General features: G+C 27.9%; 1 protein-coding gene, 2 long non-coding RNA genes, 1 other non-coding gene and 1 pseudogene across 4 annotated transcripts; 2 read left to right on the plus strand and 3 right to left on the minus strand.

Moving 5' to 3' along the window:
* Window positions 1–3591: 3591 nt before the first annotated feature.
* LOC123270890 (CCR4-NOT transcription complex subunit 6-like) lies at window positions 3592–4283 on the minus strand. Its single transcript, XM_044737044.1, has 3 exons — window positions 4204–4283; window positions 3803–4120; window positions 3592–3716 (listed from the first exon to the last, which is right to left on the minus strand). The coding sequence occupies exons 1-3, from the start codon at window positions 4211–4213 to the stop codon at window positions 3676–3678; spliced, it is 369 nt and encodes a 122-aa protein (XP_044592979.1). The 5' UTR covers window positions 4214–4283; the 3' UTR covers window positions 3592–3675.
* Window positions 4284–8229: 3946 nt separating this feature from the next.
* Window positions 8230–41494, minus strand: LOC123270887 (annotated as a pseudogene).
* LOC123270891 lies at window positions 32262–32877 on the plus strand. Its single transcript, XR_006510712.1, has 2 exons — window positions 32262–32538; window positions 32710–32877. It is a non-coding gene; the product is annotated as an uncharacterized LOC123270891 (long non-coding RNA).
* A 2269-nt stretch (window positions 41495–43763) lies between the features above and the next one.
* Trnat-cgu lies at window positions 43764–43836 on the minus strand. The gene has a single exon. It is a non-coding gene; the product is annotated as a tRNA-Thr (tRNA).
* Window positions 43837–51072: 7236 nt separating this feature from the next.
* On the plus strand, window positions 51073–51574 carry LOC123270812. The gene is made up of 2 exons (XR_006510705.1): window positions 51073–51334; window positions 51426–51574. It is a non-coding gene; the product is annotated as an uncharacterized LOC123270812 (long non-coding RNA).
* Window positions 51575–62849: the final 11275 nt, after the last annotated feature.

The following is a 62849-nucleotide window of genomic DNA, read 5'->3' on the forward strand; positions in this document are numbered from 1 at the left end:
TGAGAGCGAAAAGTAATTTTTTTTAACTTTTTATTTATAATAATAGTTTTAAAAAATTATTTAAATTGGACGTCTCGAGGTTTTGCTCCGAGAGCGCCGCCACTAGTAAGCGTGTGACAGATAGCTGGTGGACATTATTGGTTATTATTATTAAAAATAATAAAAAAAGTCAGATTTGTACATATAATTACGCTTATATTTCACTAACAAAGCTAGAAATATAATATTTTAATGATAACCCTGGCGGTTTTGAGAATACCGTAAAAATACCGTAATTTTTCGGCATTTATGCTCATGTCGTATATTTACCGTTATAATTCGGTAATAATGCGGTTAAACTATAGTTGTTTTGGCCAGTTTTTATACTGTAGCTATCCAGTATATATACTGCACTTATGCTGTACAGTTACTAAAAATATACTATACAATTACCGCATTAATGCCCAAATTTTACCCAAAAATTCCAAATAATTACCGTCATAATACAGTAATTTTGCCGAATATTTTCTGACATAATGGAAAATTATCAAAGATTTGGTTTTATTTTTAGTTCACTTCTATGTTAGAAATGAATAAAATGAAAAATTTCCAATTTTGTTTATTCTCCCTCGCTACTTTGCAAAAACAAATACTGTTTTTGAATAAATACTATGTAGAATATTATTTTTTAATTAGGTATTTAGCGGTCATGAATATAAAAGAATACATATGTTAAGTAAATATATTATAATTTCAATTTCAATTTTTAATTTCTCACTTAGAAAATTGCAAATTTTCTAAAATCGAAAAGCTATATTGTTTCACATATATAACTACCTATATTATTTGATTTTAAATATGCTTATCGTAAGATGGACGGTGTGGCTTAATGTATATAGAATAAGCAAAAAGAAAATATGGTACAGGCCGGGTAGCTCAAATGGTAGAGTAGCCGACTTGTCCTCAGGAGGTTCTGAGTTCGAATCCCAGTCCGAGCGTTATTTAATTTTACACCATTTTTTAAATATGGTTTTAATATAGTCATTTTAGAGCGACTGCGTGGCCGAGCGATTTAATTAAGTCTTAAACTGCCCGTACAGCAGTCGCTCAGGCGTGGGTTCGAGCCCTGGCAGTCGCAATTTTTCTGCGATTTCCAAGGCTTGCTCCCTTGCCGACTGTACCCTGGCCAGGTTTCTGTGGTTTCTTTGGTCACTGTGCTAAGGGGCGGGGCACAGGCAAATGCGGGTACAGATTGTAAGTTGGCCACAGCCGCGGAAAGGAGGTAAAGATGTGTATGTAGACACATCAAGGACAATAAATAGTTGGAAGGGACGTAAAAATCCCACGTGTCTAGGCCAGAAGGCTGACGCGTAAGATTCAAAAAAAAAAAAAATACAGTCATTTTACCGCCTTATTACCATAAATATGGCGCATTTTCAGCGTAAATATTCTAAATTTTTAGCGTAAATGTATCGCATTTTGAGCGTAAATATTCCGCATTTTTAGGGTAAATATTTCGCATTTTGAGCGTAAATTATTCGCATTTTTACGGTAAATGTTCCGTAATGTTTCGATAAAAAAACTGACCTGACAACCGAAAAAATTCTGAAAAAATACTGCATTAATACTGTATAATTGCGACAATTTTTCGGCATTTACAAAACCGCTAGGGAAAATCGAAAAGAAATAATAGAATTTAGTGTCCATCTATTGGTGACACTTTTCTAACCTTTATCCAATAGATGGACATTGAGTTTATATGATGAATCTTCTTATTTTTTTTTTTTAATTTTATTGGTGGATCAATGTGAGAATAAGAGTAAAGATTATAGCAAACAGACATGTACTGGAAATGAAAGTATTATTATGATTATTGAAGAAATTGAAGAGAAAAAATAAAACCCTAAATAAAAGAGAAAATTGAGAGAAGGAAATTTAAAAGCAAAAGAGAACAGACCTATTAAAAGGAAGAAGAAGACAACATAACGTTTTTAACGTTGTGTTCTATAAATTTATATTGATAATTTATTAATTATTAGTATTCTTTATATTAATATATTTTGTATGTTACTTTACATGAGAAAGCATCACGTGTTCAAAATTAATAAAATTACTTTATGATGTATTTTGAAAATTACCATCCGATTTATCACCTTTTCTCTTTAATTTTATCAAGCTTTATTTTTTAGTGGAAAAAATTAATAAATTAATTATTTATGATATAAATAATGAATCGAAAATATCGCTTGTAAGTAATGTCCATCTATTGGTATTGACTGTCCATCTACTGGAGATTTTGTCCATCTACTGGGGTTTTGGACTTTTTCTTACATTTTTCTTTTTTATTAATTACTACAACGTTTTACGAAGTTTTACTTATTTTTTCCTGGTTAATTATATATTTTTACATAAATATAATTTACTTTATCACAACTTATCTGTATATTCCTACATCGTTTTTTAGGTAGATTTTGTTAGAAATCTAACTATTGCATTAGTCCTCATGGTGGAATTTTCACCTGATTTCGCTATCATATGTCATAATTAGTCAAATAAGTTCCAAAAACACCATTGGTTAAAAAATTTATCTATGTATATATATATGTAATATAACCAGCCTTGTCATCAGGATATCTCGAAAAGTTTTCAACCGATCTTGATGAAACTTGGTACACATATTCTTTGGGTAATTACCGAGGTCGAGTTCGAAGATGAGCAAAATCGGTTAATTTGTTTAGAAATGGCGACCATTTAAAATTTTCAAAATTTTATAAATTTTAAGTTTTGTAACTTTAACCGTGAATAACTTTTGACTGACAGAAAAGTGCTCATTTCTGGAAACTTTATGGTGAAGCTGATTATATTACCTTCAATTTGACTTATAACACTTATACTTTATGAAGATTTTTATTAATTTTATGGGCCATTCAAAAATTTTAAAATAATGAAAACTTTTTTTCAAATGTCGTTTTTTCAGAATGACTTTTACACAGCTTTACCGACCGATTTCAAAAACTAATCAGCTCTTAACCTAAAAAAACTACGTCTATCGCCGCCGGACCGCTCAAAATCGCTTGATTCGTTTGTGAGATATCGTTGACGAAAAAAATCGAAACAAGCGTTTTTTTTAAACAAATTCCGAAATTTTTTATCTGATCAATTCACGGTTTGAAATTCATCATAGAATTCAAAAAAATTGCATCGACTGTTGTCAACTACGTGATAATCGGTTAACTTGTTTAAAAGTTATTGCGGATTGAAAATTTAAAAATTACATAAACATTTTTTATTCAACAAATTAAATATCATGAATAAAGAAAATCTCATATCACATGAAATCTACCTTCCATTTCGGGTGAGGCCGAATGGCATTTTTTTTTTTAAGATTTTTAATTTAATAGAATACGAGAGTTTTCTTAACCGTCCATTTATTGGGGTATTTACCCTAATACTAAATTTCTAAAGATTAAAAGAATGAAACAAATTTAAATATTTTATTAAATTTTTTTATTTCAAATTTTCAATATATATTTTTAAAAAATATTAGTTTTTATTATTTTATTTAATATTATAAATAATAACATTTACACAAAACAATTTAGACTTATTGCATTAAATTAATATCTTTGTACAATCTCAGACTATTTTCCTTTGTACTTGACTATCCTATCCAGAAATTCGACCGTGTAAATCCATTCAAGCAGTCAATTGAAAAGCCGCTATCACCGGATAATGATCTAGAACAAAAATGAAAATTATAAGCAAAAAATTTCTCGGCTTTCAAGATTTGAATTAAAAAACCAAAAAATAGAATTATACATACCAGATGGAACAAAAGGGTGCGGACAGCCCACTACACTAAACATATCGAACCATTCTTGTGGAATGGGGCCGTAGACTCCGAGGCACACCATGTTAGAGGACGAATAAAATATGTAATCGATCATCCCCTTGAATCCGTATGTGTAGTTAGTATACGGCATAATCTGTGGACTGCAGGCTGATGACAGATTTAGCGGGTGGGTAATTCTGTCACAACATTCTCCACTCATCATGTTCACGATCGCGTTGATATAATCAAAAACCTGGAACTCAGGGTGACTCAGCGGCAGTTGACCCGTTGACAGGAACTGGAATACCCCTGTAAAAATATGTAATGTTAATAATTGGACATTATAATTGTTATCATGTTATCAATAATAATTGGCTGAGTTTAGAGATTACCAGAATCCATCAATGAATTGAAATCACCACAGAGCAGCACCTTGATGTCTGCAGAGATTATCTTCAGAGCAACTTTAAGATTTCACATTGTGGCTAGAAGACCTGATTCCAACTATACCATAAGTACATACATGTATTTAAACTGTGTATAAAGTTTCGTAACTATCACTTAGCAGATATAATATCCAACAATCTAACCGAACTCATCATATTTATTATTCGAGCAATTATTGTGATTAATAAATCTACTGGCTTACTTGTTAATATGTAAATAGACATTAGTTTTCCTAAACTTTGTTAACATATGAAATTAATATAAAATTTTATGAACTACGAAAAGATTTTTTTTTTCTCATTTTTCAAATCCTTCAAACTTCTTTTTATCCTTACGTTAACGTTATTATAAAGTATACCTTCACAGATGTCATATACATAATAAATATTTAAGCTGTTTCAAGGTTTCTTATTTTAATATCAATGAAGCATTTATCTTCTTTTAAATATTTTTCAAAATTTTAAATGTAACAATCGTTTTAAAGCTCGATTCGGTAACTTTTTTTTTTTTTATTTAAAAAGATAAAAAAATATTAGTCAAACCTAGAATTAAGTCCATTTTTTCAATGGAATAAGACAACAAAATCAAATGACCGACTTGTTACAAAATTATGTTGAAGTAGTAGTTGGTTTATGCATTATTCAACGATGTTTTTCTATTATTTAATTTTTTTCTCAAGAATAAAACTGATGGAATTTCCGAATTAATTAATAAACAAGTAAATCAAAATTTATTGCAATAAAAATTTTTGATAACAATTCCATTTCTTAAAATCCTAAATTTTTCTCTACTGATTCACTTCAAATCTACAAGCAAGATAAGAATTCAGTAAGTATACTTAAATTACTCAAGGACTATTCTAATGTGAGAATTCATTTAAATGTTCAATGACACCTCTTACGTTGTTAAAAAGTCATAATTTTTTTAGCCAAAATTCAGTAATCTCTTGAAATCAAACAAATTATTGGTTTTGTGAATGACGTTCAATGGATCTCCGAATCCAAAAAGCTTCATCAATTACTCAATTGTTGTTTAGCTTATAATTCTTAAAAGAAGAAGCCAACAAACAGTGAATATTGATTTGTTATCTTCCGTTTTGTAGAGTAATGTATATATGGGACATTTCACACGAAATCTTCCATTTTTTTAAGTAGATCATTCCGATTTGTTTTCAAGATGTAATGTGTGTTTGAAGCTAATTGAAAACATGCCTATGAAGTTTTTCAATTTTTTTTTAATGTCCTCAGAAAAAAAAATAATTTTATTCAAAATTTTTCATTTATCATTTTTTTTAATTATTGAAAAAAAAGTCGATTGCCAAAATGTATACCTTCTTCGAAACTTTTAAAAAAATCCTCCAGAGTACTTCGATTAATTTAAGAACTTTTGAGCTCTATCCAATCGTGAGTGAACGACATTTAGTTCGATTGTTTGTGAATTTTTTTTTCTCCTTAGTTTGGTCTTAAAATTTTTTCATTTTGCTAATTGCGTTCCAATATTTAACAGTGATTTTTTTAAATCCAATCATAAAATTTTACAAATTCAGAAAATCTATTTATAGCTAGACTGATAATCTAAGAACAACGTGTTGAATTAAAATTGCATGTGTTAAATCTTGAAGGGTTTTAGAAATTTTCACAAAATACAAATAAAAATTCATTGGAATACATAATAAATTGAAAAATTAATGATCTAGTAAGTTGTAATTTGATTGTTTAAATATTTTTCACTTTTTTAAAAATTTAAGAATATTAAAATTTTATTTAATACCTTTATTTTAGAATATCGGTTAATCTCAACTAGTATTTGCGTAAATTTTAAACGATCGGACCAGGCTCGGAAATCCTTAAATTAATCTAAGTATTGATGAAAATTTTCTAATGGAGCATGCATATAGTCAATATCGACTTTTTTTCTGAACTGAAAAAAAATGATGAAGGCAGAAATTTTGAATAAAACCAAATGTTATATGAAAGAACATTTGAAAACAAAATTTAAAAAAACCACTCGATTGGTATATTTATTACCACGTTGTAAGCATTTAAATAAAAAAAAAAAAAAAAAAAATTGAATATCCAAAAAATTTATATCTCAGGAGGGGATGGTCAAGAAAATTAAAAAAATTAATGGGCATATTTTTTTTGGTCTTGGAAACATGAAATCTAAAAATAAATTGGGAGGTCAAATGGAAAACTATAAATCAAAAGAATGCAAAGAATCTGTTAATATATTTTAACAAAAAATAAAACACATACAGACATAGTGACAACATCGCGGGGGTAGTCAGGGAAGCTTCCTATGACCTTAAAACGTCGAGATCTGATGATAACTCGATTTTTGCAAAAACGGGGTAAAACCAATAACTTCCTAATTTTTGAAAATCTTCGATTTTCTTAACGGGAAGTTAAAAATTTGAAAATGTTAATTTTTCATCTAGTTACGGCCTAAAATGGGGTTGATTTCACTTGTAAATAATTACCAAATTTTTCTATAGAAAAAATTAGTTATTTGATTTAAAAAAAAAAAAAAAAAGCATTTAAGAAAGGATAAAAAACTTTCAGCCAAATCGAAAACAGTCGAGGTCAAAAGTGGTCGCTTAAAAAAAAAATTCTATAAATATAATTTTTATAGGATGAAGCATTAAAACATGTAAAACTAAAGAAAATACCTTTTTATTCTTCTTGAAAATTTTTCATGAAGAAAATGAACAATCAAAATATTTAGTTTTTGGTATATTTTGTTTTTATTTATCATTATTACACGTGTACATTATTAAAACGTTTACAACGTTCAGGATAATTTATTATTCCAATCGTTTTATTTCTGTCATAAAAAATTATATTACATGAAAAAGGTATCATTATTAATATTATTATTTTTTTTGGTATTGTTTGTGATCGTATGATTAACTGACACTGTTTTTTGTTTTTAAAGATCAAGGTCGTATAACAATTTTATTAATTTAAAAATACAAAAAAGAAACAATTATCAAGCTTATAAAATTTGACTATTTAATAATTGTTATTCATCAAAAAAATATAAAATTACCACCACATGTTTATGACATCCATAATAGCAATCAACATTAATTAATAGGATTCAATAAAAATAGCGTAAAAAATAAAATTCAAGCATTTAACATTAAATTGAATTTTAAATACTGGGTTGCGCTATCACAAAATATATCTACTAAACAATTAAATATAAGAAGTAATTAATAATAATAATCTTTATAGTTTATATTTGAAACATAAAAAAATATTCCGTGCACCATAATTCTTACTTAATTAGGCAAGAAATCTACAACTTAGTTTATATAATTATAAATTCAATAGGTGATAAATAAAATGTGATTTTTTTTAATTAAAAGTTTTCTACACTAATTGGTTACGTAATTGATAAAAATAAATGTGCTAATTATTACTAAAAAAATTAATGGTTTTGATGCCTAGTTAAAAAAATTTATTTCTAGATTCATTCGCACTTTTATGTATCATTAGTTTTTAATTGTTATTATTATTACGCAAGACCTCAATTATGTTTTTTATTTTTTTTTCAATCCTCTGGACGTTTTTGCATCTTTAAATTAAAAATCAAAATTTTGATTTTATTAAATTCAGAATTAAAAAAACATATTTCTGCTATGAAAATTTCTTACAATTTAATTCTTCATCAAAATATTAAATTTAACTAAAAATACATTTTATTACCACCGCCAGGATTCAAACACCGGTTCCGCGACTGCAAGAGATGACGTCACTAATCAAAGTCGCAGCTTTAAAAGTTTTCTTGCACAGTAAAAAATTTTGCGTCAATGCGTCAAAAAATTTTGTGTTAAAAATTTTTATGTTAAATATTTAACACTTTTTTGTGTTAATTTAACACTTTTATGTGTTAATTTAACACAATAAATGTTAAATATTTAACACAAAATTTTTTGACGCAATGACGCAAAATTTTTTACTGTGTGATTAATTAATTCGTAAAAATCGCTTAATTCGTCCAGAGGATCAATACCGTTATTTAATAATCAATAAAAACGTATATATTTTAAATTAATTCGTTGATCTCACAGAAAATGCAACTTCTTAAGCGATAATTAACCAGGCAGCCAGTGATTGGTCAATTTAAAATGTGATGCCGGTTTACCAGTACTCGAAACCTCCAAATACGCACGATATGATTTATATTGAGACTGCGAATAAATGATGAGTAGATTAACCGTAAAAATCCACGGTTAATATTATTATGATTTCCACCATATTATTTATTAATAGTTAATTAATTAACTATAGCGAGTATACAATCACGATTGCTTAGTAATTACTCTATTACCAAAAGCAATTTATTTATCTAATTTACGTCTATTAATTCAATTAGTTAATCGAGTATACAACTCTCAATATTTTTCATTCAAAATCATAATTATAATAATTAATAATAATTAAATAGACTATTTATTTATATATAGATTAAATTAATATATCTAGGGACTCCAGATGTTGGTTAATCGATCCCTAATTTATCGATCGTGAGACCGTGGAGGGAAATAAAGTCTTGTTAGGCTCTTAAGGCCTCTGGCGAGTTATTTTTTCGTCAAGTACACACTAATCTTTTCTTTTAATTAATTTTTTTTTCTTTAATTTTATTTTAATGATCTCAATTAATTAATAATTAATAATTACAATTCCGCGTTCGAGTACATTCGTCAAAAAGAAAAAAAATAATTAGGATGTGTCTTAACTTCTCTCTCCTCCAACGATTTCTTATTAATTGTTTATTATTATTATTATTATTATTATTTTATTTTATTTTATTTATTATTATTATTATTATTATTATATTTATTATTAATAATTTATCGCGTATTATTTTTAAAAATGTCTTCAGAACATTTAGAATTTCAGTCTTCGACACATTCCTCTTGAAAACTTTTGGCGGGATTTAATATTTTTAAATTGATTGATTGATTGATTTTATTTCGTTACTTTAATAGTTGGTAATTGTTTATTGTTTATTGTCGAGTGAGTTTAAGAGAGATTAGCGGAGAGATCTAAGTTTTAGTCTTAGGACAAAGTAAGTTGAGATCCTGAGAAGCAGAAGAAATCCGATGAGAGCGACGACGTCGATCCAGTAAACCGCGTCCAGCATCGCCATTTCCTCGAGGAATTTCGTCGGAGATCTGAAGTGGCAGTATTCGATAGAGCACTTTAGACGGGGTCGGTTGTATCCAAAGACGGTGATCATCGCACCCTCAAACCCGTATCTGATGTAGGATACGTAGGACAACCAACTCAAGTAGTTGGGCATCGCGCTAAACTTTATGAAGAACCCGGAGAACAGGACTATTGGTACTGAGGATACTGGTCCGATAAACATTCCACTCTGAAAAATATTGATTAATTAGTATTCAGTTTTACGAATAGAAAAAGGAATAAATTCAGAAAATTGGGACAACTTGCGAATTTTCATCCAAAAGTATTTTTTTTTTTTTTTTTTTTCAAATCTAGAAAACGTTTCTTCAACAAGAAAGTTACTGTGAGATAAATTTTTATCTCTTCAGCTAAGAAATAAAATTGTTGAAAAATTAATTTCTTATTACAATATTGCTTATTTTTTTCAAAAAAAATTTTTTCTCTCAGTGCAGGATTAAATCAAGATAGGTTTGTTAAAAGAATACACTAAAAAATAAAAATGCTAACAAGAACTCCGTGAAACAATAAAAATTATGTCCAGATAAGGATTAAAATACTAACAATGCTTCATTTGAATTGGATAAAATTATTTCAATCAATTGAACTAATTCTTCAAAAAAAAAAAAAATTTTTTTTGAGAAAAAGTACATTGTTGGAAATTCTAAAGAATTTTTTTCAGTGAAAAATATAATCTTCAAAATTTTACTCTTGTTTCGTGACATTCCATTCGAATCATTTAAAAAATTCGGACGTCAATCAGAATCATAAAACTCGAGAATTAAGAGAAAAAAGTTTACGTAAAGCACTTTGCTATTTTCAAACAAGACAACCTATATTTTATGAAAATTTAGAATTTGAATTCTGGCTCAAACATACACTGAAAAAAAAATTCTTGACTGGAGTGTAAATTTTCTTGGCTCTAGAAAATATTAAGGAAGATTCAAAATTTCTTGAATGAAATCAAAGTTTCTTGAGCCAAGAAAATTTCTTCTTGCTCCATAATAACTTTTGTCTTCCTTAAAATTTTTTTGGTGCAAGAAATTTTTTTTTCTGTATAGAAGATACGAAAAATTTTTAAGAAATTTATACTGTAAAAATTTAATTTTCTACAATAAAAGTCTTTTTCAATCTTCTTATATCTCTAATAGTTAACTCACTATTTTAATTTTAATTTTTCACTAATGATCTTTTCGTATAGCCGCTTTATACAGATCATTTATAATTTTTTGAGGATTACGTAATCCTTGTACAACATACGGAAAAATTAATTCAAAATATTGGCTATTTTTTTACCAAAAATTCTCGGTTTTCTTTTATTTTCTATAACACCAAAAATGAGTCTCAAGTACGTTTCAGAATGAGTTCAAAAGTCAAATATTTGTTTCTTCTTTTAGGCTTATTTTGGATTTTAAATGAAGAAATGTTTTGTTGAACCAAGAATATAAAATTTTTAAAAGAAGACAAAATTGGTAGTTTTCGAGAATGATGCTTCTCTATGTTGAATTTGACTTATACGATAAAGATAATAAACTCTTAATTTTTAGATTTAGAATTTCTTAAGCTAAGAAAAGAAATGTTGACAACAAATTCTTGAATGAAAAGGACCAGCTCTTTTCTTGAATTCAAAAGTTTTTCTTTTAAATGAAGTAAAATTTAATTTAAGGAAAATTTGACTTTTAAAGAGTTTTGAAGACTTATTAAGTATTTTCTGTACTTAGTTAAGGATGTGAAGACTTTTGAAAAATCTTATTCAGAGTTGTAAAGACTTTTCAAGAGTTTTTTCAGAGAATTATTTCTACAAAGGAAACAATAAAGTGGCTCGTTAAATTAAAACGATTGAGAATTTTTTCTTTATTCTCAAATTATAATTTACTGACAAGAAATAAAGTGTAATTTTCTAAAATTTCAATAGATAATTGAAATATGTGAGTAAATTACTGTTTGTAGGTTATAAAAATTAAAAATTACCTCTACACTCATTGCAGCACCAATTAGTAGACCAATAGACTGCGAAACGAAGGACGTGAGAATGCAAATATTGAGATACATTAAAAATCTATAAGTCTCTAATGGCTGGGATGTCATGAAGTAGACAATCATTACATAGACTATTGAAAATACCGTTTGGAACGGCAAATCGGAGACTGTTCTCGCGAGATAAAAGGCTTTCAGTGAGTACCAGTAATTAAGATGTTCTCTTACAAACACTGCCATCTCTGTTGGAACTGAAATAACAAAAACCAAAGTTAAAAACTTTTTTAACAATTGTCTGTAAAAAAAAAGGTGGTACTTACAAGTAAGTATCGTAGGCATCATGGCAGTAAACATCAGAAACATAACAGTGAAAAATATACAACCGGCATTACTGTACGCTTCTCCACCCTCGTTACCGATGTCATAATAAAGCGCACCAATAAGTAGACCGACAATAATGTGCGATATAAGCCGCACTCTGGTTAATGTCTGTAAAAAGTATTTAATTAGTTAATTTCTTCTTTGTTAAGGAAGTCCTTTCGCTCCAGATGAGTCACAACAACTGTAGTAGTCAATATTCGATAAATTAAAATAAAAAACCCATAAAAATTCCTAAAATTAAAAAATAAATAGTAAATGAAGCATTAATCGTTGAAATTTTAAAAATCAAAAAAAAAATATCGTTAAATACAAAAATTAATTTGACTCTCGTAAATCAGCTGTTAGTAACTTGTCCGTGATTTGGCAACGCTATATATCGGTTGTTTATATTTTCATTTGCACAATATAATCTTAACCATGTTTAAGTTTTTGCTGTCAGTGTAAATAAATAAATTAATTAAAAATGTTTAGTCATAAAACCATAACATTCTAATGTCTCATGGCAGGAATGCTAGTATTTTTTAATTATTGTTTTATTTTTCAATTATGAAATATGAAAATTTGTTAACAATAAATTAACTAATAAATATTTATGAAAAACATAAGTGCGTTAAAGTTTAGTTTGAATTTATTGAATGGTCTGAAGCTCGCGCGCTACGCAACGTTGCCAAATATTCTGACGCCATTTAAATGTAGGTTACTTAAAATTTTTCTGTGATTTTATAATTTCAATTTCTCCATAAATTCTACGGCAACCTATATATTTTATTGCAAAAAATGAAGCCTGAATACTTCGAAAACCTTATTTTGAGTTTTTTTTTACCCCATATAATCGATGGTTAATGCCATAAATCGAAAAAGTTGTTGAGGTCTGACTTTCTCGTAAGACTCGGAAAAAATACTAACATTTTTAGAAATTTTTTTTTCAAAAATTTACACGGTGAAGAATAAATTAAACTTCACTAGTAGATAAATAAGGACTTTAACTATTAGATAAAAATTAATTTTATGCATAATCTAATATTTTTTATTTAACATTGATGGCGAAAGGACCTCCTTAAGACGATGATGAGCAAAAAAGTGAAGTTACCATATCACGCATCTGCGACAAAAATGTCCGCTTAAGAAGAATCCAGAACTGGGTCCAGCCATTGGTGGGAAACCCAACTTTCTGCTCTATACTCTCGGCGCTGTCTAACAAAGAAGTGGTGCAAGAAACCGGCATGTTAAGCGCCGTTGCACCTCCAGGGCCTTTTGGAATGCCATTGGGAATAAGCGAGTTACCGGTAGCAGCTTCTTCAGCTTTTGTTTGTACAGTAGGTGGCGACTGCTTCGCAATGTCATTCGCCACCATCGTAGTGGTAAATGTCGACTGGTGATGTTGGTAATTGTTGCATTTACCGTTGTTTACTGCAGTCACTAATTTTTCCACACATTCTCCGTGTTCACCGCAGGCTACTTCCATCACTGCAGAAAAGAAAATTTTTATATTAATTAGTGGTTAGTTTATAATATGCATTTGCTTTGTTTTGAGGTTATAAAACTTTTGGTAGCCTACCATAATCAGCGGGATTGTGGTAGCTGGGACATTCAAGGCCCATTGATGATAAAAATGGTACTAGTCCACCAACGTTTCCTTGGTATATACATTGTCCTTCGGCTAGTAAATATAAGTTGTCGAACATTTCGAATAAACGCGCGCTAGGTTGATGTATCGTACAAATAATTGTTCTTCCTGAAACAGATTGTTTGAAGTTAGGAATTGGAACAACTGTTTCGTTTGATAAAAATTATAGAACAGTTGGTTATTTATGAGAAAATAATCGGAAGAAATTCTAAAGAAGTTTGGGTGGTTAAAATTTATTGATGGTTAAAATAAAAAATATATTATCAAATTGAAATTAAAAGAAGAAATAATTCGAACTCTTTATTGGTTAGTTAACGACAACTTAAAACGCTACTAAATTGTAATTTAAAAATTAAAAAATACGGCTAAATAGTAAATTAATCTTAAAGGTAGCAAATAATTTGGAATAAATTAAGAATAAAAATAGAGTGATAAAATAAAATTCATTTATTATCCTGACGATCCAAGTTAGGACATTGTATGGTCGTTGGCTCTTAACACGTATGCAAGTTTTCAAATTAATCAGACATCTTAAAATCGGTAAAAATTACGTCGAAAGATTATATTACATATAGTACAGACCAAGCTAACAAAATCGCGTTAATAAAAAATAAAAACCAATTTTGTTTAAAAGAAGATAATTTTTTAAATTCTTATCTTCCGTGATAAACAACCTTTCTCAACCAGAAGTTAACTATCAATTGTTACAATTTATTTAAGGGTAGGCCGTACACTGATAAAAAATTAAACTTGACTCAAGAGCAAGAATCTTGAACCAAGAACAACATTTTGAAGAAAATGAATTTCTTGAGCCAAGAGGGAAAGTTCTTAAGTCAAGAGGAAAAATTCTTGAGTCGAAAAAATTTTCTTGGTTTAAGAATTTTTCTTCTTGATTCAAGAAATTTATTTTCTTCAAAATGGTGTTTTTGGTTCAAGATTCTTGCTCTTGAGCCAAGTTAAATTTTTTATCAGTGTACACGGAAAAAAGAAAACTCGAAAAATTACAGTATATAATGCAACGTGGCGCTTCGTGATGAGAACTGGAAACACTACAGTTTCAAATGTAATTATTACAGATTTTATAAGAATTACATTGTAGAGTGTAATATTTACATTGAAAGCTCTGAATATTAAATTAAAAAATTGAATTTAGAAAAATGTTATTTCAAACTGTAATTTTTCTAGTTTTGATTACGACGGGACCGATTTTACATTTTATACTGTAATTTTTCGAGTTTTCTTTTTTCCGTGTAGTAGTGAATTTTTAGAAATTTTATTTTTCTATTTACGTCTTGAATAAATTTTTAAATCAAATAAAATCAAGTTTTCGAAAAATAACATGTTACTAGTTATTGCGGAAGCTTTAAAATAGTTTAATAAATTTTTTTTTTAAAAAGTTATTAGAAAAACAAATTTTTAGAATAACAGTTATATAGAAATTGATTAAAATCTACGGCCAGAATGTGAATGCAAGTTGACATTATACTTGTAATTAACTTTTTGATCAACATTACTACAAGGACTGGAACGCAAGTGTTGATGTCAAGTTGCGAAGCAACTTACTGTCAACTTAACCAAAACTTTCGCTTTTTCAACTCTTTGTGTTGAGTTAGCTTCGAATTCCGGCCGTAGATTCCCAATACGCTTTAGTTAGGATGGCTATCAGGATTATTTCCAGTTTTGGAGAAATTTTCTTTATTGATGGAAAATAAAATTCTTGAATCAAGTGACCAGAGTTATCGACCGAAGATATAGATATTTTGAGCCAAGAAATTAAAAATCAAGACACAAAATTCTTGAATTCTATTTTCCAAATAACTTTTATGGATCATGGTAATTTTTCTATAAAGGTTTATAATAAGTAAATGATTAAAAATAAAAATGAAATAAAAGAACACACCTCCTCTACTTAAAGACTTGAGCAAACTGAGGCACTGGAAGCAAGACGAGCTATCAAGACCAGACGTTGGCTCGTCAAAGAACATTACTGGTGGATTATTAACCAATTCCAATGCAATTGACAAACGTTTGCGTTGACCGCCACTCAGGCACTGGGTGTGCGTATTGCTGGCGTCGTTTAGGCCCAGGGTGTCAATTATTTCTTCGACTATGACTTTCTTCGCCGAGGCGTCCAGGTCTTTACCCAACTTTAGATTTGCAGAGACCATCATCGCCTCGTGGACCGTCAGATGAGGCAACAATCGGTCGTCCTGCATTATGTAACAGGACATCTTTCGAAAGCGCCTCAGATTACGGTCCTTGCCGTTTATCAGTATCGATCCGTTCAAGTTCGACGTTCTATAAATATAATTGGTCATTCAGTCACTAGTCAGCAATAAATTGACCAATCATTGGTCGGTAATTCAGGAGAGTAGTAATAATTAAAGTAACCGCAAATCGGGTGAAGGAAGAAGATTAATTGACTTACTTGTATCCAGCTAACACGTTCATCAAAGTACTTTTTCCTGCTCCAGATGGACCCATTATCGCTGTTAATTCGCTCGATCGAAACTTTCCGTTGACACATTTCAGTATCGTTTTATAGCCTGTTAATCAATCAATCAATCGATTAGTAAGATACTTTTCTTATTCAATTTAATCAATAAAATATATTTATTTATTTATTTAATATACGCTAATCGGCAACATGCACCGATAAAAAAATGACTTGATTCAAGAAAAACTTTTTCTTCAAAATGTCATTCTTGTTTTAAGTAATTCAATTCTCTTAACTTAAGAAATTGATTCTCGCATCAAGGAATTTAGTTGTTTTAAAATAAGATATATACAACTTCGCCCACGAATTTCTTTTTCTTGGATTAAAAAAGACGGTAATATTGGTTCAAGATATTACCGACTTGTTCCAAGTATGGCGCGACTCTTGAATTAAGATATTATTTTACTTATTTTAAGCATATAAATTTTTGTATTTTTGCTATTCTCTGTATTAATAAATATTTTTCGGCATATAGAGAAATACAAATTTTTTTACCTCAAAGTTTTTTTCTGACTTAAACTTATAACATTATAAATAAAAAAATTTGTTCTTGAATCTACAATCAATAATTCTTGAAATTAAATAAAATTATTCTTTATTGAAGAGAATTGTTTTTAAATAAAGAATTCACTTGTATCGACCGAAGATAATATAATCTTGAATCAAGTAAAATTGTTATCGATCGGAGTAATTAGATTTCTCACTCCAAGAAACATGAAATCAAGACAAGAATTTCTTGAAATATGACAACTAGTTCTCTTCAAAATAATTTTCTTGGAGTAAGAATATTTTTCTTGAATGAAGATATTTTTTTTATCAGTGTATATACAACAAAGATAATTAATAAGAAAAAAATTACTAGTATAAATTATTCACAGATTCGGTAGAATCTGGCGCCAAGTTCCGTTCAAATCCGTTGTAAACCGAGCGCCAGACTACCGACTATGTTTACTGTAAGCAGAACGGTTTTTTGAGGCTGCGAAATTTTATTTAATTCTACGGTACTTTTTTTACCCAATTTGTTTATCATAACAGTAATTCATAATTTATTTCACTGTATTAATTAATTATATTCACTTATAACAATTTATTTACTTGAAATTATTAAATTTTATCAGCACATACTATAGCTCGCTCACAAATTTCGATCCTGACTTTTTTTTGATGGAGAAAGGTCAGCGCCACAGACTAGATAAAATAAAAATGTGTAGTAATCCTCCTATAGATAAGCAACTACAGTTAAAAAAAGTAATTCACAGCTTACATTTACGGCCGCCAGGGTGCACTGGAATTACATCTACATAAACTGTAGCTTCAAGGGGATAGTTTGCAGTAAAAAATGCAGTCAACACGAGATTTAAGTTGGTACCAATTTTAAATTTTCATTATAATTACAAAAAATACTAAAATCCGAACAAAAACAGTTTCACTGTAAAAAAGTCGCGCGCCAAGTCCACGTTCATAAGACTATTAGGAAAAAAAAATTTTTTTTTTCTTTACAAAAGATACAAAATAAAAAAATTAAAAAATCCAAGTAACCGATATGATTGTTTATGATTTTCGGAAATTAAAAAAAATTTTATTGTAAATTTAAAAATTAAAAAAAAAATTTTAGAACGTACTTGGTGTGCGTCATTGTGTATTTCAATTTTTTTAAAGTCCTAGTAAATAGATTTTACGAATTTCATTAAAAGTAAAATATTTTGCAACCACGCACACTAAATACGTTCTAAAATTTTTTTTTTATTTTTTAAATTTACAATAAAATTTTTTTTAATTTCCGAAAATCATAAACAATCATATCGGTTACTTGGATTTTTTAATTTTTTTATTTTGTATCTTTTGTAAAGAAAAAAAAAATTTTTTTTTCCTAATAGTCTTATGAACGTGGACTTGGCGTGACTTTTTTACAGTGAAACTGTTTTTGTTCGGATATTAATTAGTACACACCTTTTAAAATTTGATATAAAGGCATTAAATGTACCACCGTAGAGATCAATTACATTATTTAGAGCTTTAACAAGGTTAACTCTTCTATTGTCATAAGTATTAGAATAATTTATTTTGGGGTATAAGGACGGTGGAAAATCAAAAAAAAAATTTTATCGAAATTGATTGATTTTTGCTAAATTTGCTTATGAGCATACTAAGGAAAAAACTTTTAATTACATTTAATTATTTCTTAGTATGTTCATGGTCAGATTTAAGAAAAATGCACCAGTAGTTGTTCGCTCAGTAGTACGGAAGCCTGGTTGTCTCATCGATGACTTATAAAAAAGTGGCGCTACACTCGCTTATTGTTTACATGTATACTACCCATAAGTATAAAAGTAACTAGTAAAAAAGTCACTAGTGCACTTGTTACTTGTGGATCAAAAATAGGGACAAAATGGCGTCATTTCTCAGTCATTACGTACATGTGTGCAGATGCAAAACAAAAACATCAACAATTAAAGTATAATAAATGAATTGGCACCTAATTAATAAATAAAAAAAACTTTAAAATAAATTATATTAGTGTTTCTGATGGAAAGGCTACAGTTAGATTACCTGTAAAAGATAATAAAATATCTGTACAAACTATTAAAGCTTATTTTCCTGGCGTAAGTGGCCAGTGTATGTAATTAGTTGAAAATTTTCCTTTACTATAATTAAAAAAATATTATTTATTTATCTAGTTTTTTTTTTATTTATTAATTAGGTGCCAATTCATTTATTATACTTTAATTGTTGATGTTTTTGTTTTGCATCTGCACACATGTACGTAATGACTGAGAAATGACGCCATTTTGTCCCTATTTTTGATCCACAAGTAACAAGTGCACTAGTGACTTTTTTACTAGTTACTTTTATACTTATGGGTAGTATACATGTAAACAATAAGCGAGTGTAGCGCCACTTTCTTATAAGTCATCGATGAGCTAACCAGGCTTCCGTACAAAAGTGTACTGCATCTCAACTACTTCATGTTGTAGTTATAATGCTTTACATTGGGGCATGTGGGGGGAAATTTTTCCAAACGTTGAGAACCGTTGTAGGGTAATACCTCCTTAAGGTATTACCCTCGCGACTTCCGTCGTCAAAAGTTTATGCTAGAGTGTACGGTACACATACACAGAAAGGATGGTTCACTTGAACCAAGAAAATATTTTTCTTGCTAATTATTTTCTTGGGCGAAAAAAAAAATTTTTTTTGACACAAGAAATTTCACTTATTCCAACAAAATTAATTCTCTTGCTTCAAGAAATACGTATCTTGATCCAAGACAATTTATTTATATCAAGAAAATTTTCTTGTTTTGAGAAAATTTTTCTCTTGCTCCAAAAAATTAAGTTCTTGACAGAAGTAAATTTTCTTGTCTTGAGAAAATTTTTCTCTTGCTCCAAAAAATTAAATATCTCGATAATAAATTTTCATTAATATTTTTATTGACAAACATGTCAAATGGGAAGATCAAATAATATTGAATCATTTTTTTTCATTCAATATGTATAATTGCGCTCTAAAATAATCTGAAATGGGTATCAAATATTCAAGGGAAAAATTTTCTCAAGGTGAGAAAATTTTTTTCTCAGCTGAAGTACACAGTAAAAAATTTTGCGTCATTGCGTCAAAAAATTTTGTGTTAAAAATTTTTATGTTAAATATTTTACACTTTTTTGTGTTAATTTAACATTTTTCTGTGTTAATTTAACACAATTAATGTTAAATTTACACATAAAAGTGTTAAATATTTAACACAAAAATTTTTAACACATAATTTTTTGACGCAATGACGCAAAATTTTTTACTGTGTAGGTGGTGCTGCTTCCTTAAAGTATCTAAAAATCTTGATCCAATATAAAAATTTATTGTATCAAGTATTTATGATAATTTGAATTAAGAAAAATTACTTCCACCAAGAATAGAATTTCAAAAAAAATTTTTACTTCGGCCAAGACAACTTCGGTCTTCCTTTGGGCACCCGAAAATTTACTTAAGCCAAGAATTTTATTCTCCAGTCAAGAAATCTTTTTTTCTGTGTACCGGATAGTCATTATTGACAAGCCTAAAACTTTTTGCTGTTTATGTACTTATTTCAGCCAATCACGAACGAGAAACTGATCGTTTGAAAAGTCTGGCAACATTGCATGAGCGTCAATATATTTTATAGTGGTGTTACTGTAGTGTTTTGGATCAGCTGTAGACTAACCTCTGTTTTGATACATGCGTTTATTTATTTATTTACTTACATTTATTCGGAAATATAATTACAATGTTTAAAAAATTGACTTATAAAGGACGATTCATAAAAAAAAGTCCTTGAAAAACGACATAAATCTCTAACAAATATGAAAATAACTATGCAAATAATAAATAGAAAAAAAATAATTGACAATATTGTTTTGTTTTTCAGAAAAATCAGTAACTAATTTTTTTATGTTGATGTATTAACTGATTTTAAATTTTAGTATTTTTTTTATTTTTTCATCTGACTATTATTTTTATAACTTATGAAAGATTAATAAATATTATTATATTAAAATTGTTAACTTTTTGAATTTTTATAAATATTGAAAAATACTTATTTTCATAAAATAATCATTATTTTTTTTTAATAAATAAAATTAATAACTATAAGGTAAAAGCCCCAATAGATGATCATGTACCAGTATATGATCACTCCATGTATTTGTATACCTATATTTATGAATATAGATATACAAATACATGGAGTGATCATATACTGGTACGTGATCATCTATTGGGGCTTTTACCTTAATATTACACCTAACTAAATTAAACTTTTCAAATTTGTCAGCGCATGCGCGTCTCATACTTCTTTCGCGGCTCACAAAACTTGCGCTGTTGCCACAGCTTTATTAACGTATTCCCCTCCTTGGCTAAAGTCTGGTAAATTTTTCATTACTTATTAATATATATCTCTGAAACTGTGTGGTAATTAAGAAAGAATTTTTTTTTTTAATTGTTTAGTCGTTAGTTAACGTTACTCTAGTTTTTTTAAAAGATCCTAAGAAAAGTTTCTGAGATATAAAAATGTTTGCAGGTAAACTTTTCGATATCCCGTATACCGTAATGTATAATAGCGTTCCAAACTCAAATTTTGAAATTAAATATCTTGGAAACTAGATGGTCAAAAATTCTCAAATTGCGCCAATCGATGCAGAATTATATAAATATTAATCTGCCAAAGTTTATAAAAAATCCTAAGAAAACGACTCTGACGAGGGTAATACCTTAATAATAATATTTTTATACTTCTACATATAATCGGTCGACTACTGGTGCACCGATAAAGAAGTTTACTTAATTCAAAAAAAAAAAAAATTTTAACCAAGAAAAATATACTTAAATAAAAAAAATAATTGCTTGGTTCAAGAAATTTTTTTTTGACCCAAGAAAGTCATTTTTTTCAAAATTGTATTATTAGTTTAAGATTTTTTTCTCTTGATTCGTTATTTTTTTTTTTTTTATTAGTATGCATATACCTTATTAAGCAAAACCTACGAAATTCCAAAAAATTCTTCTTAATTTATCTAAAAAAACTACCTCTTTGTCTTCCTTCAGAAACACTGTAGGCCAAATTTTTGAACTCGATGTCAACAGCAGGTCGCTTGGGTAGGTGGGTGAGTGAAACGGCAGGTCGCTTGTTAACCTGCCCCGGACTCACCCCTGTGTGGTTCTGAATTTTCCTAGCTAGGCCGCCACTCGTGCACCCCGTTCCCGCGTTTCCGTTCACGGGGGCTTGGTTCGTGCCATTGCAACTGCAGTGTAAATTATTTTGAGAGCCTCTGCAAAAATAATCATAGTATTAAATTAATTAATTATTTAGTAAATTATTTCATTTATTCACATAACGGATTACTTAAGCCCAATGTTATATTGTAGCCGAGAGATTAAACTCGAGTTACTGAATTTTGGCAGCCGTACAAAATTCCTGATGAAAAAATCCAGTTAAATAAATAAAATATATTATTCTATAAAAGTTATTCACGTGTTGCCAAAATGTCTAGCTCAACTTGGCTCTCACTAACAATTGAAATAAAATACTACTTCATGTAGTTTTTTATTTATTTAAAAAATTATCAAATTTCAAAATTAAAATTCTTTTTAATTTTTCGAATTTTACTTTTTAATTCTTATTTAATTTTTTTTTTTTTTTTTTTCATATTTGAAAATTAATTACGAAAACAATCTTTAGATAATTTTAATTATGCCAGAAGGTAATAAATAATTAATAAAATTTAAGTCTCAATTTTATTTGTATCAACATGTGAAGAGTTTATACAAAAAGTATTTTATTTATTCTATAAAAATTTGCAAGTCACCGTTAAAAAATTCTATAACATAAAACCAAATTAATTTATTCGCATAAATTAAAATTCTTTTCTAAGAAATTCGGTATTCCCTCGGGATTCTTCAAGGTCATACTAACGAGCAAATAATTTTATTTTCAAAATTCTCAATAAGATATTTGGAAAAAATTAATTATTGTAATTAAAAAATAAAAAAAAAATGAAAGATCAATAAAACCATTAATTATTTGAATGATAGATAGAAGCCGATGGTACAAGAAACCCGTCGAGGTCAACTATTATATAAATTTATTCTCAGAGACTCATTTGTTCGCTTGAATATTAACATGAAAACTTGTGTTATATTATTATTATTTTTTTTTTATTCTCAACAAAAAAGTGGATGATTTGATGTTCTGAAGTAAATTTTACAAAAAAATGTATTAATTTATTATATAAGAATTTACTAAAAAAAATTATTATATTTTGTAATTTTAATAAATATTAATAATATATTTTTTTCTTTTTATTACGTAAATTTTTTAAGCTATTTTTATTTCATCTTAAAATAATTAAAACTAGTTAGAAAAAATAGAAAACAGTTCATTAAAAAACTCGTTATTGTTTTACAAAGATATTACAAAAGTAATATGTATAAATTTTATTTTATTAAACAAAATTTGGGCAACTGATATTTTTTAGTTATACGCTTTTATATTCAATTTTTTCATTGCTTAAAACTTACGATAAATTGAAATTAAGATATCCATTTAAGATCTATTTTAAAAGCTCAAAACCTACTAAAAATTTAGAAAAATTATAATACTACCGATTTGTAATTGCCCGTAAAATTTTCTATCATATGTCATGCTAAAAATACAATTTTTACCAATTATATCAAATGTAATAACTAATAACATAAATAAAAAATAAATTATTTATTTGTTTTCTTCTTTCCAACAAATGAATTTACTCAACTATTTACAAGTAAATATTTATTGACTAATTCCAGGAAGATAAAAAAATAAAAAATAGTTAACAAAAAGATATTTCCGCTATGACGCATGTGTCAGTATTTGACCTTTCTTGTACGCTATATTCTAACAATTTAAGCGCGATAAATATGTCTAGATTCCAAAAGCGGCTCATCGGGACAATGAAAGACCTTACGCGAAGCTAAAAAAGTACGTTTATTACTATCACTTCTAGATCCGTTGACTCTGTATGTAATTATTTGCAATTCATAAGCTAGTCATCTGACTCACAATATAAAAATAATAATAGAAATTCAAACAAGAGAAAATAATTTCAATCATCGATTATCTATGAAGGTCAAGGTTTATTGTCTTGCATCAATTTTTTTTTTTTTTTTTTTTTTTTACTATTAATTTTAGTTTGTAAACTCTCGTATTGATTAATTAAAAGGTAAGAGTAGTTTTAACATAAATAATTAATTTTAATGAATTAAAACTAGCAACCTGCGATCGCTATGCGACTGCCAACATTTAGTGTAAAAAATGTCTATAAAAAAATAATATGGATAAATACTTTTGTTATGCATCTTAAAATTAATTTTTTAATTAATTAACAACATTTTTGAGGAAATTTCAGTTTTTAAAAATGTGTCCCAAAACTTTTTAGAAAATAAAAAAAGCAAAAACTGCAGGACGTTAGTAGAAGAATCGGTGAAAAATTACAAAAATTTAGGTTGCTTAATGAACCTCAAACTACACTTCACGGATCCTTACGTCGACAATTTTCCTGAAAATCTTGGAGACTATAGCGAAGAACAAGGAAAACGATTTCATCAAGACATAAGTGAAATGAAGGGTAAGTATCGAGTAAATTAGAATGTCAACATAATGTCAGATTTTTGCTGAATGCTATCAAGAGAAATACCAGAAGAAAACATAAAACGTAAAAGGAACCCACTGCGTAGGTCATTTGAAGATAAAAAAATTCGATACAAACGAACTACAGTCTGAAATTCGAAAATATGGTTTTGTACTTTTTCCTTACATGCTATTTTTTAAAGATTTTAAAATTGTGTCAATTTTTCAATTCTAAGATTATATTCCATCCATGAAAATGCACCCAAGTCATTAACAATCGTGTTTAATAGATTTTTTTCTCATATTTACAACTGCAATTTTCCAGATTTTTTTGGTTTTTTGAGTTTTAATTTAAATTTTGAAACATTAATGGGGCAAGATTTAAGATTCAAATTCAGTAGAACAAAATACATAAAAATTATACTCAATCTGAATCCAAAAATTTTTTTTCAATCTCGATAATTTCGATTTTTCATGATTTATTGCAATTTTTTCGGTTTTTCGCAATTTTTTCAAATTTTGACGGCTACACGGCCTAATTAACGTTCAGATTCAGATTCAGTAAATTGAAATACATAAAAATCATACTTGATTCGGGTCCACAAAAATTTTTTCATCGCTGTGACTGCAGTTTTTCGCAATTATTTGCCTTTTTTGGGGTTTTATGCATTTTACTCAAAATTGGAAGTTGACCGGGCCAAACGGACTTTAAATTTGGATTTAGCGGGTCGAAATACATGTCCGTAGATGGGTCCAGTCCAAAATACAGACAAATTTTTTTTTTTTGTTTATTAGGCTACGTCGATTGAATTTACAAATTTTCAGGAAGTTTTAAAAATTTGACTACTCCGCGGGGATCTCCTTAATGGACAAATGTGATGGAACAAATTTATAAAACCAAAAAACTATTCAAAAACTCTTTCAAAAACTTAACATAAAAAATTAACTATCACTATAAAATATATAAAACACTGAAAAAGTACAAATTCAGATCAAGACCTTTTTAATGATACTAAATGTAAATTAAAAAATTCATTTTATCTTATAAATACGCCGGAGATAAAATTTTCCTATTCTCTTAATTACATAGATGAAAGTAAAGAATTTCTTCTTTTCTATTAAAAGCGTTATTTGTTTAAAAAATGAATAATTACCCTAAGACAGCATTGTTGAGATTCTCAAGATGTAATGAAGGTGGAGGCGATCTAATTGTCACCTGGTTACTTCCCTCCGCAATAAATTGCACTTGCTCATCTCCATTGTATCTTGGTACGCTTCCAATTGTTAAATTTTTAATGTCATCCATTATTTTTTAAATACTAATTATCACCTTGTGTTTTCCTGAAAAGAAAAAATATTGATGAGTTATTAGTTCCATTAACAAAAAATTTGTTATTGCGCTTTATTCACTAATTAGAACTAAAAAAATTAAATTATAATCAATAATTATTAATCGTCCACGTGAGCTCAAACGTGAGCATGCATAAAATAAATTAACGTATAAATCGTGAAAAAATGTTTGTAAGATAATATTTTTTTTGTGACGTAAATAAAAAAATAATAAAATGATAAATTCTGGATGTGTTTTTTGTTTAGAAACTGACATTGCGGATGAATAAATTGCGTACTTGCATTTACACTTGTGTTGATATAAATATAGCGTCTTATTTGCCTGCAAACTGTCATCTAATTGAGATTGAGATTGAGGAAGTTCGCGAGTCCGGTGAAGGATAATTCCATGTTTTATGCTAACGGGAATTTTAAATAGATCCTGTTTTTATAGAATCTCTTCTAGTAGGTAAAAAGTATGGAATTTTTTCGAACATATCTACGAGGAAGAGAGATTGAAATTTTTAGATTTTTAAATCGTGTTCAATATTTTAATACCGTTTTATTATAGATTGAGTTTTGGGGTCTAGGACTGAATATCCTGTTTAAAAATATTCTCGACCATAAATTAAAATGAAACACATTTCATTTAAAAAAATACAATTAATGCATAAAAATAATTATAAATAAAATTTGTCTATAAACAAATTTATCTTAGGATATTTTTGGACAGTATATTTAGTCCTCATTGAGGAGGTATTTTAGTCCACAATGAAAGAAAAAATTTCTTTTGAAAAAAATGATAAATGATATGTAATAAGAAATTGATTTGTTGAAAATTTTAAATAATTTTATTTCTTAGCTGAAGAAATCAAAATTTTTTTCTCATTAACTTTCTTGATGAAAAAAAGTTTTCTAGATTTAAGAAAAAAACACTTTTGGGTGAAAATTTGCAAGTTGTCTATGAAAAATTGATTTTTTCCAAAGTCGATTTTGAGCGTATTTTTTGTTCACTTTCCAGGATTTTTTAACAATACTAAAAGAAAATTTTGACTTATTTCTAGTAGGGAATATAGAGAGATATATAGAAAAGGTTCATGCAAAATTTTAAGTAAATTGGTTGATTAAAAAATGAGATATCAAGTCAATTGTGTTGAAAAAATTTTTCTAATGATTAAATTGAAGAAATACCGGTTTAAAAATCAATCATCAAAAATTTTTATCATTGAACTATTTCCATATTCTAATTAAATTGTTATAATTTTTTACGTTAGTAGGAATTTTAACAATAATTCTTTTTCATGATTTACTTATTTTCATTATCGGTGGAATTCACAGTGAATTTTTATGAAAATTTTGGATCTAAAAAACGTTACTAGATTTTAGTATGAATTTTCACCAAAATAAAAGTATAGAAACAGTCATAATCAAATTAATATACCTATTTATATTAATTTGAAAGCGATGAATGTCACTAAAGTAATACAAAATATTATTGCTGTAACAATTGTTAGTTATACATTAACAATTACGTTTAAATTGATGTCATTGTAAGTATAAGTGATATTATATCTCCAGTGTGTTATCAAAAAATGGTCCGTCAATAGGTCACTTAAACTCGCAGAATATTCTTAATTAATGATCAAAATTTTATTAAAAATTTTTAACTTCATTATTCACGAGCTTGTAAATTTATCAATTCATAACTCGTTCAGTATAATTTTTTAAATTTAATTGAAAATTAATGCATATTCAAAATTGTTAAAATAAAAAATTGAAGATTTTTTAAAAATGAATTATTTCGAACCGAATACATTATTTGTGAAAAATTACCATCGAGATTCTGCGTTAATGATTAGAGAAATTGATAAAAACTTTTCTGCAAAAGATTAAAAAAATAGTTTTTGTGTCTTATATATTTTAGTTAAAATTTGAATTCTAAACTGTTATAAATTTTTTTCTCGAAATTGTTGGGTTAATTAAATTTGTAAAATCGTTGAATAGCGGACTTTTTCTGTTTATCTTCAAGTTTTATTTTCTTAATTCGCAAGGGAATTTTTCAAATTAATTTGAACTGAATATCTCGAAGCAAGAGTGAAATTTAAAAAGTTCATTTTTTTTCTTTTTTTCAGTGTTTCAAGTAATAAATAACAGGATGATGCACTTCTTTATAAACATAAGTGTTTTCTTTAAAATGTAATAAATCTTTGAAATTTATATTCTTTTCAAGCAGTATCACGATACATTCCTAACAGACAATTGGATTATCTTCCAAAATGTGATTCACATCTTTAATATATCATTGGATTATCATTCAGAACGTGACGCACTACATTCCACAAAGATTTATCTTTATAAATTTGAGTAACTTATTTAATTTTTTAATTTTTTACTAAACATAAATCATTGCAATATTTTTATACCATCAAAATAGATCCAAGTATTCATTGGGAGCATTATAAAAAATTAACTAGACCATTGTAAATTCCAGCGTACATAAACCAGAAAATCAAAATGTTATGGAGTCAATGTTATGGAGCAGAGCAAGATCACGTCAACTGGACCCCCTATTTTCCACTTGATCATGAAAATTAAGTTCATGTATTTTTTTTATAAGTATATATCAAGATAAAATGATCCCCTAAACGATTTTTAAAAATTTCGATTTTAACAACAATTTTGTTTACAATGAAAATTTTAGGTACTTTTAATTAAAAAATGGATTGTAAATCAACCGTTCAAGTTAAATTAATGGGACTTGAAGGATTGGTTTTTAAAACGTTTATATTTTAATAAAATATTAATAACTAAAAATTATTTGTTTATTATCATATTGTTAATTAACTTTTAAGTTAACAAATAAAAATTTCATTGACTTCTCGGTGAAAAAATGAAGTTTTTTTTTATCGGTTACATGCGTTTTTTATTAAAGTTTAAGATTTCAGAAAAAAATTTCACTGCTCGCGATTTGTTTAAACAATATAAATGTATTTATCACAGCGCGCTGAGCGCCAGGCGCTGTTAGAATACCGCGCCGTCGAACGTCAGACTATGTTACAGCTTCGATTAATTATAATTAAAAATAATAATTAAAAATATAATTATCAAACAAATTTTATTATTATTATGATCAATATTATGACTAATAAAAAAAGTAAATTCTCTATTATTAAAGAAAAATAGAAAAAACGAACTATTTTATTTTTTTTTAAAACTTGGTTAATAAAAACTTTTTTATCTTCCGGAACATTATTATATTATTAATCTTTATATATATATATATATATATATATATATATATATATATATATATATATATATATATATATATATATATATATATATATATATATATATATATATATATATATATATTAGGGTGATTCAAAAAAACATTTTAATTTTTTTTTTAACTCTTACCCTCTCAAATGTTTCTATTTGATATAAAAAAATTCCTCACCAAACACGAGCCCTATATCTCAACTCTAAGGGGTCGTTTTTTTTATTTTAGTTTCCTATTCAATTAACATGGGAAAAATTATTTTTTGTATTAAATTCAATTTACACATAATTTACGCAATTTTTTACAAAAAATGATTTTATATTCTTAAAGTAGAGTCTTTGAGCTTTACAAAACTTCAAGACAAAGTATGATTATCTCTACCAAAAGACTAGTTACAGCCATTTAAAAATGACTAAATTTTGAAATTTAAAGAAATAGTTGGCAATTGGGTCATTCCATGTCAGATCGATAAATAGTTGGAATCGATCTGTTTCGATTTGGAAAAATTTTTATCAGAAGTTTTCGTTTATCATAAAACGAAGTTCTGCCAATGGAGAACAATGAAAAATTTTTTTTCAAAAGATGTGCAAATTCAAAATTTCGCAATTTTTTCAGTTTTTCAATTTTGTTTTTGTAATATCTCGAACGCTATTGTAGATATAGGAATTATCTTTTGTTTGTTTAAAAGGGGATACTTAGGGTTATTGAAAAAAAAAATATTTTGGAAAAAAATTTTCAAAAATGCCAAATTTTGAATTTTTGAAAATTGTTAAAAATCACGATCGAAGTTAAAATTTTAGCTCAATTTTTTTTGTATGATACATAGTTATCATCTTAAAAAATTCTGAAATTTTTAGAAGGGTGTTTTTTTTTCAAAAATATCAATTTTTGAATTTCAAAAAAAAATTTTTTTTCTTTTTTTTCAACTTCTAAATAAGGTAAAGTTATGCAGATACATGATATTGTAAATTTGAGGATTAAAACTTGAATGCATCACGTGGAAATATTGAATAATAAATTAATTTCAAATTTTTTTTGATTTTCCATGCGTTAAGGATGACTTTGAGATCATGTCAAAAAAATAAAAAAAGTTGAAATTAATTTATTATTCAATATTTCCACGTGATGAGTTCAAGTTTTAATCCTCAAAATTTGTCCAAATCGAAAGAGATCGATTCCAACTATTTGTCGATCTGACATGAAATGACCCAATTGCCAATTATTTCTTTAAATTTCGAAATTCAGTCATTTTTAAATGACTGTAACTAATCTTTTTGTAGAGATAATCATACTTTGTCTTAGAGTTTTGTAAAGCCCAAAGACTACTTTAAGAATATAAAATCGTTTTTTGTAAAAAATTGCGTAAATTATGTGTAAATTCAATTTAAAACAAAAAAGAATTTTTCCCATGTTAATTAATTGGGAATTTAAAATAAAAAAAGCGACCCCTTAGAGTTGAGCTATAGGGCTCGTGTTTGGTGAGGATTTTTTTTATATCAAATAGAAACATTTGAGAGGGTAAGAGTTAAAAAAAAAATTAAAAAGTTTTTTTGAATCACCCTAATATATATATATATATATATATATATATATATATATATATATATATATATATATATATATATATATATATATATATATATATATATTTCCTCTGTGCGTGTGTTTATGAAAATGGTTTAGATTCACAATTCAGTCCACGGAAAAATGTTTATTTAATTAATTTTTTATTTATAAATTCTTCTTGATCTTGGAATGTTTTACATTGGATCTGACAGACAGTATCGAATATTCATTTAAGAAAAAAAATTATTATCGAAATTCAAGAAAATTTTGTATAATTGTGTTAAAATCAATCAGGTGCTAATTGAAATATTTCATTATAATAACGTTTTAATAATAATTTTCATCAAAACGGTTTAAACTGTAACAGCTCATTCAAATAAGCTTGAAATTTTTTAATTTAAGACGTGTGTACAGGAAAACGTCTGTCTGGTCCGCTAGTAATAATATAGTAATATATTATTAATAATAAAACAATAACCCGAGAAAAAATATTTATATATTTAAATATTTATTTAATAATAAAAAAATATTATAAATAATATTATAAAAATATTATAGAAAAAATATTTATATAATAATTATATATATTTATATATAAATTGGTTATATATGATTATATATGAAAAATGGCCAAATATAATCATATCTAATTATATCTAATTATATATAACTGTATATAATTATATATAACAATATTTAATTATATATTTATTACATCTAATTAATTATTGGGTTAATTTTATGGATAGACTATTTAATATGGTCCTACGCAATTCTGTGTAACCAATTAAAATGCAAAAAAAATATCTAGATATAATTTTATAGCTATATCAACAGCGGTTACCCATCCAACTATTAACCCTGCTCAATGCTGCTTAACTTTGATGATCTCCGTGCGTCTTGGTGTCTGTCTGTTTTGCTGCTGTCTTAGATGATAATGATTCTATGATCTACATAATGTATCATATGAGTTTAACATAAATGGAATATAAAAATTGATTTTAATATATATTTGGATAGTCATTATTCATAATTTATTTATTTTACCGAATTTCATTATAATATAACACTTATTTAAATAATAAAATAAATAATGATTTTACTATTAGGTAGTAGCAGAGCAGACCAAAACATCTCATAGGAAATGTGATAAATTTTGTATTTCAGAATTATTTAAACGTAATTATAAACATCATTTTACACTTTTTGTGATTACCAAAAAAAAATTTTTTTTAAAAGAAAAAATTTTTATGTCTGTTAATTATATATAAGCATATATAATTATATATACTTATATATAATTATATATGGGACTATATACAATCTTGCATGACTGTATATTGCTCCATATATAGTCATATATAATTATATATGATTATATATAACCTCATATACAATTCCATATATTATCATGTATGATTATATATAATTCTATATACTTATATATAATTGTATATGGAACTATATATAATCCTGCATGGTTGTATATTGCTCCATATACAGTCATATATAATTATATATGATTATATATAACCTCATATACAATTCCATATATAATCATGTATGATTATATATAATTATCTATGATCATATATAATTGTATATAATTATATATGATTCCATATATAATCATATATGATTATATACAATTATATATAATTATATAGAAACATTTTTTCTCGGGAATAATATAATAATGTTTCGGAAGATAAAAAAGTTTTTATTAACTAAGTTTTTTAAAAAAAATAAGATAAAGTTAACAAATGTCTATAAAATTTAATATTTATTACTAGTTCGTTTTTTCTATTTTTCTTTAATAATAGAGAATTTTCTTATTTTATTAGTCATAATATTGATCATAATAATAATAAAATTTGTTTGATAATTATATTTTTAATTGTTATTTTTAAGGAAGTACGAGCGTAACTAATGAGTCAAAATAATGTTAAAATTTTTTTTTAATTTTAATCTTCCCAATTCTCGTCAAAATTCTTTATTTTAATTTAAAATAATTTGAACAATTTAATAATTGATGATTTTTACTTATTTAATAAAACAAAGTAATAAAATGACTTTGGTATTTATTACTTGCCGGAGTAAATAAACAGGCTTGGCAACAGCGCGTTTGATTATACCCACTATACAGGGACGTGCATGAGTGTGTGAGTTAACCAAAATGCGTTGTCGTTACAAAGGAAAATTAACTAAAAAAAATATAGCTCAGTGGAAAAAAAATGTGATTGCGAGCAATAAAGCTCGAAAAAAAAATAAGGAAAATGCCGAAAATACAAACTTTATTGGTAATTATGAATGTACTATTAATTTGAGGTAATATTTATACCAGTGTGTATCTTTATTATGACAACTAAAGAAATTAAATGACACATTTTATTCTTCTAGAAAAATATATTCAATAAATTGTATTATTAAATTCAAGTTGAAAATTTATAATAAATTTTATTTTGTTACAGAACTAAGAAAAAAGAAAACGGTGGCTTATCTGTGCATATGATTAAAAAAATGGCAATGACTGGAATAACTTTCGATACTGTAAGTAAGTGCTTCAAATCGAGTGGTCCTAAAGGTATAAGAATACTTTTGGCACAAGATGTAGGTGGAAAACCTCGTATTACGAAAAGCCAAAAAATTATTGATAGCTTATGTACAAAATTAGGGCTTATTCTGTCTGACAGCTGTCTAACAGCTAGCTAACTTTTCATTTAATTTTTCAGATTTTTATTTATTTTTAATTTTCAGATTAATAGAATGACTATTCATGTTATTTTGTGTTAATTATTTATTAATTTTAAATTATTTCGTTTTTTTATTTATTAATAAAAAAAAATTTTCAACTTTAAACTGTGATATTTATTTCCATTGAATGTATTTCCTAACCTCTAATTAATTTAAATAATTAATTATTTACAGCTTAGTGTGCTTGGGTACTTTTTTTTTTTTCAAGTAAAAAGAATATTTTCATTTTTAACATATAAATATTTTGAAAAAATTTAACATCACTTTTTATTAATAAAAAAAAAATTATAGATTAGAGTCACTTTTTTTAGAGTTTAAATATTTATTTTTATAATTTTTTTAATTACTAAAGTGCTAATATATTAAACTATTTCACTCAATATAAGATTTTGTCATTGTTTTAATTTATTTACTAATAAAAGCAATTGCTGTCATATTTGTCATATCGTGACATTTTCTATAGTTTCTCTCTCTGTAACTATATTTCTATCCTTTTCTTTTTTCTCAGCTGGTGAAGCGACGTTGCCAAACCTTTATTCGGATAAATAGCTGGCGATAAACGAATTAAAAACATAAAATTTAATTTTAAATATTTAAATATTATTGTAGTAATGTATTATTATTCAATTGTTTTTATATTTTGCAATAATCCAAGTTTCTTGTATATAGTTTTTTATTCGTTAAAGTTGGAAGGTTAATATTGAAAAAAATCATAAAAGTCTCGACAAAAGTTTGTCCGCCATAAGAGCCCGTGTATAAGGAGATAAAAAGTGTGATTTTTAAAATTTAATATCTAAGTAACTAAATAGTGAATCTTTTTAAAATTATGGGATTAAATAAATGATGTATTTATTTATACGTATATTTAATTTCAAAGCTCAAAGTTGGAAATTATTTTTTACATTAGATTCGCTCGTACTTCCTTAATTATAATTAATCGAAGCTGTAACATAGTCTGACGTTCGACGGCGCGGTATTCTGACAGCGCCTGGCGCTCGGCGCGCTGTGATAAATACATTTATATTGTTTGAACAAATCGCGAGCAGTGAAATTTTTTTCTGAAATCTTAAACTTTAATAAATAACGCATGTAACCGATAAAAAAAAATTTCATTTTTTCACCGAGAAGTCAGTGAAATTTTTATTTGTTAAGTTAAAAGTTAATTAACAATATGATAATAATAATAAACAAATAATTTTTAGTTATTAATATTTTATTAAAATATAAAAATTTTAAAAACAAATTCTTCAAGTCCCATTAATTTAAGTTGAACGGTTGATTTACAATCCATTTTTTAATTAAAAGTACCTAAAATTTTCATTGTAAAAAAATTGTTGTTAAAATCGAAATTTTTAAAAATCGTTTGGGGGATCATTTTATCTTGGTATATACTTATAAAAAAAATACATGAACTTAATTTTCATGATCAAGTGGAAAATAGGGGGTCCAGTTGACGTGATCTTGCTCAGCACAATGTAACGTCTGACTTACATAAGCCCAAGCTCAATAAACAACCCTAAATATTTAATCGCGGTCGATGCAAATTACTCTCTACTTCAAAACAAAAGTTAAAAAGTTTAATCGACAAGTAATGACACCGGCGTGGCTCTATTAAAATTAATCATTCATAAAACGTAAGAAAGTTTTTTTGAATGCTAAAAATTTTTAAGTTAAAAATAGTTTTGCCCAAAGTAAAAATTTCATTGCGTTAAAAGATTTTTTTTGAGTTTCAAAAACTTATTTTTACATTTATTACACGGTAAAAAGTAAACTATAACAATAAATAATAGTTGATTTATAATAAGTAATGATTAATGATCAACTGAAAAAAATTACCATTTCAAACAGTAAAATCGCGATCTTAATATTCACTTTATAATATTTATCATTTAAATGCTACAATTTATTCTTTACATGGAAGAAAATACTGTTTCAAACAGTAATATTCGCTATGTGAATGTCCAAAATGTTAGAGTATAAAAATTAAGAATTTTGACTTTGATATTTATCATTTCGTACCTAAAAAATGGTAAATTTTAAAGGCAACGCTAAAAATGAAACTATCATTATTGATTTGCTTGGATTGGTAAAATGTACATTTCAAGAGTAGAATTTTTACTGTTTCACTTGTTAAATTCTCCGAGTGTGGGACTTTCCCCTTCTCCTCATTTGTTAAGTTAATACTCTAGCAAAGCATCAGTAATCTTTTTCGTGAATGCGATTGAAACGGCAATTTTGACTATTTGAAACTATAATTTTTTAGGAGAGAGAGAGAGAGTCGTTATTTACTATAGTGACAGCTACTTATCACTTATTTTCGATATTAAATTATAAATTGTGGCTTTTACACTTTCTACATTAAGTTTTGTAATATTTACATTTTTGTCACCCCGATGTCCGCTGCACTGTTTGAAACTATCAAAATTTTCCGGAATCTGAGTGATTTTTACTGTTTACTTTTTTCCATCATAAGAATCACAGGTATTAAAATTGGACAAAAACCATTTTTTTTAAGATAAATTTTTTTATCGTCATTTGAATTATTATCAGGAAATAAGAGTAGCGTGACAACAATGTAACTGGAATTTAATTTTTAATATTACAATTATAGACATGAAAAGACAAATTTATTTATTTTTATAATTTATAGGCCGAAGATATTGATTGCAATAAATATTTTTTTTTATATAAAATCACTTGATATATTGACCTTACACTTGATCCTGTTTTAATTCTCGGTCATCGGGTTAGCATTAGGTATGCGGTGTTCTATTACCGTGCGACTCAATGATTCAATTCAAGTTCTCTGACCTCTTAAAAAATTTTTAACATGCCAAAATTTATTATTTTTAATTTGTCTACTTAAAAATAGCGGCTTTTTTATTATTATAAATTATAACATGAGTGAATTTTGTATTATGTAGGTATGTACCGAGAAATCGCGTGTCGAGTCTAATAAAAAAAAGTTACCAATATAAGTTCTTTACTCATGCTGCTCGAAATAATCTATTGCATCGACAAGTTTCTATATATACAATATATAAATTGCGCAAGCGTATTTTTAATAACATAATGTGAATCGAAAAATGATATGATAAAAATAAATGATTATGTTAACTAACTCAACAAAGAAATGTTTACTTATTGTATGCATAATATGCAATAACTGATAATATTAATGTCAATGATAAAATATTATGATCATTATTTGAAAAATTAGCAACATTAATAGCGTTGAGAAATTTGTTATTACAATGAAATTTGTTAAAATTATTATTATTATCATTCTTTGTATAAACTAATAGCCAAATTAGGAAAACACTTTCGAATTTTAATAATAATTATTATTATGTTCCGAGGGATAAATAAATGAATAAAAAAAAATACAACGTCTATGATCGCATGACAACTAAAAACAAATTTTAAAAATTATATTATTATTTGAAAAGAATTCACTAAATTTTTTATCAAAAGTATATTAAAAAAAATAAATACGCTGATAAAAAAAAATTACTTTACTCAAGGGAAAAAATCTTGACCCAAGAATATCATTTCGAAGAAAATAAGTTTCTTGCATCAAGAGGAAAAATTTTCGAGTCAAGAAATTATTCTTGATTTAGGTAAATTTTTCTTGTCTCAAGAATTTTTTCTCTTGTCTCAAGAAAATCATTTTCTTCAAAATGGTATACTTAATTCAAGATTTTTTTTCTTGAATGAAGTTAACTTTTTTATCAGTGTATAATTTAAATTGATTTGTATTGTAGTACAGTTTAGACTAAAAGAATTCAAAGCCATTGTAAAATGGATTTATTTTGCTAAAAGAAAATTTTGTTTCAATTAAACTGGTTGCACCCAACAATACTGCAATTTCGGAGCAACTTTCGGCAAATACCGCAATTTCAAAAATCAGATTAACGTACTAGATATTAATCTGATATTAATAGTTAACCATGGGCTTGAATCTAGGAATCTTTCAATTCTCGATAGCCCTTTCATTTAGCAAATTTTTTAATAATTGTTCTTTGCCAATATGACACTGATTGAACTTCAACCAGTGCCCTCAAAGAGTCGTTGACAGAGTCCGAGCAAGATTTTTGCTGGACTTTTCTGTCCACACGACTGTTAGCTTGTTCAAGCATTATTAATAATTTCTGAGGAATAAAATTTGCTCTCAGAATGATACCAAATGGGCTTTTGAACAGAATATAAATTTGAAAAATGAGTATCTTCAAGCAAACAACAAAAGCGACCATGCGCCACTTTACGGAACTTTAGGGAATTAACTTGCAGTTTATTCTCTCTTGAACTTTTTAATTTAATCAAAAGTTATTCTTGTATTTTCAAAATTACTTCCTTATAACCTATTGATATGAACCTATAGAATATTACTTTCATAAGTGGTTAACAATTTGATTATCAATAATAATTCTTCACATAATATATCGCAAGTTAAAAACGTTGTTGATTTGTTAGGTCAACTTATTTTCAACGCTCCAGAGAATATTACAAATATCCTTCTCCAAAAAATAAGTGAATGTAGTTTTATTTGTTAATTCGTCAGTCCATTAACAGTAATAATAATTTCACAATCATATGCAGAAAAACAAATTAAAACAAAATTTTTGAACCAAGAAAATTATTTTGAAAAGTGTGTCATTATCTTAAATTGCAAGTACAATTTTACTGAAACCAAGGGAATTTCTTATTTCAAAAATCTTCATAAACCGGTGACGTTAGCCGAGCGGTCAAACGCGCACGGCCTATAGGGCACTCGAACTAACTCACCGGCCAGACGTGGGATCGAATCCCAAACTGATCTTAAAAATCAGCTTGGTCAAGATTCGATCCTTGCCACGTAGGTTAAGATTTTTCTCACAACTCAAAAAGACCCTAAAGTACCTCTCCCAATTGTCAAAGTCCGCGATATGACCACAGTAGTTAAAACCGACTCTAAATAAAAATTAATTAAAAAAAAAACTCTTCATACTTAAATCAAGAGTATGAAGCACTTAAAAAGTAATTCCTTGGTTCATGAATTATTCTCTTAAATCAGATTAATGTTTTTTTTGGTGTACCTACCAATTTTGTGTTGAATATTCATCATTGTTGGTGAAATTTGAAGCAACATAATAATAACAATGAGTAACAATATTAAGAATAAATTTTGATGATTAACGATAATGATGTTGATGTTAGGTCTTCATATTATTATAGTTATCATTTGATATGATTAGATAGATAAGTAATCTAAATCTGCTTTGATTGTATTGGTCAGTAATTAGCCGTCTAATTAATCTAATAAATGGTAATTGCTTTGTTGATTATATGTCTACGATTACAATTAGGTGTGTGAATAATAGTAAATCGAATAAAATAAAATGGAAAAAAGGGACTTTCCTTTGTGTATGTGAGTATACGTATAAAAATACAAAGGTCGAACATAAGTATGACGGCGTGTAACGGAGAAAGAGAGATAGGGTGGGAGCACGAGCAGAACAAAGAGATGAGTAACAAAGAAATTAGTAGGCAAGTAGTCATGCATCTGTATCAAAGAGGATCTCGCTAGATAGGTCAAGGATACCCTGTAAAGTTTGTAATTTTTATATCTCAATATATTACATATTATAAATAATAATAACCGAGTATATTGATACACAAATTTTGGTTTCTTTTTGTAAAACCGTAACAAAAAATTTTTGTTGTTTTTTCTGAGCTTAAAATATTTTATTGTAGTATGATAGAATTTTTTATTGACAATTATTATGCTCCTTAAATTTTTTATCATGATTTCAAGTCAGAGTATATAAATGTAATAAAATTTTATTATTTCATTCATGGAACATAACTCCGTTTACAAAAATTTTTTATTAAAAAATGAAGATCTAATCGAATTTTTTTAAGTTAATTACAAAATTCTTACTTGAATTGGGTAAGGTACGTTAAAATTATTTTACTTAGATTTCAAGTACAAAAATATTGCTCCGTTTTATTATCAATGACATTTAAGCATTATCTTTAAAAATGTTGTTTTAATTTATTTTTCAAAGATAATATTAATCTAGCTTTAAATTTCGGTTCATCATTAGCGCGCCGAAAATTATTTGTCAATTAAAAATTTCAACGTACACTATTTTTATTGCGGGTTATTATTTTTTTTTTTGTAATAACATTCTGAATATAATTCCAATCCCTCAAACTAATGAATTATTTAATAAGGGAATAAATCAATAAATCACAGTGGGAAAAAATAGTGTGACACTTTATTTGAGGGAAGCGAATACCAAATTATTTTATTCTATTTTTATTTCAACCTTATTTGATTACCGTCCATCCAAAATATCGATACTTGAGTGAGAACTTTTTGTTATTTTCTTTTCTATATTTAAATGATTCGATCAAATAGGAAGAAATAGAGAAAATAAAGTTATTATTCTATCAAATCTATAAACATGTTTCTATTTTTGTTTTTATTTTTCTTTACCTAAAAACTTAGCTTCTGTTTAACTAAATTTCACTTGCTCATAATTATTCTTTTGTATTTTTAAAAATTTGTATTTATAATAAAAAATTTGTCCGTAAAAGTCATTTAACAAAATTGTTTTTTTAAACAAAAACAAAATTAATTTCAAAAAATAAATGTTTATTTGCCATAATTTAATTATTTAAATCTTCTTAAAAGAATAAAATAAGTTTCTTTTTTCAAACTATTAAATTAAAAAACAAAGAAAAGTTAAACAATACAAAACTAAATTGCGCATCAAATATTCTTCTTTACAATTCTACAGAAAATAATGTTTCATTTTTGTAATAAACTTTTTGAATTTTTAAGCATAAAAATAAATTTTTTAGCGCCAAAGGTTTAGATTTTTTATAGAAAATTAAATAAATTAATATAATTATCAACAAAAATTTCACTTTCAATATTTTGCTTCAAAAAAAGGTGCTTGTTAGTTTTTAATAATTAATATTTTACGAAATGAATTTTTTATTTTTTAACAATTCCGTATAAGAGCTTAAATACTTTTAGCTATCGGTAAACATGCATTATCTTACACCAAAACGTTTTTTTGCGTATGATACACGCTCTTACAGACAGATCAATTTTCAACCCAAAGATAGTCTTCCAAACATTAAAACTGTCTGCTCTCAGTTCACATTAAAATTATCATAAAATTAATCATCTCATTAATTCTCATTCAAACTTATAAAATTGAAATCAGCAGTCATCTATTTACTATTTTTCAATTTTGTGTAAAAAAAATAAAATAGATAGATAGATAGATATATTTATTTATGCTAAAGCCTTAACTGGCCAGATGGCAAAAAGAAAAGTTTACATTATATAAATAGTACAAAAAATCATTCATAAAAAATATCATCCATCGTTTTTTGCAATTTTTATATAGAATTTTTGTCTTATCCCTAAAAAATCGTTTTTTTTTCATAGTGAATTTGATCTTTGAATTAATACTTTGATACAAATATAATTTTATAATAAATTTATTATAAAAGTGTTTCAATTTTATTACAAAAATGTATATATAGTTTAACTTCATGGATTTTTTTTTCTATAGTCGGAACAAAAAGATATTTTTAGACGAAAATTAGCGTGAAGAATCTAATCCATAATAAGTTTGCACTAAAATAATGAAAAATTTATTTTAAACTAATTATAAAATAAATATGAATAAATATTTTTGCAAGAAAATAAAAATATATTTTCATAATATGAATTAAAAAATAAAACTTTTTCTTTAAAAACAATAAAAATGACTTTATCTTCCAAAAGTCTGTTTTATCCTAAAATTTTCCCCCCTTTAAATGAATCAATAGCAAAAAACTTACAACACATCTGAATAAATCCATAAAATCTTCATAACCTACTCCAACTTCCCTGCGCACACTAATTAACAGTAAAATAATACAGATAATTAATCAATTGAGTATAAACTAAAACATTAAACTGAGTAAATAGCTTAAATGATTTCTTCTCTGAGTTATTTACTCCTTATCGCACAATATCTGTATATTATGTCATATATTTATGATGTATATACATGTATTAAAGAGTATTGTCCTAGTGCTTGACACAAAGCATCCGTCACTACCGACACCACTGACACCACTGACACTACTGACACTATGGAGGTAGAACCACCACTGAATAAACTAAAACTGATCGGGAGTGTTATATGAGTAGAATGCCCGCTGCTTATACCGCGTGACAACAGAATCCGTTCTTGTTCCTTTTATTTCTTACTTATCTTTTCTTCTCCCCAATACATTATATTTCAACTATCATTAACATTAACATTCATTTCTTCACTCCTAACAAACTCCAAAAAATAAATAAATAAATTAACTACAAACATTTCAAATTAGATTATTTAATTTATGCATAAAAATCTAAATAACTCTCAATAAAAATAATGACACCGTCAAAATCAGCTGCTCGAGTCTCGAAATATTGTTCTACATGTGGATTATTCTGAGGATGTGCACCCATGTGACAATTATTCCCGAGACCCGGGACTCGGAGTGCAAATTAGTCTTCACTAGAAAATAAAGAAGAAATCATAAAAAATTCTTGAGGAGTTTCGTAAAGAAGAAAGGAAAAAATGTTTAGCTAAATAAAAAACTTGGGAAGAAATAATTGATATTTTAAAAAAATTATGAAAAGTTATGAAAATTACGGCACTGGATTATGCGCGGAACAAAGAAAATAATAATAAGAACGCAAATCGTTTGGACGCTCAAGGGGATTCGACCGAAGTGACTCAGGCTTAGAGTTAGAAGTGGGAGTTAAAGAGAGAGAGAATGAGAGAGACAGAGAGAGTTCATGTGGTTTGAAATAGAAGGTAAGGGCTACGGCCTGGGTCGATACTCGAGTACTAAGCGACCGCGGGTGCACGTGCACTCGCGAGTTCGCGTGCACTCGCGAATATATAGTTGAAGTTTTGCGATGAATAGAAGTGAGAGGCGCCTTTCTCTTTGCTGTTGAAGGTATATACATGTTTATATGACTCTGTAAGTTCGAAGTACATAGATTCGACTCCATCTTCTTTAAAGGGGAAGTTGCTTCCCTGCTATAAAGAAGAAACAAAGAAGAGAGAGAGAGAAAAATATTTGTTGTCCTTTTTTGCAATAATTTTAAATTTTATGGAGAATCTAGTGGAGGGAAGATTCTGTAAAATCTTTGTTTGATTCTGGACCAGTTTAGCCGTCAGGAAAATATTAGGCTTGAATATTAGATTCAAGAAAAAAATCCAATTATTTTTGTGATTTTTATTCAAAATATATTAATCACAACAAAAAATAGAACGAGAGATTTATTTGTTTAGAAGATAGTTATTTTACATAATGTTAGGTTGAAATGTCTTGGAAACTATAAAAAATTAGTCGAGATATGTTAAGTATGAATTAAAGAAGAAAAAATTTTGAATAAAATGAAATTCGGCCCAAAAAAATTTTTATTCATAAAAATTAATTATTGAAATTATTATTATTGTTATTTTTTGTTTCAATAAAAAATTCAAGAGTAGAGTACTCAGCGTAAAAAAAAATATCAACATCTAACGAGGAAATCGATGAATTAAAAAAAATCTTTTTTTTTTTTTCAATAAAAGTTTTGACTGTCTCTTGTTAACAAAAACTTTGCTAAAATTAAAAAGAATTTTTTTTTTGAATTTTCATTGAATGAAAAATTTCAGATTTTTTATCCTAAGTAATGGACGTCAATTTAATTTGGGTTGCTTGGTATGTGTCTATTCTATTCTATCGTATAAAGGGTATTGAGTGAGGGGGATGGGAGAATACGATGGAAGAGCAATTGAGTTTATAATTCATGATTTATGGTTTATGATTTACGATGATGCGATTTGATTAAGGTGGAAAGGAAAGGAAGTAACTGTTGATACACGTGATTGATGTATGATGATAAGATGATAAGGGTGTAATAAAATTGAAGAATAAAGATGTTTTTCGGGATTTTTGATTGGTAGGGATGGAAGGTAGATGAATTACGTGGGCTATTTAGTTCGTAGTATCAATTTCTATGATGTTGTTAGTGGAGTTTTTATTGCTCCAGAGATAGTCAAGGGGTGACCTTATTTTTCGAGAACAGAGACAATAATTAGTATTACGGATTGTTATTTTTTATTTATTTAGTTATTTTATTTTTTTTTTTAATTAATTTTTATTTAAAGTCGGTTTTAACTACTGTGGCCATCTCGCCGACTTTGACTATTGGGAGAGGTACGTTGGGGTCTTTTTGGGTTGTGAGAATCTTAACCTACGCGGCAAGGGCCAAATCTCAACCAAGCTGGTTTCTAAGACCAGCTTGGGATTCGAACCCACACCTGGCCGGTGAGTTAGTTTGAGTGCACTATAGGCTGTGCACCTTTGACCACTCGGCTTAACGTCGCCGATTTATTTAGTTGTTTATTGGAGGTTTAATGATTTTAGGAAAGAAATTTTTTGAAAATTTTGTCATCACAATGAATAGATAAAATAAAAATTTATGTAGGATGGATTCCTAACAACAATAATAATAATTAATAAAGATAGATAGTTATTATTTTAAGCCTGTTACCTGATCCAATTCTTGAAGAATGTTCAATTTTTTTGAATGCAATAATAATACAACAATGTACAACAAACAAATACAACAATTAAAATTTCATTTTCGAAAAATTTTTGTTAGATAATGTGTATAGATGTAATTTTTTTACTCAGTGTCACTTTTTTCGGCAACTGAAAAAATAATTCGGATAGTCCAGACCAGGACTCGAACCTGGATCTTTTGGTTACGCACCAAATGCTTTACCAGTTAAGCTATCCGAGACACCGTCCGTAAGTGATACTGAGTAAAAAAAATTACATCTTTACACATTAACAAAAATTTGTCGAAAATAAAATTTTAATTGTTGTATTTTCACCTAAGATTTTCTCTGATGGTATGAGACCTCATAACGAAAAATATTATGGTGAAAAAATAATAATAATCATAAAATTGAACATTCTTCAAGAATTGGATCGGGTAACAGGCTTAAAATAATAAATATCTATCTTTATTAAATAAAAACACCGATTTTCGAGTCATATGTCAAACACAATAATAACAATAATAATAAATGAGTGAATAAATGGAGATTCAATACAAGCTTTGGTACAGCATGATGGTGAAATTATTATGATTAATAAGCTAATCTTAATTGACAAGTATAATTACATTAACTCATTTCTTAAAGAAGAATCTCCTTATTAAATTCTCGACAGTATTGAAAATAAACTAATCTAAAAAATTCACAACGTATTTAAGTAGCGATACATATTATGTGAAGAATATTGACAATCAAATTGTTAACAACTTATAAAAGTAATATTTTATGGATTAATATCAACAGATTATAAGAAAATAATTAGGAAGTAATTTTGATAATACAAGAATCATTTTTGCTCATACTAAAAGGATCCGGAGAGAATAAACTGCAAGTTAAATACCCAAAGTTCCGTAGGGCGGCGCATGGTAATTTTTGTTGTTCGCTTGAAGATATGAATTTTTCAAATCAATATTCTGTTCAAAAGCCCATTTGGTATTATTCTGAGAGCAAATTTTATCCCTCAGAAATTATTAACAATGCTTGAACAAGCTAACAGTCGCGTGGACAGAAAAGTCCAGCAAAAATCTTGCTCGGACTCTATCAACAACTCTTTAAGGGCACTGGTTAAAGTTCAATCAGTGTCATATTGGTTAAGAACAATTATTAAAAAATTTGCTAAATTAAAGGGCTATCGGAAATTGAAAGATTCTTAGATTCAAGCCCATGGTTAACTATTAATATCAGATTAATATCTAGTATATTAATCTGATTTTTGAAATTGCTGCATTTGCCGAGAGTTGCTCCAACATTGCAGTATTGTTGAGTGCAACTCAACCAATTTAATTGAAACAAAATTTTTTTTTAGCAAAATAAATCCATTTTACAATGGCTTTGATTTTTTTTCAGTCTTAACTGTACTGTACTATAAATTAATCTATATAATCTTTATTTTTTTTTACATACTTTCGTTAAAAGATTTAGTAAATTTTTTTTAAAAAGTAATATAATTTTTAAAGTTAGTTTTTAGTTGACATGCTGTTGTAGCTGTTGTAATTGTTAGGTCGCTGATTTTGTTACCGACAAAAAAAAATAATAATAATAATAATAAAACTTTGTAAATTATGATAATTATCCAACAAAAAGAATATGATACGAGTCAATTAAATGTATTTATCACATTGCGTCATGTATACTTAATTCTTGATTCCTTGCTGCAACATATTATAATACATTCATTCATGTATTATTATTATCATTATTATATCCCTGCATCTATTAACACAGAAATTAATAACCTTAATTAATTACATTCATAAACTGCTTAACTTGACTCCATAATTACATGTAATATATTATAACTGAAGATATAAATTAATGAACCCAATGAAAAAACTCAAACAATAACGCAACAATCTCTGTTATTTTTTTCCATTATTAAATCCTCTTATATTTTTATAGTATACTGTCCATAAAAATAAATCGTCAAGTACCAAGTTGCTCCATATATATAATATTTCTATAGAACAATAGTGATAATAGTAAATTAACTTCCAGGAAAATAATTTGCCGAGTTCAATGAAATCTAATAGTGTTCGGTACACGCCTGCGTTCATTAAAAAAATATTAGTACCATTTCTTTGTTTAAACTAAAATAGCTCACAGTTTGTTTAGAATAATAAATATAAGATAGAAACATTATCACATATTGCTCACATACTTCAAATATATAATATATAGAATACGAAAAGGAAGAACAAAGATTTCGTATCAGCAGACTTTGACATTTATATCGTGTTTGTTTTTGTTTTACTGTTTCATTTTCTAGGACAGTAAGCACTAGTCATCGTTTAATCGTTTCCTCGTGTTCTAGTACGCCTGCACTGACAACGCACTCACATTTTTTTATTAGTTTATAAGCATAATAATGATAATAGACTAGATAATTAATTACTCAGCGGTCCGAAGTCCAAAATTATGTTAAATTAGTTTTTAATCCTTTTTTGCTTGTACAATCGATTTATATTTGATTTTTTTTTATTTATTTCAGGAAAATGATGAATAAGGAATATGATTTATTAGACGCTGTGATGTGGAAGTTTTTTTATGATTGAAAAATTTTTAGATGCAAAATTTGGCTCTTAAAGACAAGTATCGTTCCGATTTAGTTAAAAATTTCAGCATATTATTTTACATAATAATTTGTTCGTTTTTTTTTTTCGTTTTTCTTATAATGAATAGAATAATTAAATGGAATAAATTATGTTTATTTTTATTCTAATTATATTTTGGTCACAAAGAAATTTCTTTGTGTTTGTGTTGATAAATTAAGTGAACTACTATTGTTTATTAAGATACCGAAGTTCAGTCGTTGGAAATTTATCGACTGCACGTAACGTATAAAGAACCATACAAATATATTTTATTGAACAATGTTAAGTTATCAATGGTTGGTTGCAAAGAAATTTTTAAACTATTTTAAATATCCAATGTATGTTTGATAATAATTTTCATTTAATGAATATTTTCTAATTAATAAATTCAGTAGAAAAAGAGAGGCAAAATGGACCCTGCAACGCATAATGGGATTACATGAAAATTTTGACTTCAGCGTATTTATTTAATGAAATAGGTTTATTTTTAGGGCTTCACACGAGAGCGAGATTTTTCTCGTCTCGTCTCGGAAAAGCGAGAAGAGACGAGACGAGACGTTTTTGAAAATGTTATGGGCGATACCGAGACCACATATAGCGCAACCCGAGAGTCTCGTTCTTGGTCTCGTAAAATTTTTTTTATGAAGTTTTTATTAAAAAAATTAGAAAAAATCCACTAAGATAACAATAAATTTTACAAAGTATAAAATCTGGTGACCATCTGTGAAATAGTTTATTGTAACTTTAAAAAGAAAACTCAAAGTTGAAACTGTAATTTTTTGAGTATATGTATTAATATTTATATTCTATATCGTAGTTTGTCAATTCAGAACATCATGGCATCCTTAGCCGAGTATAATTTTTCATATTTTTACTTCAACTTGTTAACTCTTCTAATAGTTACTTATCAGTATCACTTTTCATAAATACTTATTTTTGCAGATTTTTACATTTTAGATTTGAATGATTCCTTTTAAAAGATCAATGGGTTCACTTATGTTCTCGCTTGTGTATATGTCTACACATACATGTGTGTACTATTGAGGGGTTTTTATTTACTCGAAATTTTCTACCTGGAAGATCCTCTTATTTACTACAAACATACAGTAAACTTTTCTTATATTTGACTCGTCCTTTTTCAACACCTATAGAAAACAATTAAATATAAAGAGTTTCCATTATGATCACCAATGTGATTTGTCTATATAATATTTCAAAAGAATATCCGGAGACACGACAGTGTCTCGCGCCGAGTACATGTCCAACATATGGCGAGAGACACTGTGTCTCTATTCTCTAATCATATGTCAACATAACCTCCTCATATATTTAGCTCTATATTTTTCTATTATTGCTAAGAGAATAACACTTTAGACCATTGTTAATAAGTTTCTTTTAACGAATTATGCATATATTACAAAAAATTATTGGGTTTTAACAATTATTTAATATATCTCAAGTTTGAAAATTTTTGCTTGCGCCTGTTTTCGATTCTACGAGAGATTTTACAAATTTAGGGCGAATATTGTTATTTCGAAGTTGGCACTACTTATTAACCTGTTGTTCTACCATCAGTAGTTAGTATACTAAATATACTAAACTTAGCGCTCATAAGTAGTTGGTATTTAGTTTAGAATTTTGACATACGACAGTAGGTAGAGCCGCAAAACCATTACCACTGTATTTTAAAAATCTTAACTGTAGTGATAGTTTATATGTAAGGTAAAGGACCCAGTAGTTGAGCTAATAAAATATATATGGAAATATCAAAAGAATTGTAACATATTTTGTTTTGTTTAATATTCAAAATAATACTATCAATATATAATATGTTCATTTAAAAATGAGAAATATTTGTATTTAATTTTTTTAATTACATTTTTTATGAATGACAAAGCAAATTTTCAATTATAAATAAAAAAAACTCAATTCAAGACGTTCAATAATTTTCAACTACACAAATTTTTAGCTATAAAACTAATTAAATTTGCAGTAATTAATAAAAACCATAATGCTGATCACTCGTTTATAAACCTATTAGAGATGAGAGTGCAGTTAAAATTATACGGCCCCAGCTTGTTCAAGTTTTGGGTACCACTTTGAAAATCTGGAGGTATAGTTAGACGCTAAAATTTAATATAAACATCATAGCTTATGTCTTTGCAAAAAATACGTATTTTTTAGAAAAGACTATTCATTAGGTGGTACAATGTTTTTTACTTAAAATGATGATATACCGGTTTTTTTTACTGATTGTTCGGTTTACGGTTTAGTATACGGTTAAGGTATACCTTTTTCATGAAAAAAAATAGCATCTATCGGCTAACTAAAATATAATTGTTCTGATATATAATTGAAAAAACTTACAGAAATGAATTATTGTATCATTGAATAATTATAATATGCGCATATTATTTATGATAAATATACGGATTTTGTATTTCAACAATTCTAAAATTCTGTTCAAGTACTAGTCCTATTTTTATGAGTGTTCAAGTACTGGGTACTTTACCTTACGATACAAATTATATTATCAATAGAAGCTACTAAAAAATTCAAAAACAATACAAAGATATCACATTGGTCAGTCACGCTAGTCATTCAAAGTAAAAGTATTGTAATAATTTCGTTTGTTACTAAATTATTACAAAAATTCATGAATAAAAAATTATCTGAATTATTTAAGGGGTACATATTTGGAATTTAAAAATTTTGATAAAATATGTGATTATGTCACTTAATATATTCTTGACAAAAAAAAGAGATATCCTACAAAAAACAGTTTTACTGTAAACCGTCGCGCCGAGTACACGTTCAGCTATTGTTACAAACTATAATGATTTGATTTTTACAAAAAACTATTAAATCAAAAAAAAAAAAACCAAGTACAAAAAATTTTTTAGATTAAAAAAGCGCCAAAGACAGTAAATATTAAGGAAAAAAATTTAATGTACTTGGTGTGCATCATTCGAATACTTTGATTACCCACAGTTTTTCAAATTGATATTAGTAGTGTGAATTATAATGCACACCAAGTACATTAAATTTTTTTCCTTAATATTTACTGTCTTTGGCGCTTTTTTAATCTAAAAAATTTTTTGTACTTGGTTTTTTTTTTTTTTTGATTTAATAGTTTTTTGTAAAAATCAAATCATTATAGTTTGTAACAATAGTTGAACGTGTACTCGGCGCGACGGTTTACAGTGAAACTGTTTTTTGTAGGATTAATTATTATGTTTGTTACAAATTTGCGATAATTAACGTTATTTTTCGAGAAAAATAAAATTTACTAATATAAAAACTAATCTCATTATAAATTCAGTACTTAACGGACAACTTTTATTGCCTCTATAGCGATGTTTTGAAAATTTAGTTTCTATTTGGACATCTGGAGAAATTTTTTGTTTTTTCCTGTACTTCTTGTAGTAAAGATATGAACAGTTATTGTATCCATCTGTAGGAGTATATATAATAGAACTGGTCAAATACTCAAGTTTTTAGTAACAAACTTATGTTAGATGCAAAAAAAATGTTTCAAGTATTCCGTAAAGATAAAATTTATGCTAAACTGCGTGACGAAAAATTGTTTATATTGACAATATTATGTGGATCAGAGAAATTCTCTAAAGAGTTGTTCATCAGTTTTACAAAAACTTTTGAACAGTGAAGATTTACAATTTTCCGATTTCAGATACAGTAAATTGTTAACAAGTGTGATTGTTAGTGATAATAACCCAAATAAGAGGCAAAGATCTAATGAAAGTGAAGATGAAATAAGTAAATAAGTGAATATGATATTTGTTCTTAATATTTAGAACTAAGCGAGACAAGACGAGACAACTGGTAACGAGACGAGACCGAGACTTGAACGAGACTTAATTTTTTCGGAATTTACGAGACCGAGACGAGATTTTTAGTACTCTCGCCTACTCTCGTCTCGTGTGAAACCCTAGTTTTTTTATATAAATTTAAAATCATTGGAAATATCTTGATCTAAATTTGTGTCTTTTCGAGGTTTTGTATACGTTTTATCAGTAGTTGGTTTATTATATAAGTTTTTGGATTAGTTATAAATGGTTGTAAATTTTGCACTGTATAAAATTTGATTATTTATTTATTTTTTTTTGTAAATGTTTTGTCATTATATACGTCAAATATTAATTTATATATTTAACCTTTGTGGAAATAATCCTCTGAAAAAACTCTTGAAAAATCTTTACAAGTCTGAATAAGACTTTTCGAAAATCTTCACATTCCTAACTAAGTAAAGAAAATACTAAATAAGTCTTCAAAACTCTGCAAAACTAGGAGTTATTAGGAGTTGGCAAGATTTATTCAGTTTTACAGGAAAAGAAGAGAATATTTCTTTTCAAAAAATTTACTTATCAAAATTGGAGAAAAGTGAAAATAAAACTATAAAAAAGATTTGATGCATGTTTTGTAAAAATTTTTAACTTCCCGCTAAGAAAAATTGAAAATTTTTCAAAATTCGGTAAGTTATTAATTAAATAAAATAATCGGTTTTCACATTCTTGGCGGCGATTGACGTGGTTTTTTGGGCTCTAATAATTATTTCATTTCATTAAAAACGATCCAAAAAGAAATGTCGAAGTTATGTAAAAAAAAAAAAACTTTTTTCGAAATTTTTCATTTTCAATAACTCCCGAACGAATCAACCTATTTTGACGGGACTAGTTGTAATCGACGTGGTTTTTCAAGTTTAAGAACGGATTAGTTTTTGAGATTGATCGGTGGAGCCGTTTAGAAGTTATTCCAAAAAATCCATTTTTTGAAAATTTTATTTTTAAGATTTCTCAAAATCAACCAATTAACATCGAACCAGGCCAACGACTTCAGCAACTGCAACCAATTGCAAGTTAACTATCTGACCGAGGAAGAAAAGAAAGTAATCACCCAAGCACATAATGAATACCGGCAAAAGGTGGCAAATCGTGAAGAAACTCGTGGTAATCCTGGACCTCAACCAGCCGGTGATATTGCTCCTCTGTAGTGGGACGACAAACTGGCTACAATAGCTCAGATTTGGGTCTATCAGTGTCAAAATGGTCATTCTGCTTGTGATGATACCAGTAAAAAAGAAGACGTTTTCTAGATATTAAAAACTATAATCGATTGTTCTTTTGGGCAATTTACTAACAATTGCTATTGAAATTTATTTAGCTCGCTTTACTGTCAATCAGAACATAGCATTTTCTTCAAAGAGCAACGAGTATAAAAAAAGATGTCCCCGGAATGTTTAGCCAGTGGACCGACGAGGCCAGTAATTTCGACAGTACTCGCGTAAATGACATGCCCAACCAATCGAAACCCAAAATCTTCCATTACACTCAACTACTCGAGTCGAAAAGTTTTAGCATTATTTTGAACTGCTAAAGCTGAATTAAACCTTGATTGAAGCTGACTAGACTGAATTGGACCTTTTATCAAACTGACTACACTGAATAGAGCCTTTAATCAAACTGTTCAGCCTGCTAGAGTCAATAATTTCAAACTGCTCAGCCTGCTAGCAGTTTTAAATTGAAACTGGTTTCAACCTAATCACACTGCAGTTTTAAAATGGCGTAAACATTTCAAACTATATTCAGACTGAACAGCCTTCCAAGGCATTGTAATGAAACTGAATTCAAGCTGAACAGCCTGCTAAGGTATAAAAATGAAACTGAATTCAAGCTGATAAAGCTGTAGGCTATTCAGTTTGAAAGAAGTTTCAACTTTAACCATTTTTTCAAACTGAACATCCTGGTATATAGAAAAATTTTAAGCCTTACTTGATACTGAACAGCCTGCTAAGGTATAAAAATGAAACTGAATTCAAGCTGATCAAGCTGCAGGCTATTCAGTTTGAAAGAAGTCCCAATATTAAGCATATTTTTGAACTGAATAACCTGATTTTTTAAAAAAATATCTTTGTAATGTTAAGCAGAATTACTTTTTTATTATTAATTAATGATTTTATTAATTAATTTAATTGCAAAATCGTATAGACTGCCATTAGTAGATAGGGAGTTTTATGAATTTTTTTTCTGTGGCCCGGTCGATTTGGCAATCAGGTAGAACTCAGATCGAGTATTGCTTCATGTCGCAATTATCATTAATAATCGATGATTTACCAATATTGCGACAGGTTCTTTAACTCTATTCTATTGTTGTTAATTAGCCCAAAAAATTGATAATTCTTTAGATCAATCAATCTTTTCTTTATCAGTTGAAATTCCTGCACTGACAAACCTGCAGAAAAAATAATATACCAAATCATCAGATTTAATATTAAAAAAATAGTAATAATAATAATTCCTTGGTAATAAAAAAACATCTATTCCAATAATTTTATTTTCATTTAATCATGCGCAAGTATTTGAGGAAGTTTAATGAGAGAAATTAAGTAAAATTTACAATCATTTCGTTTATTCAAGTTCTTTTGTATTTAAAGGATGAATGACATATGATTGATTATTAATGCTTATATAAATACATGGTGTTATTAGGTGGTTTACATCTATTGCTTGAACCATGTTTGTCTCTGAACATTTATAAAATATTTCATAACTATCTACTTCGAAATTATTTCCATCAATAGTGTATGGAGCAGATCTGATCAATTCTTCAATAATCGCATAATATTTAAAATTACATATGCAGTTGTTCCGTAAGCATTGACAATTTAAATATTTGATAAAACAATGTATTCGACCGATTTTTTCAGTTTCTGCATCTGAATACTTTACTACTAACGTTAAAGTCTTTAAAGCTCTTGTATATTGATCTGATATATATAATTTATTTTTTTTTAATAATCTTAAGAATTTACACATAATTACTCTATTAGTTGAAATGTTACAACTATTCAAAGCATTTATAATAATATCAGGAACCTCTTCAAGTAATTTATAAGATCCAATGCTGTACCCATCAGCACACACCTGTTCATTTACAGTTGACTGTTTTTTTTTATTAGTACAAAAATCTCTGACACTTTGATTCTCGACTAGTTCTATATCAGTTATCATTTTAATTAGATGGCTATGTCCACTAGATACTTGCGATCCTATATATTTAGTTCCGTGAATATAAAGTAATATTTCACCATTAAAATTTTCATACTCATAACAATGATGAGTCCAAAGAGGTCCATGTAATTTCACACACATTGGTAAATGTAATAATAAATGTAAATTAATGGATGAAAACTTGACACCATACAGATTTTGAAATTCACGAACAAATCGATGTAGAAAATCTTCAGCAGTTGTAATCATTAGATCTGATATTTCATCAGCACTTAGAAAAAATACGGCAACCATTATTAGTAAATAATGATTAAAGTATTGGGGTTCCATAATTTCTTCAAATACTGGTACAGAGTAATAATAAAAAAAACTTTTCAATTCAGAAGCTTTCCAATGAATTAGATCATCAGTTGTTCTAGGCATACGGTGAATGAATTTCGGTGGTTTGATCAGTTGCAAACGACTATTGATAATGTCTTTACTTTGATACAAAGAAAATGCTTCATTCTTGTATGAACTGTTAAGACATAAATTCAAAATTTTCTTAATCACACCACCATCAACCGCATGCATGCAATCAATACATATTCCACTCATGAAATCAGGCATGAGTTTAGCTAATGCTGTAGGTCCTTTTACGCCGAGTCGAGGATCATCTGGAGTAGCTTGTGAAGCAAAATCTTCACAAATTCTTGAAGTTCGTACTTGAAAGTCATTACAATACGGATAAACTTGTAAATACGAGCGAGGACCTATTTGCATAATTTCACCTTCAAAAAAGCAAACTGGGCATCCGTATTTTGAATTAAAGTTAACAAAATTTAAGCTGTCAATTTTAGCAGGTAAATCACATACTCCCATCAATAGTACACCTCTTACAGTAATTTCTTCACCTCTTGAACAGACAACTTTAATTCCACTCAGTAAACTCTCAAACACAGGTCTAAAGGCGTAGAAGAATGTATTAAAATGTGGTTTTTTATCACCATACCACAACCCTAAAAGTAGAGTATTGAAATTTTTTTTTCTTTCTTCAAACGGTAATTCATTAATAGTAAGGTAAATTGGCCAAACACTTATTTTCGATGATTTAAATACCGGTACACCATCATCATACCAGGTAAATGAAATATTGTGTGGATTCGACAAAAACCCGTTCTCTGTCCAAGCTTTATATAATTCCCCATCATATACATCGGAGATTTTATTGTTTGATCTTGGTCGATTGAATCTTTTTTGTAAAGATTCAAAAAAGTTCTCCCGCTTATACATTTGTTTTAAACTGTTGATTATTGGTAACTCTAAAAAAAAAGAACTTTTCATTTGAGGACACATATCACATAAATCATTCTCATTATTCAGTTGAGTTGCACAGGACGGACAGTAAAAATGTTTTTTGACGTTTTCTTGGTCTAAATTGAAATATTTCTTAAATTTATATAAACTATTTTTAATAAGCCCTTGACGTAAGCAGTGTATTTCTATGACTTTTATTAAATCTTCAATGCATGTCATCGATAAGTGGTGTTTTAAACACATTGCCAAAATTACTAGCATGCTCTCTTGCTTACTTATTTCAGCTCCAATATATAAAGGTAAATCATCATTGACATCATTTTGCGCTGGTCTTTCTTCGTCTTCGTGACTTGAATCTTCATCTTCTCTGATGGGTATTTCGAAAATATTATTAGCATTGTATAAATGTTGATTATGACCTTGATTATCAAATTGTGGATTATCGTTAGGATACAAATCACCTAGTAATCTAGAGAATAATAAAATAGAATTAGTAACAAATGATCGGGGTATTTACATATTTAATTGATAAAGGAAAAAAATATATCTTACTCGTTATTTTCACCATTATTTTGTTGCAGTCTTTCTAAATAGTGTTCAAAATCTGGTAAAATTTCTTGTTGATCATTATGACTAAAAAAATAAATTAACATTAATAAAAATACGATTTTATTAGCATCACAAACAACAACACAGTAATTTCAAATTCAGAATAATTAAAAAAAATTAATAAAATTCTTACATTTGTGGTAATGGTACTTCAGGTTGAAAATTTTGCACTCCAAAATTTTGTCGATTATCATTGTCATTATTATTATTATTATCATTGCCATAATTGTAATTATTATTATTATTAATATTATTATCAATAATAATATTATTATTATGTACAGCTTGGTTATGTTCAAGCTCAATATCACCATTTGCCTCCACATGAATTTCATTTATAAGAGGTCTTAACCGAGCAACATATTGACGATGGCTCGATAAATCTCTCATCGGTTTTCGAGACATCACTTAAAACTTTTCAATTTCAACGGATCAATTTTCACTTTTGATTATGACGACAAGAGAAGAAGATTAAAAAGTACACAAACTTTTTCAGTATGTTGATGTTCTAAAAACAGGTTACGAACGAAAATATGGTGAAGTCACAGTTGTTTGTCATTGTAAAGAATACTATAGTGGATTTTTTTTATTACTGACCAAGTCTACTACTTTTTTTTTTATCAACACCGATTTTTTTATTGATTTAATTTAATATTTAATTGCGGAACAAAAGTTAACAATTCAATCATTTATATTTATATAATGTAAATAAGAAAAATAATCAGACATAAAGTCGATAATACAGAAAATTAGCATTTTAAATTTTAGTAGTCTAACCACACAGCGCCACGTAAAAAAGCGCCGTTACATTCGCAGCATCAAAGGAGGGTAAGAGCAAGGAATTTTAACCTCTATATTTTATAGTTGGCGTCTCTTGAACGTAACCGAAATTATATTGAAAAATATACAACGTATTATTATCAATTTAAAGGAAATTCAATGATTGGAATTTCAATACATGTTAAATTAAATTTTTACATCGTTAATGTTATTGAAAAATTTAACAGTACATTTATTGAAGAACATTGATTGCTTTGGAAGCAGTAGTTATTTGTAACCTACAATATTGTTTTTGCGTTGTCAAGAAATACTTGTCAAAAAATGGGCCGAGGTTGAGGAAAAAAACAATACGCTAGTCTTTGGTGCATGAAGAGTAAAAAACATTTGGTGGTACCATTGTCAACTATAACAATAAAAAATAGGGAAATTGGGAAAATTTTCAATTGCCATAAAGTACCGACCAAGTTATTGGAAACATCAGGTAAGTAAACAAATTTTTCATATTATAATTGATCGTATTTTAGAAGAAAACTAATTGTTAGAAAATATTGTAAAAATTCAAAAAAAAATTTTTTCTAAAAATTGAAAAATCAAATCATTATTGCACTTACTATATTTATATTAAAATAATAACAAAAAAAAAATTTTTAAAAGTATATATAAATAAAATTTTCTCTTTATCATTATGATAAAGATAGATTATAGACACTCTATTCTACATAAATTAATTATTTTCCAGATAATGAAAAATATTTGCAACAAAAAGCAGTTGAAGAGGAAAATCTACAAATCTATCGTAGACGATGCAACAATCAGAGCTGAAAATAAAAAATTGCCAGATAATGTTTGTGATCCGAAACAAAAATCAGCTGTAATACATTCTAACAAGAGAATGATCGATGAAAGGATTGGACAACAGAGCAGTATTTTTGAATTTAAACGGATAAAGTTAGTCCCACCAGCTGAATCAAAAGTTACAGATGCTACGATAATACAAAATTATGAAAAGAATCCTTCGAGTTCAACAGTTAATTCAAATATAATCAATCCAAATGCACTAAATAATTCTATATCAAAAATACAAGAAAGCACAACACCGCATGAAAACCCCCCCGTTCAAACAGAAAATTATTCATCAGGTAACGGTCAAAATCAGACCCAGAATCAAGTTGAACAAAATACATCAACAGTAGATTTATCACAGCCCAAACATATGCGGGAACCTTTCCAAGATCCCTTCAATTTACCTAATCCAATAAATACTTCAGCTATCATTACACCAGTCGATTACACTATTAGTCAGCAACAAAATGAAATCTTACCATCAGGTTTCAATAATAATACACCTGTTGTTCAACCATCTCAATCATCACTTCCGCTTTTGAACTCTCAATTTTCAGAGACTGAACCATACGTTATGACTGTCTTTCATCCCAACAAACAAACACCAACAGTCATCAGTAACACACCGATGAATGGGCAATTAATTACTCAATGTAAGAATTTATTGGGATCAGTAAGTCAAAAGGTGGATTATATATCTACATCATCAGGTTTCAATATTGATAGTTCACAATCAAATCCAACCGGGCCATTCACACAAACTGTAGACTCTTCCTCTGACTTCAATCATACAAGAACTAGATGAAAGTTCCTTATCCACAGCAGTACAAAAAATACCTAGCACCAAAGTGCCACCTAATGCACCTCAACAAATAGCATCTTTTCCTCAAACAATAACTGCGACATCATCAGATGAACAAGCTTTACTTACTCCAACCGATACAGTTTCTAATCACGACAACTTCGAGCCTCCTTCATCTCAACAAATGCATGCGAATGAATTTAAAACTGTGCCAACTACTAAACAAAGTTCACGTCCTGGTACATCTTCAAACAATCGTACAATGAACGCTTCTGAAGCAGATGGCACACTAACTGATTCAGATAGTTCATCTGAATGAAGATTTGAACGGAGAAGGTCTTCCCGTGACAACAGAATTAGTTTCCACAATTAATCGTGGAGAGAGTAAGTTTTATTTACAAATTAATTCAAATTTAATTGCAATTAAATAATTTTTGTATACTTATAGTTACAGCCCGAGATGTTTGGATGCAAAAACAAATTTATCGGTCAATTAAGAGAGGTTATCAACGTCAACAACAAGTTGCAAGTATTGTTGATAAATCATACAAGGTAATTATTGTGAAAATTACAATTATAATAGTTGAAAAAATATTGGTGATTATTTTTCAAAAATTCATCGTCGAAATTCTATTGATTGTTTTTATAAATACATAGTTCAAAATTTTTTTTAATTTCACATAGGTACCAGAAAAATATCAACAAATTGGTGATGATAAAGTAAGTTTTTAATTACTGAAATGCAAAAACCTATATTGTTGTATATTTATTTATATTAATTTTTAAAGGTTGAAATAGCACCTGGGTGCAAATTTTTTATTTCAAAAAACTTAAAGGCTTTAATTGATTTAAAATATGAAGAAACGAATAATTGGGACACGATCGTAAAAGAAATGATGGTGGAAGTCTACGGAAATCACATGATTAATTTCTCTGCTACCGGAAGTAGGAGAAACGCTCGTCCCAAAATTAATCAAAATTTGTTTAACGGATTATTAGGTAATTAATTATTATATTCATTGAAAAAAGTGTTAAATTTAAACGTTATTACTTTGTAGGTTCTCATCTATGTTTTACAAAATATTACACAATAAATCTTGGAAACATGGACAATAATAGTAAGATGTTGAATTTTTTTTTAAAATGCATTTTTTTTAAATTTAACACATCTTACTATTATTGTCCACATTCTCAAGATTTGTTATCTAATATTTTAAACGTTATATTTGTTTCATATTTCAGCATGGATTAATCAAGGCAGGGAAAATTTGATTCCAAGAACTGCTCTTATTCAAGAAATTAACCATATCATATCAAATAAAAGAAGTTATCAGATGAAGCTGCTTAAAAAACAAAATCCTCCAAAGTAAAATTTTCCGCTTGTTATCTTTTATACATTAATAACGTTTTGTTACTTTTTGTTCTTTTTTCCGCGGTGTATTTTATAACCCATTCATTTGTTCTCATTCCATTATAATTATTTAAATAAATTGAAAGATATAATTAAAATATAATCAATCAAGTTCAATTGATATTTAACCTTATTACCCTATTATTAGTAACCTGAAATCAACCTGAAAAGCCTTAATTTCAAACTTATTTCAAGCTGATCACGCTTCTTTCATTGAGCAGTAATTCAACCTGAATAGCCTGACTTCAAGCTATTGTCGAGCTGAATAGCCTGACTTCAAGCTATTGTCAAGCTGAATAGCCTGAATTAATATGTTCACATTCAAACTGAAATTCAGCCTGCTAGTCCTGAAAAGTGAAATAAAACCACTTTTCAGTCTGAGTTCAGGCTCATTTTATAATGTATTTTAAATAGCCGCTTTTTATTTTTTTCAAACGTTGGCTAGCAGCTTATTCAGTTCAGAGTAATGCTAAAACTTTTCGACTCGGGTGGTTAGCAGCTTATTCAGTTCAGAGTAATGCTAAAACTTTTCGACTCGAGTTTTTATTTTTTTCAAACGTTGGCTAGCAGCTTATTCAGTTCAGAGTAATGCTAAAACTTTTCGACTCGGGGAGTAATGCTAAAACTTTTCGACTCGGGTTGTTCTTCTATCGATGTAATACTCGGAAAAAAGTAAACTGTAATAAATAATAGTCGATTTATAATAATAATGATCAACTGGAAAAAATTACCATTTCAAACAGTAAAATCGTAATTTTAACAATTACTTTATAATATTTATCATTTAAATGCTACAATTTATTATTTACATGAAAGAAAATACTATTCCAAACAGTAATATTCGAATATTCGCTATGTGAAAGTCGAAAATGTTAAAGTATAATAATTAAAAATTTGGACTTTGATATTTATTATTTCGTACCTAAAAAATGATCGCATGATATGTACAAAATATAAACTACAGTTACTAAATTTTTATACAAGCAACGTCAATATTCACAAATTAAAATGGTAAATTTTAAACGCAACGCTAAAAATCAAACTATAATTATTGATTTACTTGGACTGGTAAAATATATATTTTAAGAGTAGAATTTTTATGGTTTCAAATTTTAAATTCTCCGAGTATGAGACCTTCCTCTTCTCCTCATAGTATAGACTGAATATTGAAATGGCAATTTTTACTGTTTGAAACTAATTTTTTAAGATGAGAGAGTCGTTATTTATTATCTTGACAGCTACTAATCACATTTTCGATATTAAATTATAAATTGTGGCTTTTACACTTTCTACATTAAATTGAAATGACTTTCTACATTAAATTGAAATCACTGCTTGAAACTATGAAAATTAACCGGAATCCGAGTGAATTTTACAGTTTAATTTTTTCCGTGTATCTACTCGTGCACACTCAGCAGAAAAATTTATAACTTACAAAGGCTTCAACTATTATAATAAATTACCGGACAATATAAGACTAGAAAATAGATTAAAAAACTTTAAACGACTATTGAAGATCAAACGAACTTACCTGTAAGTGATGTTTGATTGTAATTATATTAGAGTCTTGTTCGAGATGATTACATTGTAGTACCGTCAGTTCTACTAATACAAGCCACAAATTTTAGATTTTAATATTTAAGTTTTCCCGGTACTGACTATCGCGCGCTCTGCCGTCACTCTTCATATAGTTTAAAGCTCCAAGTTCGGATTAATAAACGAAAATTTTACTTGCCTTCTGGGTGGGATCAATTTTTATTGATTGGAAGGGATGTAATCATCTCGAACGAGACTCTAATATAATTACAATCGAACATCACTTACAGGTAAGTTCGTTTGATTTTCAATTATATTACGAGTCTCGTTCTTCGAGATTACATTGTAGATGTTCAGAGGTTCTATTAACAACCCCAATTTTTTTTTTGTTTTTTTTTCAATTTTCTGTTTATTAAGTCTTACACAAAACTTCATCACCCTAGCCCCTGTCTTCTCCTAGCACTGATGTGACAAACAGGCTTTTTTCCCCGTCTATGGGTCTCTTATAAAATTTCGCGAACACTTTGGATCGCTCCGACCATCCTGCCGTGCTTTTGATGATCGCTAGGTCGATTTCTCTTACTTCAGCTGAAGATGTTGCTGCGTGTCTGGTACTATGAGCAGTGAACTGTTCATTGACTCCTGCTGCCAATAAACACTGTCTTATCCAGCGCCTTATAGATTGCGAAGTTGCACGGTGAAAAGGTTTTTTAAAAGTAATTAAGAGATGATCCGTTTCACCTCTGATTTTTTTTTTGTTCTTTTTATATAGCTCACAAGAATGCTTGCAACGCAAGCGGTTTTTCTGTTAACAAAAAACTGTAGTGTAAAACAAGCCTGTGGAGCCCCCACCCGCGACGTCTTGATCTGGTCCGTGATTTTAATTCTGATGCCAGTTTTGATTATGACAATATTACTGATTTTAATTAATGATAAGGTTTGGACCCTTTGAGCTGTTGCCAGAGCTAGAAGGCAAACTAATTTAAATGTAATCTCTTTTAAAGTTAATGACTCAGTTGGTCTTAATTTTTCGGCCCACTCCAACAAAACGTCTGAATTCCAAGTACTGTCGTACTTCGGCTTAGTGGGTCTTATCTTATAGACGCCCTTAAAAAATCAACAAATGTCCGGATCTTTTCCCAGATCTACATTGCTTATTAGATTTATGGCCGATCGATCAGAATTAAGAGTGCCATATGAAGCTTTCTGATGAAAACGTACCGCCAGGTATTTTAGGAGGTTCCTGACACTGACAGCCCAGGGGTCTATCTGCTCCTCCTGACAATATATCCACCAATTTTTTAGACTTGAATTATATTGGTTGATTGTAGACTTAGTTAAAGATGCGATGAAGATTTCAAAAGCTTCCTCTGGTAGTTGCTTTTTCCGGTATGCCTGCCGGATAACTTCCCTGCCACCAGGGAAAGGTGTTTGCTCAGAGGATGCTCCAGTGACCTACAGGGAGATAAAAGTAAGTTAATTGATGGTAAGAATATTAGTGGTTCTTCAGTCAGCATTGCTGTAAATACGGGGAACCAAGGTTGTGTAGGCCAGTAGGGGATCACTACAATCCCTTCCGCTCTGTCTAGCCTGATTTTCCGAAGGACTCGCATTACCATTGAGAACGGCGGAAATGCGTAGAAAAAATAGTTTCCCCAATCCATTGTGAACGCGTCTATACAAAAAGCTTCCGGGTCTCTTTTCCAAGAGCAGAATTTTTGTATCTTCGCGTTGACACGCATTGCGAAGAGATCGATCTCTAAATTATTCCACTTTCTTGCTATTTCCCCGAAGAAACTATCCCCGAGTTCCCATTCTGTATCAATGTTCGACCTTCTCGATTCCCTGTCCGCGTCGGTATTTTCTTTTGACGGAATATACGACGCGAAAATCCAAAGTTTTCTTTGCTCGCACCACTGCCAGATGGTTCTCGCTAGCCTGTTTAACTCTGGGTACTGAATGCCGCCTAGTCTATTAATGTACGCAATCGCCGTGGTATTGTCGATTCTCAACAATATTTCAGCATTTTTGTACACCTGAGCAAAACATTTTAATCCTAAGAAAGCTGCAATTAACTCTAGATGATTAATGTGCAGCTTCCTCTCTGCTTCAGACCAAAACCCTTGCGCGTTCTGTCTATTACAGTGCGCTCCCCAACCTAAGAGAGACGCATCAGAGTATATTTCCGTAACAAACCGAAAAGATCGAATTGGACAGGAAGCTGTGGGTAACTTGTTTAACTATCAAGTCAATTCATCTTTTACTGGACTATTTAACATCATTGTCTGATCAAAATCCTG

The sequence above is a fragment of the Cotesia glomerata genome, linkage group LG8 (genome assembly GCF_020080835.1).
Source record: "Cotesia glomerata isolate CgM1 linkage group LG8, MPM_Cglom_v2.3, whole genome shotgun sequence".
Classification (NCBI taxonomy): Eukaryota; Metazoa; Arthropoda; class Insecta; order Hymenoptera; family Braconidae; genus Cotesia; species Cotesia glomerata.

Bases quoted from the DNA above. Each gene is read 5' to 3' on its own strand.
- LOC123270890 (XM_044737044.1), bottom strand. The intron at 3,717-3,802 runs GTATGTATAATT...TTTTTGTTCTAG, and splicing joins GCACCCTTTTGTTCCATCTG to ATCATTATCCGGTGATAGCG.